Source organism: Phragmites australis, chromosome 13, assembly GCF_958298935.1.
Source record: "Phragmites australis chromosome 13, lpPhrAust1.1, whole genome shotgun sequence".
NCBI classification, from domain to species: domain Eukaryota; kingdom Viridiplantae; phylum Streptophyta; class Magnoliopsida; order Poales; family Poaceae; genus Phragmites; species Phragmites australis.
Window position 1 is genome coordinate 16,912,925 of NC_084933.1, and position 71,897 is coordinate 16,984,821.

General features: G+C 47.4%; 3 protein-coding genes across 3 annotated transcripts; all 3 read right to left on the bottom strand.

Annotated features, from left to right (window-relative positions):
- Nucleotides 1-30,271: 30,271 nt before the first annotated feature.
- Nucleotides 30,272-31,569, bottom strand: LOC133889718 (NDR1/HIN1-like protein 1). Its single transcript, XM_062330176.1, has 2 exons — nucleotides 31,055-31,569; nucleotides 30,272-30,882 (listed from the first exon to the last, which is right to left on the bottom strand). The coding sequence occupies exons 1-2, from the start codon at nucleotides 31,262-31,264 to the stop codon at nucleotides 30,430-30,432; spliced, it is 663 nt and encodes a 220-aa protein (XP_062186160.1). The 5' UTR covers nucleotides 31,265-31,569; the 3' UTR covers nucleotides 30,272-30,429.
- A 5,074-nt stretch (nucleotides 31,570-36,643) lies between these two features.
- Nucleotides 36,644-38,965, bottom strand: LOC133889054 (aluminum-activated malate transporter 1-like). Its single transcript, XM_062329497.1, has 6 exons — nucleotides 38,544-38,965; nucleotides 38,255-38,395; nucleotides 37,780-38,052; nucleotides 37,344-37,456; nucleotides 37,082-37,231; nucleotides 36,644-37,003 (listed from the first exon to the last, which is right to left on the bottom strand). Exons 1-6 carry the CDS (start codon nucleotides 38,845-38,847, stop codon nucleotides 36,644-36,646), a joined length of 1,341 nt encoding a protein of 446 aa, XP_062185481.1. The 5' UTR covers nucleotides 38,848-38,965.
- A 27,247-nt stretch (nucleotides 38,966-66,212) lies between these two features.
- LOC133889001 (E3 ubiquitin-protein ligase PUB23-like) lies at nucleotides 66,213-67,868 on the bottom strand. The gene has a single exon (XM_062329429.1). The coding sequence runs from the start codon at nucleotides 67,748-67,750 to the stop codon at nucleotides 66,440-66,442; it is 1,311 nt and encodes a 436-aa protein (XP_062185413.1). The 5' UTR covers nucleotides 67,751-67,868; the 3' UTR covers nucleotides 66,213-66,439.
- Nucleotides 67,869-71,897: the final 4,029 nt, after the last annotated feature.

A 71,897-nucleotide genomic window follows, 5' to 3' on the forward strand; every position in this document is an offset into this window, starting at 1 on the left:
TATTTAGTACATTAAAAAATTATTTCCGATAAACCTTTAAAGTTTAGAGATCAAATAACATACTACTTTAATATTTTGTACAATTATACTACAAAATGGAGTAGCAGGTCTAGATTTTTAGAAGCAATGACCGAGGAGAGTATGTAATTTATCCCTTCCGGGAACATCACAATTAGCCAGAGAAAAAAAATAATCCCATTGTTCTTTTTTATTGAGAATCATATTGTTTCTTTTCACTTACTGATTCAGTTATCTGGTGTAACTAATACTTTTCTATGGTTTAATTAGCTCATTTTCGCTAAAGGATGTTTGAGTCTAAAACAATTATAATGCCAACATAAAGGACATATTATTTGGTAATTAGTGGTAACCCTACCTTCTTATTTCTTTTGAAGAGCTACATAACAGTACTATATTGAAGCTTCTAGCTTCAAGGAATATGCTAGGACAATACAACACCCGGCTAGATCCTAATAAATTAGGTATCCTCTTGGACACTAAACTATTCATAATGTATTATGGATGATTTAGATTATTGAAACATGCATGCATCCATGCGTATGTATCAAGTAGGGGCACCAGTGATTTGTTATTGGATCCCTAGATAAGGCTATTGTAAAACTATGGATGGGTCAGCAAACCTGAGCGACGAGACAAATATAGGAGCCTCGGCGTTGGTGAGCCTACCGCGGGAGGCATCCGCGGCCCCTAAAGAGCACGCATGGCTCGCGGGAGTCGAACGGCCCTCACCGACCGATAAGGACATGGTCCACCACACAGCGCCCGAGACCCGAAAGAGGAGAGGGCCACAACCGAGGAAGTCGAGCAGCTGCTTCAGGGTGGCGGCATAAGAGGTGGATCAAGACTGCACCGTCTATATGAGAGAAAGTAAAGGAACCAAAACAGCAAAGTTGTTTCTTTTGAGTCGGCTAAAGGCCAAAGCCCATACATGTTTGGCCCATACATGTGGAGGCTCCTAGGTTTTGACAGCACAGGGTGACTGCCCCGCTTGCCCCCTGCCCCCCTTCCAGTGTTGGGGCAGGAGAACTTGATGCAGCGATGGCGCACCAGAAGGGTGCCACGATGGGGCAGGGGATTCAGGGAGAGTAGTGACGCAGGTCTAAGCTACAGCAGCCCTGCCCACGATGTGTTTCTCCGCCATGAATCACCACTCCTGGAGCTCGCTCTCGGCTTGCTCGATCGCCTCGCACAAGAGAGACGATCTGTCAAAGGGTTGATTGAAACACGAGCATTGCTTCTCATGGACTCATCGTGCCACATGGAGAGACATTGTGTAAAGGTTTGTTCATGGGATTGGAATCGGATTTCTATGACCGATCCCATTCAGTTAGGGCCAGTTTTTCTGTTAAGATAATGGGGGAAATTTGCAAATTCTAACTCACTAAATCAAGTGCGCAGCCGTGGTACGTACGTATTGCTTCTGGATATTTCTTCCTTGATGCACCGTGTCTGTCACGCGTTATTTCCTTTCTTTCGATCGAGAGAAATCGTGACACGATTATACATACGTACGTACGACCTCTCATTTGTCAAACCCAACGACTAAGTTCACCAACTTAATCAAACCAACGCGCGCGGTGGCAGATCTGCACGCCGACACGCGACGAGATCGATGCTGCTGGACGCGGAGGCGTCCGCGCACACAGCGCCGCCAGAGGAGGCACCGCCGTGGCCTCCGCCAGAGGAGGCGCCGCCGTGGCCACCGCCATCTGGCGCCGCAGACACGACGTACGACGACTCGCCGTGGTTGCGTCGCTCCTCCTCCTCGCCGCCCCCGGCCCCTGGCAGCGCGTCGGCGCTTGCGTGCGCCGCGTGCAAGCACCAGCGTCGCAAGTGCTCGGGGGACTGCATCCCGTCGCCCTACTTCCCGGGCGATCAGCCCGAGAAGTTCCGGAACGCGCGCCGGCTGTTCGGCGTGAAGAACATGCTGGAGATACTCAAGGCGGCCGACCCGGAGAGACGGGACGCGTGCATGCGGACCATTTTCTACGAGGCCAACGTTCGCAGCATAGATCCCGCGCACGGCTGCCGGGGAATAATAGTGGAGATGGAAAATCTACTGACAGACACGTTCATCGAGCTCGCCTCGGTGCAGCAACAACTCGCGTCGTGTCGGGAAACCACACGCGACGTGCAGCCACAAAGCCCTCGTAGCACCGCCTCTCCGGTAGGTAGTGGCAGAGCCAAAATTTAATCGTTGAGTGTGTTGTTGAAAATTTTCGAATTCAATATATATATATGAAGTTTGCCCTTCAATCTCAATCTTCCTTTTATCTTTGCTTCATGTTTCTGAAAATGTGAGGTAATGTGCCATCATTCGTCTTCATGTTTTAATAATTCTAAAACAAAATAGTACAATTAGTTAACTTTTTACGACAGAAGGGTGTCATTTTCTAAAAACAGGTTCTTTACAGTAAAGCATCAAAACCAGGGGCAACATTAATTGATGCAATAGTACAATTAATTGATGAAACTAGGGGCAACAAATCCAGGGCAAAACTAATTGATGAAATAGTTCATTCAACATGGGGAACATATAAATGTATGCAAAATAAATAGCCAGTCGAATTAGCCGTATATGTGACTGCAGAGTTCAAGTACTCGTGTGATCTTAAAGGGCATTATGTTTTTAGATCATACGTTTTTTACTTCAGTCTGGTACCTAAATGAGCTCTTTGATAACTGATGACCGCTATCTAGAGTTGGGGTTTGGTGTTCGATCCAACCAGCCTAAGAAAATGAGGATTATGAGACATATATTGTATTGCATAAATGGCATGGATCTGTCAATTACGCATGATTTGACAAAAAGTTTCAACTAAATCAAAAGGTGAGATATCAAGTTGAAATACATCTTAGTTTGCATACGATGAGTCATTGATAATGTTAAATTTGAAATGATTTTAATTGGCATGAGCTTGTTTGTGCGTATTTTTTTTTATAACTAACCAAAGTTTGGATTGGAGCAGGCTATTCCAAAGTTTAGAAAAAAATGCCTCACCAGAATATCTGATGTGTGAGTTTTTGACCATAGTCCGGTGATACGGTAAAGTGAACACCGGAGAATTTTTAGTGCTGAAGAAGAAATGAGAGTAAACACCGGATATTCCTGCGTTTCAGTGTGAGCACCGAAGGATATCACCGGACCTTTTGTTGCAGAGAGATTGCAGAAAGGTGGTTCGATGGATTTGCACACGCCAGATTATCCGGCGATAGGCATAAGATCATCGGAAGCTTCCATTGGACCTTTTGTTGCAGAGAGGTTGCAGAAGGGTGGTTCGGTGGATTTGCACACCCCGGATTATACGGTGATGGGTATGAGATCATCGAAAGGTTCCACTAGACCTTTTCTTACATAGAGCAAAAAATTTCTGAAACAGATAGTGCTACACTCACCGAATGGTCCGATGTTTAGAGGCAAAACACGTTAGATCATATGGTGTTCATATTTTTAGTACAATGTATTTTGAACTGAGGATTTGTGATTTTTGTTTTGAACTAACTTGGCTTGGAGTTGGAGAAATATGTTTGCTTATCTCATAGTATACAGGTGATGGATGCAACTTAGCGGTCGACGGGGGATGATCGAGGCCAAGCGAGAGGCTTGGTGTTGGACAATCAAGGAGGCTGAACGAAGTCAAGGGTGATTCTAGCTATACACGCGGAGGTCAAGCGAAGCATGAAACGAATGATGAAAACATCGTGTTCATAAAGTCAAGCGAAGGGGATGTTGTGCAAGTGACAAGGCGGTCCGAGGGATCGGGAGTGGGAGAGACTTGCTGGCGGTCAAGATTGCAAGACAGATGACACTTTTTATCATCGGAGTATTCGCTTCAGGTGGAAACAAGTGACGACTAGTCACACTTTGAGAAGTATGCTAGGGTTCCGCGGTTTGACCTCAAAACCGTGGGAGGGCTAGAGGAGTACGTGGCACCATCATGAAGCTTGCGTCGATGCGAAGATAAATCGTGAAGGCACCATAGCCATCCGATGAATAAAGAAAAAAATAGACTAAAATACCTTCGGTAGTATATAGGAGTGTATTACAAGATAAGGGTATTTTGAAAAAAAAACTAGAAAACTTAAGGGTTAAGTTTCCTATGCCTATAAATAGAGGGATAGGGCTATGGGAGGAGTTGAACCAGTCACTTGAGCCTCTTGTGCCATCTATTTAAGAACCTAATGCTAGGGTTTTAAGGAGAGGAAGATGAGTGCTTAGACTATGTAATATGTGAGAGTTTTTGAGAGAAAAATTCTTATAATCTGCCTAAAATAGGGTTGAACTCTTTGAGTAATGAAGTTTATGTTTTTGCATATGTTTGAATTCAACTTCTTCTAGTCCCTCTCTATTGGTTTTCCTGAAAGTTTGCAAGTTTTCCTTTTTTGATTGTGTTTTTCTTGTTGATTTTTGTTTTTGCCTTTGAGCTACGGTTTTTCAACCTTAGTAAGTTGTTTTTCTTGTTGCTAGAGGCATAAACATTCATATGTTCATATATTTGAGAGAATCTTGAATATCCTTGCCTCTATACCATCAACTTGGAGAGTTGCTTATTTCGGTAACTGTCTTTTTGCTTTGTTATTCATTCAAGTTTCAAGTTTTTGTGTACAAAGATACATAGAATGGTCTTAAATAGAGCATATAGTTCATATTCCATTCATGAAGTCATGGTGCTTTGGAACTTTCTTTCTCTTTGTTTCTTTAAAGTTTATGCTTTCGTTGTGCATTTTTTAGGGGCGTTGGGTGAACAAGAAGTAAATCATTTATTTCGCAAAAAAATTGTAAGACGTCTATTCACCCCCCTCTATTCATCGTTCTCAGTCCTACAATTGGTATCAAAGCCAGTTTGATCACTTGTTGACCTTAACTGGCTTTATGATCTGTAGGCGATATGGAGAGAAGTGGGAAGATTCCGTTATTTGATGAAAGAGACTTTTCATACTGGAAGGTGCGCATGGAGGTTTATCTTCTAACCCAAAGAAAGTGTAATATGGGAAGTAGTTGATTCCAACTACGAGATCACTGCTGCTCGCATGACTCAGGTTCAAATCGAACAGTATGACTGTATGAGGCCAACAATAAGGCTAGAAATATTTTATTCACTAGCCTAAGTTGGAATGAGTTTGACAGGATTCAGCACCTCTGTACTGCCTAGGAGATCTGGACTACTCTGAGTGTCTTACATGAAGGCACTAATCAGATTAAGATCAGACGCTAAAGCACTTAAACCAAGAATACCAAATGCTTGTGCAAAGGTCCGGTGAATCTTTAGATACTATGTTTGCTCGTTTTGATGGAATTGTAAGCAATCTTAGATCCACTGGTGTTTTGCCCTATTCTGACCATGAGAGGACGATCAAGTTTTTCTATGCTCTTGACTATAGCATATAGGAAGTAAATATCTTGAGCATTGAAGAGTCACCAAGTTACAACATGTTAACTTATGATGAACTCTTCAGCATGCTCAAGTCCACCGAGATAGCCAAGACGGCTCGGATTGGCCTCAGAAACCTTATGTCTTAGAACATGGTATTGATTTTCAGACCAAATAGTGGCAATCAGGATGGAGCTAGCTTTTCTTATGCTAACACTTCGTCGAGTGATTTTGCTTTGCCTTTCTTGGTTTCCATCACAGAGGAGCAAGTGGATGCACTAGATGATAAGGACCTTGCTCTCATCGTGAAGAAGTTAATCCGCTTCTACAACAATAGGAGAGACTGGAGGAGAGGGGGCTTATGTGCTTATTTTGAGTGTGGTGATACCACTCACTTCAAGGTGAATTGCCCTAAGCTCAAGAAAAGGGAGGACAGCAACCACGACTACAACAAGCACAAGAAGATGAATAAGAAGCCATTCTTCAAGAAGAACCGTGATAAGATGGCCAAGATGGCACCTAAGGCAGCTTCTAGGGTGTTCGTGGTAGCTTTCAGTTGCATCGACACCTCATCAAGCGAGGAGGAGAGCTCAGGGGAGGAGGAACCGCAAGTGAAAAAAAAAAGGCCAAGGACTTCATCGACCTCTACTTCATAGCGAACGACAACAACAAGAGTGATCCCAAGCTTGATAACTCCGACGTATTAACTTCCTACAATCAACTTTCCATCCAAGTCGATATCTTGAATGTTGCTCTAGTTACTCAGGATAGGTTACTTAAGAAAGTTATGTGTGAGTTGAAGGAGCTTAGGCCTATGTTTGAGTCTGTTTCTTCTGAGCTTGAGTTTCTTAGGTCTAGGGCTAAGGTTGAGGATGTGGATTGTGAGAGTTGCTTGGTTGTTATGAGTGAGCTTACCGAGCTTGAAACTGTAAATGCTCAAGTCATCAATCGGCTTGAGACTGTCGAGAAGAAGCTCCTTAAGGAGGAGCCTAGACCTACTCTCTTAGGCACTTACAAGAATTGCCCTTTGCTTTCAAAAATGCTGAAGTGAAAGACAAGCGCATAAAGGAGCTAGAATCTAGATTGGAGAGTGCTGAGAGTTCTGCGGATGTGCAGCCTAAGTATCCCACCTGCATAATCCTTAAGGACAAGCTCAGCTAGATTAGAGAGCAAGTTGAAAAGCTTATGGCTTAGAATGAGTACCTCCTTTCTCTTATGGAGAAGTGCTCAGAAGGCAAGGGCAAAATGGACTTGATCTTGGCCAAGACCAAGATATGTGCTGATAAAGTTAGGTTAGCTTTGGGTTTGGGTTTTGAGAGAGATTCTTAAACCAGTCTGGCAAGACTGTATTCACCCTACCTACTATCCTGAAGTCGGAGGAAAGCTAAGATAAACATCTCACAATCCATGCCAGAAAAGAACAAGCCTACATCTCAACCTACAGAGAAGAAACCCACACCCAAGAGAGCTTCACAACCTAAGATGAGGGCACCTGTGAGAGAGCTTAGAGTGACTGGTAGTCGAGTTCCCGAGATGCTATCACTGCACCTACTGCTAGAGAGAGGATCACCTTGTTGGGTTTTGCTTTCGCCGTAGGAGAGATGAGAGATGTGAGTGGGAGTGGAGTACCCGGGATATGTACCGCCTCTCTATTAGGGTACATGATTCTTTTCCTCGCTACTACTCATGAGTCTCTAGCGCTTTTCAATCTCTTTCTAGAGGTATTGCCCGACGTGGATTTTACCATGACTCATATAGTTTTCGTCCATGTGTAAGAGGCTTTGAGTCCCAGCACTTTGGTAGACCACGTATTTCGCATCGTAATACTCGTCCCTATCGCGTTGGTGTTGAGTTGCATGCTCCTATTGTTTCTGCTTCATGGCGGATGACCCAGTATTGAATTCCTAAGAGGTTTTTGACTAACCCCAATACTGAGCCATCCACCTTCTATTCTTCTTCTATGTATGTGGCAGGAGAAGGCCTGGAGAACAAGTGGCTCATTGACTTCAGTTGTTCGCATCACATGACCGGAGATTCATCATGGTTCTCCAGCCTCACCCGAAAGCATCATGAGTACATCACTTTCGGGGATGATCGGAAAGGTAGAGTGAAGACCAAAGGAACGGTAAAGGTAAACGAGAGTTTACTCTCAAAGATGTGGTTTTAATTGAGCATATAGGATACAACATGCTTTCTATATCTCAGATGTTAGATGATGACTTGGAAGTGGGCTTCAAGCGTGATACTTCTCAAGTTCTTGATTCTTCTAGCGCTTTGATTTGCAAGATAACTTGAGTTGAGAGAGTTTTTGGAGCTAATTTGTCACGTCCTAATTTCTTAATCATGCATTTAAGCAAAATTATGCCTCTTAAGCATTATGCTTAAATTTTGCGTAATGGTAATCCGTAGCGCTAATGCACTTCATTAATAATCATTTGAACAAGAGAGAAAGTTATGGGAGAAAATAATGGAAAATGCATTAGAAATACCTATTCCCTCTAACATGTGGGCCCCACATGTGGCCCCACTCCCTCTCTAAAGTGGGCAGTAGCTCACCTACCCTCTCTCTCTCCTCTACTCACTCCCCACGTCCCCCCCAGCTACAGCAGCAGCCCCCTTCCCCTCTCACTCAAGCTCAAGCACTCACTCCCTCTTTTCCTCCAAAATCCGAGCTCAAGTGGAGGATTCAAGGTATGCATGTGGTACCATTGCATTCTCTAGCTCATAAGCTACTCATCCATTCAAACCATTTTCGTTTTCATGGAGGAATCGAGTAGTTCTTGAAATTCTTGGCATTCTTGAGCTTTTTAGAGCAAAAATGGAGTTTTGGTTGAATCTGAACTCTAGAGTTGTGTTGGTAGTTGATGAACAAGTTCTGGTACCCTTAGACTATCCCTAACATGTTCTCTTTAGGCTTGAAAAAGATCGCAACTCGAATCGACCAAAAATCCACTAGAGAACAGTTTTTCTGTATAACTTGGATACTCCGGACTCACCCAGATACTCCGGGTTCAGCAGATTTTGTCCGATGAATTGTGTTCAAAATTGGTTAGAGTTTAGGTTGTGAGTTTGGTTTAGGATCCTTTAGATCGGGCATATACACATTTGTGTAGCATAGATTTGTAAAATGAGTCAAAACACCCAAGTGGAAAAATCGTGAAGAAACCAAATCTGTATAGCTCGGATTATCCGGACAAGTCCAGAGACTCCAGGTAGTTATGTGATTGCGTAGCCGAGAGCTCCGCTCGGAACCTCACTCGCAGTGTCCGGTATATCCTGGATAGTCCGGACCAACCCGGAGGTTCCGAGTCAAGTTAAAATAATGCTAACCAAAAGTCTTTCCCGAAGGATGGCCCGGATACTCCGGAACCTGAATACTCCGGATTCACCCGAATACTACGGGCTAGTCAAATAAATAAAAAGCAGTAACAAAGTGCCTCTCTTGGAGGGTCACCCGGAGGATCCGAGTTCGGATACTCCGAACCAGTCCGGATACTCCGGATGACTGTTTTTTTCCGGTTTTCGTTTAGATCATTTAGTATTGCATTGATTCTTATATCTTATACTTCTAGCATGTTGTTAAGCATTGTGGCTTGCGTTGTTGTGCTTTATTCATAGTCATGGTATTACATGCGTTATTCTTTTTAGAGGACGTCGAACCGGTGATCCAGGAGGGCGAGAGAAACTTTGAGGAGTCACCTGAATAGCAAGGCAAGCAACTAAGCATATTGACCCATCTTGTGTAATTGGATAAATCTAAAATTAATGAATTATGCTTATGTATGTATGCATGTTTAGTGAATCAGTGGCGGGTGCCAATGGGTAGAACCTATGCCGATTGCATTCTTCTACCATGAATACTTGTGTATTTACATTCCTTGTAGCCTTGAGAGGTTGTTAATGTCTAGGTATGAGTTCGACTTATATGCTTAGCCATGCTTAGGTCATTCGGTAGAAGTCGAACGACGGTGCATTTCGTTGTTCGCGAGCATAGGACCTTCTTATGATTACATACACTTGTCGAGGTTGAGATGGTTGTATGAGTGATGAGTATGAGACGATGTGTGGGCGGTGCTAGGATGGTGTTTTGTCCTACCCGGACGTGGAGTTTCCCTGGGTAGGTCGGTAGAGGAAACCTGACACCATAGACTGCTTTGCGCCGGTTAAGCACTGATCATCGGTGTTGTTGGCTTTAGCACTTACCTTATTCACCACATGCCGATCTAATGGTAAGGCGAGCCGAATACCTTTGCAGTTGTGGCTTTTTGGGCTTGGACATCGATGGTGTGAGCGGGCGGGCTTGTAGCGGTACTAGTTTGCACCGGGAGTAGTTCTAGTATCGCCGCACCGAGCGATGCATGATCCAAACAGTTGGGGCTGGTTGGGAAAGGTTGTCACGAGTACACCCTTGTGTGCACTTTGACTGGTGGCACAAGTCGAATGGTCCTCGTGTCGTGTGGGTCCAGGAGTATCCCCTGCAGGGTGTATAAACAGTTCAAATTGCTACGCTCTCGATCATGAGCATGCTCCTGTCCATCTGCATCGGTCTTAGAGTTTTGAGTATGGTTTGTGGTTCGGTATGTGGGAGATGGTGATGTTGGTACTTGGTACTTATTGATATACATGTTGTTTACAGTTACACTTATTCAGTTGTTAGTTGCAGGGCAGCTTTCTCATGTTTTGGTAAAGTTTCAGTCGCTTACACATATGTCTAGAATGCTTAGTGCATTTGTTTTACCTAACCTGTGGTTCATCCTTGTTAATGATCAATGTATAATCCTTGGAGTCGAGCTATGTATATGTGCTTTATATAGTTTAAGTCTTGCGAGTACTTTCGTACTCATACCTGCGCTTTCAGGTACTCCTGCTGCTGAGGAAGAGGCTGTTTTTGGCTACTTCGTGCCTACCAGTCAGGGTGGCGGGCAAGAGTAGTGCATCCTACTCTGAAGGTGGCTTTTTTGAGACGGTGACTAAGGGCATGTGGCCCCGTTCTCTTTTGTTGTCTGTAAGTTTAACTTTCCGCTGCATAGTTCTTTTGTGGTTAGGAGTTGAGGGGTTTTGTATTCTCCTAGCTCGCTTTTGTTGTAAATTATTGAAATCAATTGAATGCTTAATACTTGTAATATAAATGTTTATTACTCACTCGTTATTAAGCTATGTTGTGATATACATGTTGGAAGTCATGTGTTACGATCCTTGGGCACAAAACACATGCTGGGACTACTGGGATAATATTCTGGTTAATCATCAAGACGGTGATTATGAATAATGATCCTCCTGGTGATTAATTAGAATATTATTTGAACCGTTCCTCACATAATTTTTCTAAGATTTCTGGTTCTTCTCGATGTTTATTTGCTCAACCTTCTTCTGAGCTTTGGATGTGGCATAGGAGATTAGGGCATGGCATATGAGCTTCGATTTGCTTACTTGTTTGAGTGTCCTAGGCTTGATCCGATGATTGTCCAAGCTTAAGTTTGAGAAGAACCTTGTCTGTACTCTTTGTCGGTATGGTAAGATGGTTGCCGCTCCTCACCCACCAGTCAATCTGGTGATGATTGAACAACCGAGAGAACTTCTTCATATGGACACTGTTGATCCTTCCCGGGTTTGTTCGATGGGTGGGAAGTAGTATGTACTTGTTATTGTTGATGATTACTCTCGCTACTCTTGAATCTTCTTTCTTATAAGAAAGGATAAAGTGTTCTCACATTTTCGGAGATTAGCTTTGAGATTGTTCAAAGAACTCTCAGGTGTATTGAAAGCAATTCGCAGTGATAATAATACCGAGTTCAAGAACTATCTCTTTAATATTTTTTGTCTTGAACATGATATTGAGTATCAATTTTTTATCCCATACGTTCCTCAGCAGAATGACGTGGTTGAGAGAAAGAATCGTACTTTGGTGGAGATGACTAGTTTTGGGCAGAGGCTATAAGCACAGTGTGCTACATCTCTGATCGGATTTTCTTACACTCGATTTTGAATTTGACTTTCTATGAGTTGCACTTTGGTGTGAGATTTTATTTTCTGAGAGACCACAATGAGAAGGATAGACTTAAAATATATTGATACCCAGTACCAGCTAGCCGATATGTCCATAAGCCTCTAGATGCTATTAGCAATAGAAGAGACTTTTTGTGAAACTGAAAAAAAATTGAACTGAGACATAAAGATGTAGTCCTGATCTTCTATCAAATTTATTGATAGCACCGCCTATATATAGGTGTGGAGGAGAGTACAATTCTTGTATATGAACTCTTTCCGGATTCTTCTAGGACTCCCATATTATCCAACAAATCTAATCTAATTCATTTAGACAAGTATCCACGCAATTAAGAACTTTCCAGTTTTTTTACGAAACTAACACAATTTAAGGATCTTTTGCTTAGCCTAAGCTCCATAATCTCACCTCCACGCCTCATGTCTCTCGATCGAACGGGCGGCATATTTTTCCTAGACCACGAACGGGGCTGTTCTTTAGGGAACGAACTGCGCTGCATTTGGTGTGCAACTTCGTACTTTTGGGGCACGGCTATACGAGCCTAATCTAGCCGCAGAGCTAGAGCCCATGTGCAGGACCTTCCGCAAGCCCAGAAGAGCAGCCCATCGGTTACAAGACACGGGGTGCAACAATCCGGCCCATGCTCGCAGATCTCCGTGCGTGCTTGTGTGCGCCCGCCGCGCGCGGATCGGCGAATGGCAATCGTCAATCGTCATGTCCCGTGGCGCGCGCGCGCGTGCGCGTGCCGCAGCTGCCGCGTCGTCGTCCGGTGGACGGCTAACCTCTCCCCGCCCCACTCCAGGTTGCCAGTTTCCAAGGGAGCGCGGGCGCGGGCGCCGCGCTGTGGCGTGTCACGTCTGGCGAGTCGATGGAGTCCCGTGAGGCGGAAGGATCATTTGTCCGCTGCGTACGTGCGCGCGTCGATCTCAGGCGCGGTCGCTGCTACGCGAAATGCAAGTAGCGCCAGGCTGCCAGTGTCGGCGCGGCTGATTTTTCAGGCTCGTAATAAGAAGGGTGGTGCCTGGGCCTCTGGTGTGATCATTGCCGACCAGTCTCGGTCCATCCGTCTGTTTAGTCCGTGGCTGGTCGTGTTCGTTTTTCTTATGGGATTTACTTCTTTTTGCGAGGGTCTTATAGGGTTCGGTCTGCCCTTTGGTACTACGTACACGCGGACCGACGTGACCCATGGCCAAACTACTAATGCCACTTCTGACCTCACCATCGCACGTAGGTGTGTTGTAAGTTGGTGCTGGGTCGCTCTCCACCTCGGCCGTTTCCCTTTCATTGAATCATCTGTACGGGCTTAGAAAATGGCACACGTACCTGCATCTCGTGAAAAATTAATTTCCGTATATGTTAATGTTAAGCACAAAAAGAGACAGATTAATGGAGCACAAAGACTATGTTTTTTCCGAAAGTACACAAGAGGGTTGCAGGTTTTATATTAGAAGAGAAAAGATACTATAAAAAGGAACAAAAGTTCGAAAACACTTGCTCACGAGCTTTCTCCCGCACACAACTACAAAGCAATAGAAACTGATCTGCTAGAGTTAGAAAAGGGCAAAATCAATTGGTCGCTATCCTTAGGAGGAAAGGTTAAATGAGGAGGGTAGGTCACTTGAATCTTATCAAAAAGCAAGATATCGTTGGTCGATATCCTCCTCACCTTAAAAGCAATTTGCACCATAGAAAGCCCCTCATTTAGAAAGATTCTTCGATTTCTTTCTTTCTATATATTCCACTAAAAGTAGATTATCATACCATCAAACTCCTTTCGGAGTGGAGCATCAATCTTCCTCTGTGCCTTGTGCCACCAAGTGTTTACCATTGCGGCTTCAGAGAATTCCGGCAATTGAGAAAAGCCCTTCTAAGTAGTGATTTCTTTCCATACTTCCTTTGTGAAAGTAAAGTCTTTGCACAAGTGTGTTGGTGTTTTATTTTTGAGATGACATAGTTTACATGTTTGATCATGTGGACATCCTCTCTTTGCTAATTTTTTTGCTATTAGGATATTTCTTTGCAAGAGCACCCAAGCGAAAAATTTGCACTTAGGCTCTGATTTAGCTTTCCATAATGGCATCATGTTCACAGCTCCTAGAAACTGAATGTTGTAGGAACTCTTCATGGTATAGACACCATCTTTTGTCCACCTCCATGTTATTGTATCTAGGCTTTCAGGATTTAGGGTGACGCCCTGAACATAATCTCACAACCTGACGAACTGTGCAAGTTCCAATTGTGTCGTGATAGGTCCCAGGTCCCAAATCCAACATTGGTCACTAAGAGCGCTCTTCACCTTTGCATTTTTCCTCTTAGCTTTTTCATATAGCATTGGATCTATGTTCTTTGGTGCTTATCCTCTGAGCCAACTAGATTGCCAGAAGGAGGCTTTCATGCCATCACCGATTGTGACCACCGTTGAGACGTGGAACATGTCCCTGTTGATTTGATCACATGGTATTTTCCTTCCTGTCCACGATCGATCAAGTTGTTTCCATTCGTCCCACATCCACCTTAGTCTAAGCGCTCTTGCAAATTTCTACAAATCCGATATACCGAGGCACCCTAGCTGCTTCGGCCTACATACTATGGCCTAATTCACCAAGCAGTGCCCGCCATTGACATCCTATGGCTCCTCTCCTTTCCAAAGGAAACTCTGACGGATCCAATTAATTCTCTTCGTGAACCACTTCTGAAGGGAAAATACAGTTAGATGATACATTAGTTGCGATGAAAGAGAGGTCTTGACAAGCGTTTCCCTCCTTGCTTGTTGACAGCATTTTTCCTTTCCATTCCGGCAAACGATTGCTGAGCTTGTCAAGCAGCGGATGAACATCTATTCATTTCAGCATCCTTGTGTGCAATTGGAGGCCTAAATAGTAGCCTGGGAATTCACTAATTTTGCTTGGGAAGTCTAGGAGCAATTGATCAAGAGGTATGTCCTCACGGTGGATTGGGAAAATCTCTGTTTTACATAGATTTGTGAACAGCCCTGAGCACTATCAAAAAACCTTTAGAATTTTGTTTAGAGCAAATAGCTCCATCCTGTTAGGTTGTGCAAAGATGGCCATGTCGTCCACGTAGAGGGAGCATCTAAGATGAGATGTTCGAGGAAGGATAGGCTTTAGGATATTTCTTTGGGTTGCAAGATCAATGATTCGCTGCAGTGGGTCTATTGCCAAGATAAATAGCATCGGTGACAAAGGGTTCCATTTAGAAGCACCCTAGACGAGGAGGTCGCCAGCAAAGCTAAAATCCAGTCTCTCCACTTTTGCCCGAAACCTAACGCCTGCATGGCCTCAAGGAGATAAGCCCGGTGCATAGAATCAAAGGCCTTGGAGATATCTAATTTGATGAAAAGAGCTGGTACTTTGCCTCTATGCAGGTCCCTGATAACATTTTGAACATAGAGGAAATTACCATGGATGCACCTTTTTTGACGAAGGCACTTTGACATTTGGACACTAAATCCTTTAAACGAGGTGTGAGCTATTAGCCAACATCTTGGTGAGTAGCTTTGAGAGGTTGTTAATTAGGCTGATGGGTCTGCAATCACTCACTCTAACAACATCTGGTTTCTTTGGTAATAATAGGTGCTGAGGGGATCACCATTAAGGACCCCAGATGGTCCAGGCCCTAAGACCACCAGGCTCCAGCCCCCTCTGGGGCCCGGGGCTCCTGGGCGGTCCCAGAGGCCATGCCTCCGAGCCCTAAGAGCCTTCAACCTTTAGAAAGATCAACCAAGAGTGGGCCCTCAGGCTACCCCCTACGTGTAGCGAGGTGATCGGCATTTAATGCTGGTGCAGGTGGTGGCCGCCTGACACGATGGTGCAAGTGGTGGTCGCCTGACACGCTGGTGTAGTACGACGCCAAAATGGACGATCTGTCGCTAGAACAACTGCCTTTCCAGCCGTAGGGATAAATTACTGGGCTAGCCCCTCTCTAGTTGTACAATATAAGACATATACCTCTGTCTACCTCCTATAGGCAAATTTGTATATTTACACTTTGAATATCAATATAAATATAGACTCTTGGCCATCAAGCCAAAGATAGAAAAAAATTGCTCAGAGAACCTTGGTGTTCCCTCCTTATCCGCCTCTCCTTCAAGCTTGAGCCATTCTTGTGACTTGGCCGTACTTTGTTCATAGAAGACAATTTGTCTCACTAACAGTGGCACCATCCGTGAGGAGAGAATAAGTGTAGAAGCACTATGATAGGTAGGTGCCGCCAAAGATGAAGACTGACAAGGAGACGGCCCAGGCGGCGGATTTCCCGACCACACACGTGCGAAGGTCCACGCGGTCACTGCACCCAAACTCATGCTTCATCGACGCCAGCCCCTCCACGAGCCAAAACGAGGACTTCGGGGCCAGCGGCAGTCCAGACATGACCTTGGCTGTGGTTGACACCAGGTACCCTGTCGTTCCAGGGGCCCTATGATGGTAACAATGTGCGGACCTCGGGGTACCTCAGGGGGCTGCGTTGAGTCCACGACTGCACAAGCCACCGTGGTCGGCCAGCAAGCACACGTATTGTCTCTCCTGGCTCAGCTGGACGAGCTGCAGGAGGCCCTATGAGCGGCAGAACCACCTATCCACATGGCTGTTGTAGCACACATAGTAGCCAACGTTGCGCTGGCCTGGGCTTCAGAGGCCAACAAGGGCCTCGTCGTCATGACGCATTGTCACCACACATCGTCCACAGTCGGCCAATAGGCAACGGAGCTTTGGGCCTATCAATGCGAGGTCTCACTCGTCTACTCCGACTCTCCCCTTTAGGTGGACCTATAGGTCATACCCTTCCTAGACGGGTTCAAGACCCCCAAGCTGCTTAAATACAAAGGCGATTCGAACCCAGAGGAGTTCACTCGCGCATACGCCCTCGTCATCAAGGCCAATGGAGGCAGCCACGCTACCATGGACAAATGCTTTCCTCTCGCTCTGGAGGGGATAGCCCTCCGGTGGTTCTGGGTGCTTGAGCCCTGGTCCATCTATGCCTAGGCCTAACTCAGAGACTCCTACTGCAAAAACTTCCAGGGTACCTTCATCGAGCCGGTAACCTTGGGGAGCCTATATGCAATTAAGCAACAACCCGGTGAGAGCCTCTGGCAGTACTTTCGGAGGTTCGCTCAACCAAGGACTAGGTAAAGGGCATTTTAGAATCATCAGTCATCGACGCCACAACCCAAGGCCTGGCCTCCGAACCTCTCTTCAATCAGCCACATCATTGCCTGGTGTGCTCAGTGAGCACCCTCATGTGAAAAATTGAGGAATACAGACAGACGAAGGAAGAGCGGCTTCGTCGGGAGGTCGTGCTTCTTGCCACAGCCCCTAGCATCGAGCACGAGAAGCCGGCCTCGCAAGCAGGCTCCTCGCATGCCCTGTCGCCTCCGTTGGCAAAAAGGGGCTCCGAGGAGGCCAAAGGCTCCAGGGTATGAAGGCCCTAGCAATGCAACAACGTAGCATTCACAACATCCCTTAAGCCCAAGGGGCTCGGAATGTTCTAGGGGGCATGGTCAGGGATGCTTCGGAGCCTTCCCAGAGTGGTAGCATGCCCCGAGTCTACAGATAAATGAAGGATACTAGTGCACTCTACATGGGGCAGAACGTTCCCACAACACCTAAGATTATTGGACCCTCATCACCTTTCAAGAAGAATACCTCGAGAGGCAGGCATCAGGTGTGGCAGAGGATAGGGCCGACAACGAGCAGCGCGGGGGTCGTAGGCTGGCAGCAGGTCGCTAGATTGATCACCTGGCCTTGCCAAACCATCCCTCGCTGACTCTACCTCTACCATCGCCGCTTCCCATGGTGTAACACATCAATGAGGGGGGATCATGCTAGGCAAGTAGTCCTCGCCATAATAGGAGGAGGACATTCAAATGGCTCCTCAAAGTGGCAGCAGTGAGACTATGAGCGGGGGGTTAACCATGTCGGTGCCACCAGCATCCACCACCAAATCCCTGGATAGGCCGAATCCCCAGTGATGATGCTATGAGGGTAAACTTCCCCCATACCGACATGCTGGTCATCACCACCAACATCACCGAGGTCAAAGTCTGAAGGGTGCTGGTCGATGGGGGAAGCTCCGCGGATATCCTCTCCGTACATGCTTTTGACCAGCTTTGCATTCCATGGAGCTGACTCTCCCTGGCCTGAAGGCCTCTTCAATGGGGCTCCCCTTGATGCCCTAGGTCGAATAGAACTACCAGTAGCCTTCGATGAAGGCCCCACTATGTGGACCAAGATGATCATCTTTGACATTGTAGACATACCTTACACCTACAACGTCATCCTAGGTCGGAGTACCCTTAACCAGTTCAGAGCAGCCCCCCATCACAACTACCTCTGCGTGAAGATGCCTGGGCCCCAGGAATTGATCTTCATCCATGGTGTTCAACACCTGGCTAGGCACATTAAATACAGGCACCGACCCCACTCGACAGCCGCCACATGCATAACATGACTAAAGGATCCCTCGAAGACCCCCCCCCCCCCTTTAGCGTGCCCCAAGCACCGGGTTCCTCTAAAGCCCCAGCCGGAGGGGGACGTCAAGCACATTCCATTGGGTATGAGGAACCATGACCGAATATTCCAAATCAGGGTAGATCTTGCTCCAAAGCAAGAAGCCTAGCTGGTAGTGCTTCTAGGGGACAACTCTGATGTATTCGCATGATCTTCGTAGGACCTCCCTGGAGTTGATCACCGCATCATTGAGCATACCCTCCAGGTTAATCTGCAGGCCAAGCATGTATGATAGGGACTCCGCAAGCTATCAACCGAACAAGCGGAGGCCGCGAAGGAGGAGGTCCAGAAGCTGCTAAAGGCCGACATCATCTGGGAAGTCATCCAAGCAGAGTGGCTGTCAAATTCTATCCTGGTCAAAAAGCCTAATGGGAAATGGTGCATGTGCATTGAATTAATGACGCTCAACAAAATCTACCCTTGAGACCCATACCCGCTCCCTCGCATAGACCAGCTAGTGGACTCCACCGCTGGCTGTGAGTTACTGAGCTTCCTAGATGCGTACTTCGGGTACCACCAGGTGTGGATGGTCGCTGAAGATGAGGGCAAGACTAGCTTCATCACCTTCTTTGAGGTGTATTTCTATGTTCGGATGCCTTTCGGTCTTTGGAATGCCGAAGCCACCTTCTCCCACCTAGTGTGGAAAATTCTAGAGCAACAGTTGGGCCACAACATGGAGGCCTACATCGATGATATGGTCATGAAGAGCAAGCTTGAAGTAGGCCACATTGCAAACCTTCAAGAAATCTTCAATACCCTCCGAGCCATTGGTGTACGGCTACCTAGAGAAATGCGTCTTCGGCTCTAAAGCTAGAAGGTTGCTGGAATACATCATCTCCAAGCGCGGCATCTAGGTTAACCCCAGCAAAATCCGTGCCATTACTGAAATAGCACACCCCACCAATCAGAAGGATGTCCAACGCCTAGCCGATCGCCTGGCGCCCCTCAATTGTTTCCTTGCCAAGTCCAACCTTCCGTTCTTTAAAATGTTGAGAGGCTCCGAGCCATTCACATGGATGGCAGAGTGCCAGGATGCCTTCGAGGCCCTAAAAGCTCTCCTCTTCAGCCTCCAAATGCTCGCCATACCCCTTGCAGTTGAAGGGATCCTCTTGTATGTATCCGCCTCTACCTCTACCAAGAGCGGCATACTCATACGAGAGGAGGAGAAGGAATTCCATTATATTCAGGGGTGGTTTACTACATTTCAGAGGCCCTAGCCGATGCTAAGACACGCTATACGTAGCTCGAAAAATTGGCGTATGCCCTCTTGATTGCCTCCCGCAAGCTCCAGCACTACTTTCGCTCCTACGACATCATTGTACCAACCTCATACCTCCTAGGCAACATGTTCCAGAATCAGGAGGCGACGGGATGCATAGGCAAGTGAGCGGTATAACTGGCACCCTTCATGGTGAGATTCATGGCTCACACGGCCATTAAGTCATAGGTCATGGCGGACTCTATCGCTAAGTGGACTCCCTTGTCCAAAGGACCCCCAGAGGCCCCTCCCCAAGACATATGGACAATATATGTTGACGGAGCATATGGATCCGATGGCGCAATGGCCAGAGCTATCCTTATCTCCCTGACAGGCCAATAGGCGACATTCATAGCTGCCTGGAGTTCAAGGCCACTAACAACATCGCCGAATATGAGGTCGTCCTCCCCGGGCTCTACAAGGCTTGAGCCTTAGGGGCCACCTGGATCATTGTTAAAATAGATTCACAGGTTGTTACCGGGCATGTTGATAAAAACTTCCAGGTCCAACATCTGGAGCTGTTAAAGTACCTCGAGGCCATCCATAAGGCCGAAGGGTTCTTCCAGGGCATATCAGTATGAAGCATACCCCGCGTAGACAACCATCAGGCAAACACCTTGGCGAAGGCTGTAGCTGGAAGCAGGGTCCTCCCTTCGGGGCCTTCTTTGAAGTCCTTAACAAGACAACAACAGGTGGCTTCGACGAGGTCACCACCGTCTTCCTACCCATTGGGCCTCCGAACCGGAGGGCCTCCCTCTTATCCTTTCTAAAGGGAATCGAAGAGCCTAACGACCTGGTTATGCTCTGACTTATCCAACAACGCGCCAGGGGCTACCTCCTGATGGACGGAGCCCTTTACAAAACTAAAGTTTGCAGCCCCTCCTCTGATGTGTCACTGAGGAGTAAGGGGCTGATCTCCTAAGGGAGATCCACGAGGGGCTCTACGGTAGCCACCTCGCACCCCGCGCCCTTGTAGACAAAGCACTCCGCCAGGGGCTGTATTGGCCCACTATCATGATTGACGCTGAGGAACTCGTCTGCACCTGCCAAGGTTGCCAGTGGATGGGACGCTGGAGCCATCGTTCTCCAACCCCGCTGTAACCATCGCCCTGGTCTTGCCCCTAGCGTGCTGGGAATATACTTAATTGGACCGTTCCCTTGCGCCAAGTAAAACCTCTGGTATGCAATCGTGGCCTTGGAGTACTTTTCCAAATGGGTAGAGGCCGAGCCCATCATAGCAATCACATCCAAGAATGTCCAAAAGTTCTTCTAGAAACATCATATGTCATTTAGGCTTCCCAAGACACCTCATTTTCAACAACAAAATGCAGTTTGACTCCGGTCCATTCTAGGAGTTCTATGTCAACCTCGGCATTGAGATGTGCTTCGTTGTAGTTCATCATCCGCAATACAATCGAGCGGTTGAGCGTGCAAACGGCAACATCCTCTCTGAACTAAACCGATGCCTCGTCGGCCTCGCTAAATGCATATGGGTCGAAGAGCTCCCAATGGTGTTGTGGTCTCTCCGCACTACAGTCACCCGTCCCACCGAGTTTACCCCTTTTCGTCTCCTATTCGGCGATGAAGCCATGACACTTGAAGAAATCAAGGGATGCTCCCTTCGAGTCCACTTACCAGAGACCACCAAAGAAAGGGAAGTATCCCTTGACCTTACAGAGAGCACGAGGCTTCATTCTATTCGAAACCTTGACTGCTATATCGTCGAAACCAAGGCTTCGCACAATCCTAAGGTCGCGCCACGAGCCTTTAAGCCCGGAGATCTAGTCCTATGATGGTGCTAGCTCTGGGAAAGTTGCACAACAAATAGGAGGGCCCCTACCTCGTCCTCGCGTCTAATAGACCAAGCTCCTATCGCTTGGTGGATATGGACGATGGTCCCCTCGAGGGGCTGACAAATGGAGATCATCCCTCCAGGCTCCAATAAAAAGCAAACAGTAGATTCCGAGGCTCTAAGGCCGGCGCAGGCGCTTCAGACGTGGCGCTCCACCTCAAAGATTGATGCAATAGTGCCCATTGTCAGAGGACGATAATGAACTAGGGGACACCTCCTCATCCTTCTCCCTGGCCTCCTCCTCTTCCTTCTCCTCCCCATCGATCTTCTTCTCCAGAAGATCCTAGTTAACCTTCTCTTCATCATCAAAGATGTTGACAACCTCGGTCAGGGCAACCGCCGGGGCCAGAGGTTGGGCTGGAATAATCGAACGTGGCCCCCTTTGCAGGGATGGTAGCACAATGGTGGCTAGCTCCAGTCCAACGAGCAGGGCTTGGAGATCGCTCACCCTCGATGGTTGTACGGCCAGGGGGACCAGCGCTAGTGTCAGCGGCAGGTTGCCCCGACCATTTGCGCCTGGCCTCAGAGGCAACACCATAAGAGCTACCATATGAGTTTCAAAGAAGAAATATCGTCTTACTCAGGTTTATGCCATGAGCGTCACAAGGACAGGCATGACTTATGAAGCCGCTAGCAACGTCCAATTCCAGATCTGAAAATGGCCACATAAATACCCCAGTTTTTTTGCGCACGCATCCCATCATAGTTATTGCCCAACCTACTTTCGGCGTATGCAATGGCAGCAAGGTCAAATCCCTAGGAGTCAGACGAGGCAATTCCCCAACCACAACCTCATCTTGTGGCAGGGTTTCTGACATACAGGACCCATAATGATTTGACTCGTGCCTCAGACCAAATATGCTGAAGTCAGGCACACTACCTTCATCATGTCCATCAGTTCCTTAGCAAAAGTCAAGATATATCGCTACTTAGCAGTGCCACATATAGCATACCACACAAAAAAACCCTCCGCACCTCGAAGGCATCAGCCTCGGTCGCGTCAGGGTCTAAATCCCCCGTACCTTGAAGGCATCAACTTCAGTCGCGTCGAGATCGAAACCCTTCGCACCTTAAAGGTGTCAGCCTTGGTCACGTCAAGCTCTAAACCCTCCACACCTTGAAGGCATCAGCCTCGGTCACATTGAGGTCCACACCCTCTGCACCTTGAAGGCATCAGCCTCGATTCCATCGAGGTCCACACCCTCCTCACCTCAAAGGCATCAGGCTCGATCGTGTCAAAGTCCAAACCTTCCGCACCTCGAAGGCATCAGCCTCAGTCTCGTCGAGAACTAAACCCTCCGCACCTTGAAGTCAAACCCTCCGCGCCTTGAAGGCATCAGCCTCGGGCGCTGTCGGAGGATTAACTCCTATCGTAGGGATCCCGGGAGACCCATTTTTAGAGATTCGGCCGGGGGGATGATCCTGAATAAATTCATCGGAGAAATAAATGGAAGTGGATGTAGATGCGACGGCTAGTGGTGGGGGATGATTGACCTAGTGCAAAGAGGAATAAATGCACCGGAGTTTAGACAGGTTCGGGTCGCACGGGGGCGTAATACCCTACTCCTGTATGGATGAATTAACTGTCCTGAGGGAGATCCCCCGAGGATGTATCTGGTTACAAGAATATCGTGTCTAACTAAAGGCTTGAGGCTCTTTGTTTCTCGGCAGAAGCTCTGCTCAGGCTAGCTCACAATGTCTTCGTCTGTTGGCTTGGTTCGTTGTGGGGCTCGTCTTCTCTGTTTCTCTTCTTCTCCTTCTTCTTTTTTTTGCTTTTTTGTCCCTCCGGTGTGTCGACTCTTTTATGCATTCGCCGGCTACCACGTACCCCGAACGGGAAGGAAGGGGTACAAGTTCCAAGACGCCATGACCGAGAAGGGCGTCATCATTTTTTCTGGGCGAAGTGACTGGGGCGGTGGAAAAAAGAGCGCGGCACGCGGCTGGTCACTCATCACGGTGGACGCCTTGTCAACGGGCGCCGTGAGAGGGCCCACCGGGCAGCCACAGAGGCACCCGGCGTGCCCGTCCTGTCTTGTTCCTCTGCCACGGCAGGGCGGTAGGTGGAACACCTTGATCCTGACAATGCTATCTCAGGACCCAACGGGAGATACGGGACGGGACCCGTGCAATTAATAGCCCCACGCCCCTCTGCCAAAGCATGGCGGGAGCTGATGCTGCGGCGGGAGCAGTTGGATATGTCAGGCCACGCGTGCCCATTTAATGCGGTCTTGGACCTCTGACGGGCAGACACTTCATCGGTGGGCCCCTCGGGGGCCTCCCCGGGTCGTCGGAGAACCGAGTGCTCGGGGGTACCGTTGACCTCCCCGAGCACCCTCGCACGAACCTTCGGGGAACCGAGTGCTCGGGGGCTGCCACGTGCAACCCCGAGCACTCTCTCCCGAGCACTTTTGCACTGACCCTTCGGGGAACCGAGTGCTCGGGGGCCGCCACGTGCAACTCTGAGCACTCTCTCCCGAAACTTACCTCTTCTGGTCGTCGGGGGACTAGGGTGCTCGGGGGCGGCCGGGCACCTCCCCGAGCACTTTCCCCCCGGTACTTGGACTCTGGGGGTCATCGGGGAACTGGGGTGCTCGGAGACCAGAGGCTGTGGCCCCGAGCACCTTCTCCCGGAACTCAGATTTTTCTCATCCCGCAGGAAGGACCTCGCAGGATGGTGACGCGTGACGGACGGCTGGCCTGGCCTCGGGACTCAGGGACCCCCGGTTCCTGATACACTGACAGGCGCATCGAGGTCTAAACCCTCTATACCTCAAAGGCATCATCTTCGATCGCCCCGAGGTCTAAAGCCAAAGCACCTCGAAGGTATCATCCTCAACTGCGTCGAGGTCTAAACCCTCCACACCTCGAAGGCATCAAACTCGGTTGTGTTGAGGTCCCAACCCTGCACACCTTGAAGGCATTAGCCTCGGTCGCGCAGTAGTGTTGTCAGCTTCTCCATAGCAGAAATGTACTACGATAACTTCACTTCAGGAACAAAAGAAGCTGATGAAATCTTCCCTCTTTCAAGTCTTTGAAAGAAGGGGTTGTACTTTTGATTCAAGGTTCAAAGGAAGGAACTCATGTTCACACCCTCCGCACCGTGAAGGCCTACTCTATCCTTGCTCACCTAACACACCTATAGATACTCCTACTATCACACCATTCGGACGCCAGCAACCACTGAGTGCTCACACCTGTACTCTGGGAGTTCTCCCTTTCCCAGAGTACAGGTGTGAGCAAAAGGCGAGTAGCAAAAAACAACATATTACTTTATTATTCATGTATCATGTATATAGAAGTTGCAATTGGAAATATGCCATAATCAACATGGGCCTAACAAGAATGCCAGACCATCGCGCCTCCCGGAAGTCCGACGGGACGAAGATGGTCAACCTTGGCCTCTGGAACCACCGGCTCTGCTGGAAGACCTGTAATGGCGCATGACGTGATGACGCGGGTACCCCGGACACGAAGGCATGGTGAAAATAGAATCTACCCAAACTTGAGGAACCGAGGGTTCTGCCTGGAAAGGGTATGAGTTGAAGGTTGTAAAATCCAGCTCCCCTGACGCCTCCGCAACTCCCTCCACATCCTCCTCCTTGACTCGAGCCATTACATCCGCAAGGATGTCCAGTGGCACTAGTCCATTAGAACCACAAGGGAGAATGAAACACCGGGAGTCCCATGGGCTAGCAGCCTCAAAGGTCGTCCACCACTCATCCACCCCTACAAAGCTCGAGCTGACCTCCGAAGAGGAAGCAGAGGAATCCCCTGGCTCCACCTTCACCAAAACATTGGTGGCCACCCCTGGGTCCACACGTCCTCGAGAATCGTGAGAAAGGAAGAAGCGCTCCCATCACAAGGCCGGTGGTATAGGCACGAAGGGTTCGAATGCTCAGGGCCTGTCCCCGGAGGCAACAGTCTGAGTACATGGGATGCTTTCAGCTACCTCAGATCACCCGGCCTGCACGCGTAAGCCCTACTCAAGGATTAGCGCCATGACATATGCAACCTGGCATATCAACTGAATAAACAGACAAGACAAAAGGGAGACATAGCTCCACTAAAATATTAATCGGCAAAAATCAAGATACATAAATTAGGAGTGTGGGGCCAACATGATACACCCCTGGTCCCTGCAGAAATATAAGAGAAGCAAAACATAGCACACATGAACCCTGCTCAGAATTACACCTCTGGAGGTAAGTCCCATGGGGTGTCACCCACGCATGGGGGCAGCTGCTGCAAAGTGGCGTCCAACTAGGGAGGCAACCTGGAGACGTCTTGCTGAGGTGTCGGTCCGCTTGAGGAGACATCGGGACGTGAGCCTGAGCCCTCGCTGGAGAATCTGAGCAAGGAGCTCCACAGGCGCTTAACCCTAGGTGATCTACTATGAACTGCAGCATCGCGGGCCAACCATGCGTCATCCATACGTCCTGGCGGAAGCTTGCCACCATTGTGCGGACCTCCGTTGGGGGCACCTTGGACATGATGGCCTCCACCGTGGAGTTAGGGATCGGCTGCTCCAGCACCCCAAGATGGATACACCCCGAACGATGTAGCAGTGTGAGCTACGCCATCGAGGCCATGTTGATGCTGGAGCTAGCGAAGGCATTAACGACGTTGGTCATCGCTTCTGTGGTAGACTGGAACCAGTGGAGCGTCGGGTGCAGGCTACTCGCCCCCAAGGGAAAAGACGGGGCCTGGGCCCCAGGCCCTCCAATGCCTTCCCGAGGACTTGGGGCGTCTCCGTCGCACGCCCAACCAACCCTTGGCGCTCAGAGTGCAGTGTGTCCTCTGCACCCGAGCAGTCCTCCCCTCACATTGAGCCTCGGCCACAACAATTCGAAGATCTCGGGCCTTGCTTTCCATGGAAATGCGGGTCGAGTTGACCACGCCGATAGCTTCCTTCGCAGCACGGTGGGCTTCAATAGTCGTTCGAGCCACCTCCTCTGCATGCTCCAGGCGCGTCACCTCCTCCTGCAGGCTGCCCTCTACGGTCATCACTCGCGTCTCAGATTCCGCCAATACGTGATAGAGTCTATCTACGTCAACACAAATCAAGTCACGAGCCGCCATGAGGGCCTGGCACTGCAAATGCTCCAGCGCCTCCACCAGGACCAATTGTTGCCGGTTGTAGTGAAGGAGCGTAAGGGTAGCAACCAATAAATTACAACCACAAAGGGTCCCTTAAAAATGAAAATTCCTGCCAAGCTATCGCTCAAAGACACACCGACACCTCTTTCGGAGGCCTCTGAGCCAGAGATCCCCTTAGCTCCCCGCTTGTGAAGAGAGATGAGATGGAGGCAAAGATGCTCAATGCCTCTAGATAAAGAGAGATGAGGTGGAGGCAAAGATGCTCAAAGCCCTAGCCTCTGGTGCGCCACCTCTGGCCCCCCTGGGGGGAATCACCAGGACTCTGGCCAGAGCCAATACCTCTGGAGCAGGGAACCTAGATAGGTCCGTACCAACAGCCCCTGTAAACAAGAAAGAGGGGTCAAGACTGCTGCCGTGAGTGCAGCCCACAAAGAAAATGAGAGAAGAACAAGGGAGAATTGCAGGCTCAGCTGCGCCAACGGTCGTGGCTACCACTAGACCCATTACATCCTCATCATCGATTGAGGGAAGGATCTCCCAGGGTCCAAGGTCATCAAGGGAAAACTCACACCCTCCTCCTCCCTGGTTGAGGACGATCAGGTCTGGATAGGCCAAAGCCTCCCCGAGGCCTCCGCCTCCTAACCGGTCATTGTCTTCGGACACACCACCTCTAGCCTCGGAGTCCTGGCCAAGCCTTCAGCACTTTGCCCCCTCCAACTCCATCTCGAATGACCCAGCCATCGAACTAGTACATGAGCCCACCAGGATGATTGGACTCTGGCCTGGTAGCGAGGTCGTCGTGGCCGAAGATCTCGTGACACATGTGGTAGGACGCCCATGCTTTTTGGCTCCCCGGGGCTCCATCAAATCATGCTACATCAGGGCTGCCAAACTGAGGTGTGAGCAGATCCGTTTATGATTCTCCCAGCTCCCTACCAGTTCCATGCACTGCTCCCACTCGGCGAAGAAAGGCTGACCGAGGAACTTGCCCACGGCTTCAGTGGCTTCTTCTAGCATCAGGCGTCGCTCTAAAAGAAAAAGGTGTCTCACATCTGCGAGTTTGAAGTTGGATAGCGGGGAGGACTCACCAGAGTCAATGGTGAGCCCGGAGTATGCGTTTGGCTCGCCTTCACCTTCCTCACCTTGCTCGAAGGCATAGTCCCAACCCGTCTAGAGGGGTCTGCTGCACAACATTGTGAACTCCACCGCGAGGTCACACATGCTCATCCTTTGTACTACCCACCGAAGGAGCTCCACCCTCGAAGTCATTCGGGCCTCGGGCATGTCCACTATCAGAGACTGGATGTACTTGATCTCCCATTTGGTAGAGCGAAGAGGGGACCCTGAGCCCACGACACAGTAAAACCACCTCTTCGACCACCCGATGTACCACCGCTTGTTGATGGCCTTCGTCGGCTCCATGGTACTCCGCTGGAGCTGGAAGTTCACGCTGGTGAAGCTAAGGGCTTTCTTCACCCCGTCCTCCATCTGGAGCTTTGGCTAACATTTTGCCTCGTGGAGGGCGGCAAAGAACTCCGCGCGTCCCTTGTAGCCCTCCTCTTGCATAGCCCACTCAAAGATGGCCAGACGGGCGATGGCACTAGTCGAGAGCTGGGGGAGCTCCAAAAAATAATGTCGAAGCACCCCCTCGAGGAGCGACACCACTGGGAACCCGAGCCCAACATCGAAGAAGGTTTCAAAGACCATAATTTTGTGGCTCTATGATGCTGGGATAGTCTCCCCGCAGAACGCGGACAATCGATTTGGAGGGGATCTTCCCCTCCTTGACCAGCCGATTGAGCTCAGCCTCAATGAAGTCGATGCACCCAACGCACCAGTCTGAAGAGGGTATTTCCTGCTAGCACAGCGGAGCTCTACACCAGGCGACGGGCTGGGCAGCGGTGGAAGGTTTTCCGCTGCTTGAGATTCTGTTGACCCGCGGGCATCGGTGGTTCCGCTTGTGCCACCGCCAGTGGCAGCGGCCGCCGACGTGACGGCACAATCTCCCGACGACGCGTGGCCCCTTGGTGGTGAGCCCGCTCCACTGCAGGTGCCGAAGCAAGCCATGGCTCTCTGAAAAAACAGTGTGGAGAGTTTGTCTACCCAGGAGTTTGCAGAGGATGGGGTTGGTGGGTGCGTGCGCAAGAACTCAAGCAGCAAAAAATAGAGGTGCCGGATGAGAATGGTGCGCATCCAAAACCCCAACCTTATAGATTGGGGAATGGGCCGTTACCTCCTCACGGCGTGTGCGCACATCCTGTCTCCTCTCCCCGCAGTCATGGGGAAGCATAACCGCTCTCCACGACGCTCCAATATCAAGGTGTCACGCGTCCAACTACCGACCGGACAGATGTGACTACATCAGCCAATGCAGGCAACATTTAATGTTCTCCCCCGTAGGTAACATTAGGCATTCAGTATGCACCCCTGACCGGCACTTCCAAGTTTAGCATCATCGGAGGGCTGAGGGCCCATAACCGCGGAGCCAAAGATCGCCGGAGGCCCTGCTCCGGATACCGCAGGGATGGCTGCACCGCTGGCCATCCTCGCAAGGGGCTGCTGTTGGGAGGATCGCCATTAAGGACCCTAGATGTCCCTTGAACCCGGCGGTCCGGGCCCGAAGGCCACCAGGCTCTGGCCCCCTCCGGGGCCTGGGGCTCCGGAGCGATATGGAGGCCATGCCTCTGGACCCTCAGAGCCTTCAATCCTTCAGAAAGATCAACCAAGAAGGGGCCCACAAGCCGCCCCCACGTGCAGAGAGGTGACCGGCATTTAATGCTGGTGCAGGTGGTGACCGTCTAACACGATGGCTCAAGTGATGGTCACCTGACACGCTGGTGCAGTGCGGCACCTGAATGGACGGCCCGTCACTAGAACAACCACCTTACCAGCCGTAGGGATAAATCACTAGGTTAGCCTGCACTCTGATTGTACAGTATAAGACATATACCTCTGCCTATCTTCTATGGGCATATTTATATATTTACACTCTGAATATCAGTATAAATACAGACTCTTGGCCATCAAGCCAAAGGGAAAAAAAAAAGATTGCTTAGACAAACTTGGTGTTCCCTCCTTCACCACCTCTCCTTAAAGCTTGAGCCATTCTTGTGATTTGACTCTCGCCGCATTTTGTTCGTGGAAAACAGTTTCTTTCACCAACAACAGGATAATCGCATCATTGAGCAGATCCAACCTCGCTGTTTTTAGATTGAAAAAAGCTTGTACAACCGCTATGAGATCTCTTTAATTATATGCCAACATCTTTTGCAGAACAAACCGATATAACCATCCGGCCCTAGAGATTTTTCTGATGGTGGCTATTTAATTGTGTCCATAATTTCTTGTTCCTCGAAAGGCTCTTCCAGTTCAGAGAGAGATCACGGTTGGTAGCCTAGGTTCTCCCAATTTATAAGCAGCTCCCTTTGTTTGGTCGTTCCCAGGTGCTCCAAGAAATGTTTATGCAATTCTTCTTCCTTTTGTTCTTTTGTAAAGGCCTGTCCATGGTCAGTCAGCAAAGTTTGTATGAAATGTTTCCTTCTTCTTGAATTTGCTCTGATTTGGAAAATTTTAGTATTTGTATTCGCTTTCCTAATCCAAGTTAGTCTCTAATGTTGCCTCACGCGTGTCTTCTCACATTACTAAAAAACTATTTTTCGAGACACCTAAGATATCTTTTCACAGACGGTTCATTTGAAAAACTGTCTAAACAGTTGGCGAGAGCCTCCTGCGGTTACGGACCGTCTGTGGAAATAAATTTTCCATAGGCGGTTCGTTTAAGGAACCACCTGTTTTTTAAACCTATTTTCACAGACGGTTTCTTAAGTGAACTGTCCGTGAAAATAGATTTTCACAGGCAGTCTCTTTTGCGCCTATATAAATCGTTCATTTCTGCAGGCCTTCGATCACAGACAGGTGCGCTAAACGCTTGTAAAAATGAGTTACCACCCGTCTTAAAAATAATTTTTGTAGTAGTGTTAATTGCAAATACAGAGAAGATTAGTATGACTCGTACGCAAGGGTGACACGCACAAAGACTATGCAACTATCAAGTAATTATGCTCGATTTTACATTTGAGTGGAGACTCAATTGTGCGCATGAAATAAATATTGTACAGTAACAAATCTGCGAGAATAATGTGTACATATAGCATGTATAGAGTAGCTTTATTCTGCACAGGATCGGAAAGTGAATAAGAACAGTTGACTCGATAATGTTATACTAGTATTACAGTTGCTACAAGATTACTCGATAGCTACGCGCAAATTGACTGACGTCCTTGATCGTACGTGCGTCGTCACACGTCGACAGTGCAGTCCGCCGGGTGCGTGAACTTGAGCGAGACTGTCCCATTGCCGCCAACGCTGCCCCCCGCCGTGGCGCTCATGGCGAAGGCGCCGCCGATGTTGTTGCCACTGGCGGCGAGCAGCGCGGGGCAGTTGACGAAGAGATGGTACCCGCCGGAGACCCAGCTGCCGACCTTCCACTTGACTTGGCCGTCCACCTTGACGTGCAGCAGCACGTACCCGGCGGCGATGTCCTGCTTCATGGCGTACGCCACGTATTGCGCCACGGGCACCGACTCCCCCGACATCACTGGGGACCAAACCGACACGTCCTTGTGCCCCTGGTAGATCGCCGGCATCGCAACGGGGACCGTCACCGGCTCGTCGCGGTATGTCGTGAACACGTCCAGGGTCTTGTAGTACACGCCCACCCGGTCGTTCGGGTTCCGCGACGCGATCGTCACCTGTGTCAAATTGGATTTGTCGGTCACGAAATGTGTCCGGAATTTTCTTTTTGTCATGTGGAAAAATTGGACCCGCTTAATTGGCTATTGCATGCTCCGGTTGCATACGTGAAATTCCCAAATGCAAATACCAACTTATCAGAAGACACGCGCATAGAAATATGTAACGTACCTGGAGGTTGAGGGAGAGAGCAGGGTCGCTGAGGTCGATGGAGTGGAGCTGCACATCCTGGAGGTAGAAGGACGGCTTGGAGGGGCGCAGGGCGAGGTAGATGACGAGCACGATGAACCCGACGAGGACGGCGAGCGTCAGGATGCAGGCGGCGATGGAGCCGCAGCAGCGCCGGAGCATCCAGTCGCGGTGGTGCTTCTCCTTGCTCATGGCGCGCGACCTGCAGACCAACTACTGGGCTCGGTGCTGGAGTGAGATCGAGCTGGCAAGCTAGGACTGTGTGTGCATGTGGGCAGTGGGTAAGTGTGGTGTGAGTGGGGGTGGCCTTTTAAGAATCCTACACTAGATTAGACTATAAGAAGATGGTGAGGTGCGGTACGTGTTTTGAAAGGGTTTTAATTTGGGGTTTAGGGCGAGGAAAGGTACAGCTCACCAGACGAAGATTCTTCTGCTTCTTCCCGGGCCCCCCCTTCAGCATGAAGCTAGACCGCCTGTCAGCTAGATACTGCATGCTTCTGCTTCTAGATTCGTGCTGCAGAAACTATTACTCCTACCTGCTGATGAGTCGGTCTGTCTGCTGGTGCTTGAGGTTCACTCCATGTCAGTTGGTCAACTGAGGACGATTCTTAAGACCTTTGGTCTTGAGGTTGGTGCTTTGCATGTGCGCTCATCGAAATTATGAGTCGACTCTATAGGACTGACCTTGTTGCCGAAATGCTGCACATGCTTTCCGAAAAGCTTACAGAAGGTGATGGTTGAAAAAATAAGTTTTCTTCAACACTTAAAAATAGTTAGACCCAGTATAAAAAGGTGAGACGAACTCTTTGCGATTTTCTATAACTGGCGCGTCCTTCCGCGATGAAGACCAGATGTACGTGGCCGTGAAAGTGTACCGACGCCATAGGTCAGCATGAGATCGATAGATATTCAAGTGGCTACGAATGCCCGCAGACACGGACACACGACTTTTCGCGATTCCTATGGATCTCTGCTCCCATCTCAGTGCAGCCTGGAACAGCATCGCACGGCTATTCCGAGGCGCTGGTACAGCGAGGGAGCTTTCTCATGCATGGCCGTTGTGGGGAGGAGGGTTTGGTGGGGCGTAGCACGCAAGCGTGGACGACGGTTCCAACGTCGCCTCACGCGACAGGGGCCGCCAAGAGCGCTCCAAAAGCCAAAACCGCATCAACTAGACGACCAAACCGAATCGCATGAGCCTGCATTCTATCGGGCGCCGGTGCCCTTCGTTCCTTATCGCATCATCCCCACCGACTGCCCTGTGCCCTATGGCACCATCTGTTCAGCGCACCACCAAGCCTGTTCCTCAACTAATCATCTGCATTGTTAGTTGGCTTGCTTTGATCATAACCCCATAAGAATATAATATTTGGCTCAAAGGCTGAGGTGAACAATGTTAAGTACTCCTGGTAGTCCTAGATGTTGGATAACGTCGTTGTAGAATACGTATTGTGTGATCTTCTTTATGTACATGCTGTTTTATCAAAAGCTTTCGGATAGAAGGGCTTATGGATCATTTCATTTTCATGCATTCCTATGTAGTGTTGTGAGTCAGCATGGCTTCAGAGAGGCCGTGTCTTTTATTTATTTGTTTTTTTAGGGAAAGAGGCAGTATCTTTTGCGGAAAAAGGAGGATCTACCGAATAAAACAGAGAAGCGGGAAACTTCCCTTTTATCTCTTCCACAAAAGCGGATGCAAAAGGCACATAAAAGGAGGCTGCCTGGCCTGCACCTTTCCGGAAGTAAGATGAGACTTTGTAAATATATATGAAGTGTCGAGAGCCTGGATCTTGGGGCTATATATATAGTGACGCTCCAAACGACACAACGTTTCGCGTAGTTTTTTTGCCAGGTCAAGACGAGAGGATGTATTGTCGACTAGCGATCATTTCGGGCACTATAACTCACGGACACACAATATGTGATGAAGAGAGATCCAGCTGATGGCTTCATGCGAATACAAGCACGCAGGATGTACGTTGTACAAGCACATGCCACCAAACACACAGGACCATTACAACTTGCAAGTACAGAGCAAGCAGACGCTCCTACTACCGTGCTCAGTTTAATCGTACGCCTGTCCTCGTGGTGCATATAGCAATTGCAGGCAACTGGCAGGTAAACTATCAGGTTTCTGGACATGCCACCTACCGTTCGATCCCCTTTTTTTTAAATTTGTTCCGTTTGGTATTTGAAGCCTGCACGAGCTAGCGTGCCAGCAGGAATCTTTGGACTCTGGAGTATATCATTTTACGGTTGGTAGTGGAAAGTGTAGAGAATTATTTGATGGATGGCCCTAAGGTCCTGTCCTCTGCATTATTTTGCTCGGGAAAGGTGAAGTTGGGCCATCAGATGTGTTATAACTAATCGTGCCATTGAGGACTACTTGTACTGTGGCCATTTATTAGAGAAATTTGGACTATTTATATTATGTTATAGTGGTTGTGAATGTGAGATGATGTTATGTGGCATGTCCATGACGTTTCCTACTCGCCGTTTGGGCCGTTCAGTTCTGTTCCGTTCCGTGAGCTCAACGAAAAGAAACGAGGAGGCCCGTAGTGTCCACGCGGCACCCGGGTCTCAGCAGCATGAACAGCGTGAAAGCAGGCCGCGGCTGACGGCCCGCCCGCGCGTTCGTCGCGGACAAGACGTCGGTTCCCGCGTAGCGCGATTTTTCTGGCTGGCCCCTTGCGCGTCCGGCCCGCCCGTGCTCGCGCCCCTACCGCTTGTCGCTGTTACGAACCAATATGATCGGTTGCTTGTCAGACCATCTTCAAGCGATTTTCGACATAGATGAAATTTTTTTAGAAGTGATTTTCATTTTTTCAGCACTCTAACAGTTTTTCTTCATAGTTTCTATCATAAAGGGATTCTCCATGTCATTCCCTTCAGATCGGAATTCTCTCTCATTTCCCTTCACGAATCCCTTCGAAGTGAAGCTGCTAGAGATGTAAGAAAATAAAGGGAATATGAACGGGAAGGGGAATCAGGAAGAGAACAAAATGAAGAGAATATGGTTGGAGATGGTCTAACTGTATGTACCGGTTGCTTGTCTTGGAAATGGGTCTCTCCGATGGCAAACACTCATTCACTATACGACGATGAGTAGCATAAAACTGTTATATCTGGATATCTTAGAGTTTCTTGGTTATTCTCAAGATATATCTCTATACCTGGAAACATAATCCCTAGATGCATAGAAAGTGTCCATAGATACTTAGAATATCTCGTAAATAGGAAAGTTTATCTTCAAAAATAAGAAGGAAAGACTCCAGATCTTGGTTATTTTCGGGATATATCTCTATACCCGAGAAGATAATCCCTAGATGTATGGATAGTGCCCACTGATACTTAGAATATCTCGTAAATAGGAAAGTTTATCTTCAAGAATAAAAAGAAAAGACTCCAGAGACTATATGACGACACCTCTATATATACGGAGCTAGGAAGCCCTGCAAAGAACAAGTGGATACAAGACATTAGAAGCCAATACATCTTCATTGGCGCCATTCAAGCCTGCGGAAGCACTGCACCTTTGAGCCCCTTGCAAGTTAGATCTATATTACCTTCTCTCCCTGACTACAAACAGGGAAGCCCTCCAACTAAAATTAGATCTATCTAGGCTAGCCAAGCTCCCCCTTATACTCAGTCTCAGAGATTAATACAAAATCAACAAGACGTAGAGCTATTATCCTAAGGGAGGTCTGAACCTGTATAATATCATGTGTGCATTATGTGATTCATCTACTCGATGCACCCTACTATTTCTACAAGTTAGTAAGTTCAACAGTTCACCAATCATCGATAGTTGGGGCTATCTGTTGGGAACATGACAAAAAAACATTGAAACTTCTGCGCACGACATGCCGTCGGTTTCACCTAAACCTGCACCGAGAGCCGTCTTCTCGGACAAGGAGTTCTACGTCAACTTTACCCACTTAACCAATGACGAGTCGGTGATCGATCAGGTGGACCTCGACGAAGACCTGATTGACGATGACTTCAGCGACGAGGTAAGTCGCTTTATGGATCAATGCATCAAGGACTACAACATCGAGCTCGAACCGCTTGGTTGCCAAGATGATCGCGAGAGCGACGTTCATTGGAAGTCGGGATCCTTTCCCGCAACTTCCAACAACATGGATTGTTGATATACCTACCCAGAGAATTTCGACAACAAATCCATGATGGATCTAGACTCCTCCTTCAGTGAAGATTACCCCTGAGAAGTCTTCGTTATTGGAGACGGGGATGCCGGCCTAGACAATCATGAGGACAACAATCCCGTTGACACGCGAGCTCCCGTCGCTTTGGCTACTAGGGGCAACAGCCAGATTCCACTGGCCACACCCCCCAGATCTAGAACCCTAATGGAGCGCAGACCCTAATGTCTCCTGATCATCAGGAAGAGGTTCAACGCTATAGATCTGCAACAGTGTAGAGGCTCCTCCTTCTACATGAGTCACTCATGCGACCTCCTATTGCAGATCTGATGACCTCCATCGGTAAGGGTTGGATCAGCTCAATGACCAGCATGGCTAAGGAGGCTATCACCCAAGCCGAGAACTCACATCTAGCCGTCGTCGCAAATAGCTCTAACTGAGGGAAGTCTTGCAACAACAAGTTTGGTCCTCAAAATGTAAGTCTATACGTTTTCCTGGACAGCTTGGTATTAGTGGTTGACAGTGCAAAGTTCAACTTGCTAATCGCTTCATTTATAGCCAATTTTCCGCTCTTGTCACTGTTGTCCAAGAACTGATGGTTGATATGGTTGTCACCTACTATATCCTTTTCAAAAGTTTTGTCCCCAAAATGCAAGTCCATATGTGTCCTAGATAACTTTGTATTAGTGGTTGACAGTGCGAAGTTCAACTAACTAATTGCTTCCATCAATTGTCGCCAATTTTCTACGCTTATCACTAATTGTCCAATAACTGAGAACTGATGATGACACCTCAGGCCCGTGAAGGCGCAACCACTATATCGCATATGAGCAGGCGTTCCAATTCGGTGAAGATCTAAGAATCTATTGTTAGAAAATTTAGCAAAAGGGCAGATATTGAAAAACTTCTCGTGAGTGAGATGTTCTTATATGTTTTTGTTCGATATGTATTGCCATGCAAATCTGGTTTGTTATGAGCTTCACATGTGTCATGCTTCAAGAATTGCAGGGAAATATGTTATTTTAACACCACAGCTTATACAGTGATCTTCCAAAAAGATACCACGGAACATGATTCTTATCTCAGTGAATTCCTTGGTTCTGCAACACTTTAGAGGTACATTCTTCCTCCCACAGATTTATGGGAAACAATTTCCTTCATTTTTATCTGTTGAGAAAAACAAGCTAATTGTTGTACCACTATGTGGAAGACAGCAACATTTATTATCACGATTCAGCATCATAATTACTTCTATAGCATTGAAGAATAATTCAGTCATTGTATGCACGATATATTATTGCACACCATAATACCTTATGCCATTCAGTACTGACTACTGAGGCTCCCGATGTGGTTACTCTCCAAAATATAGAACACCACGTTTAGTCCGATAAAGATTGCCTGTTTGTCAACTCTTGATGCCGATAATCACATCCTTTTGAGTTTTTTCAGGGTTTTTGAAGCAGGCAAGTCGTGCTAGATTATCAACTGATTCTGTGATCTTCTTTATCTGTGTAACCAAGTCTGAGAGAAGAGATGCAATAACTGCTACATGCATCACTTGCAACAGATCTTCATCCTCTGATAATTCACTTCTGAGGCTATTTGCTGCTTTGATTGCTGCAGACATGTGATTGTTAGTTGGGGACGGTATAGTCATCGTCCGAATTGCTGATGATAGCTCACTGAGTGCCTTTGCAGAATGCGAGCTCATTTCACCGCATGTTGTTCGAACCTTCAAGCATAGCTCTGGGTTGGCTTCAGGATACTGTCGCAACGAAAAGGCTGTTGGTCATTAACTTGGTCCCATAATTTTTTATCATGAAGTGGGGACATTTGTAGTCACCTGAGATTTTGTGAGAGTGGTGACATAGGAAGCAAGAGCCTCCATTGAAGAAGCGCATTGGCGACAAAGAGCACCGAGCTTTTGGTATTGGCTCCATGGGTGTCGGAAGCTGAATTTTCCATGACCAGGCTCCCACTTGGCAAAATTGCACTGCAGTTTCGGGAATAAATGCCATCGGAACGGATTGTTGCAGTTTTTGTATATAGGGGCTTTGGTACTCGGCATAAAGTGCGTTATTATCTGCAAAGTGAGATAAGCTTACCAATGAGTCCTCACTGGCCTTCGAATTGAGGACGCTCTTGTATACTTGGAGAAAGGCTTTGTTTTCCAAATTCTCACTTGCTGCGTTCTCTCCAAAGCATTCAGATTCAATTCCTGCATTCACGTGTCTAGATTTTAGTCTTACAAACTCTCAGATCTGTTGCGAGTCCACTGTAGGAAGTTTCCCTCTTTGGAAGTTTTTCTTGTAATTGTTGCTAGCAAAGATCAATGTCGTTCTGTTGTCTATAGCAGTCTATTGGTTCTGGGTTATATTTTACAGCAATTTAGTCAGTTATTCCTTGGGCTTGTAAGCAGTTTTGCCCCAAAGTCCGTAGTAGGGGGGGTACAGAGCACCACGTTGCATTATTAAAGCTATTACAATGCCGGAGTCCCTAATCTTTGTGAGGTCGTAACTTCTTCGAGTTGTACGTACGTACCTTCAAGGAACTCCGCCAGTTTGTCGAGGTTGCCGGCGGCGAGCTTGTGGAGGTCCTCCCCGGCCCAGACCGGGAAGACGAAGATGGTGGTACAGAGGCAGATGAAGACGCCGACAACGATGGTGGAGAAGCGCTGGTGCGCGAGCTTGGTGAGGTCCTCGACGCGGTAGCTCGACACGGCCACCAGGCTGAAGGTGAGTATGAAGATGGTCACCCCGTAGTCGTACCTCGCCTTGACCTCCGGGATGAACCGCGAGAACGTCGCCGCCGACGCTGCAGCACACCGTGAACGAACGTACCGGCGGTAAGAAGCAAGCGTTTCTAGTGATATCTTTTCACACCGTGCACGGCTGCTAGCCAGGCTTTTGCTTTGCACGGCAAGATGCGGCAAAAAAAAAAATAGCTTGGTGTGCTATAGATATATACAGACAAGACAAGTGTAGCACGATAATGTAAGCATGCATGGACTTGATACCTAGCAAGAAGACGAACACGGCGAGTAGTATCGGCTCCCCTTTTTCACCACAGCGGTTGGCCACCTGATGGGCTCCGACGGCGATGAACCCGGCTACCAAAGTCGCGAAAGCTCTGTTCAGACCTTTACTTAGCGTGCCACCTGTTGCACATATACATACACCGCACGTACGTACGCACGTAGATTATTCAGCACGTGTGTAGTAGGGATCCATACAGTATATATATGCGGTACGGTACACGAATGCGCACGCATCATGCCATCTACAACGCGTACTGATAGCACGTACCAACGGTGTACTCCATGACGACGACGACGGTGAGGACGGCCCACAAGGTGGAGACCCCGAAGCCGTTGAAGAGCGGCGTGACGTAGTAGAGCACGGACACCAGCGTGAGCGCCAGCCCGACCTTGACCGAGTGCGCCACCCGCCTCGGGTCGTCCCTCGCGATCTTGGCCAGCTTCCCGGCGAACCCGACGCCGGAGCTCCGGAGCCTGTCCAGCGCCGAGCAGAGCGGCTGCCGGCACCTCGCCATGAAGCTGCCATTCCCGTCACCACCACCATGAATATTGGTCTCCATTTGAACCTCCATGGCAGCTCTTCTCCGATCGATGGCTGAGAAAACGGCTACGAAAGATTGATCGCTCGCTCTAGCTTTGCGTGCACGCCTTGATATTTTGCGAAGCAGTGGGAACTGTTAGGCAGGCAAACTAGCTGTGTGGTGTTTTAGCATGGGGGACAAATGGCTGCCGCGGGAGGGCTTATATAAGCGGAGGAAGGAAACACCAGCCGCAATGCGACAGAAAGGATGGTGGAAACAAAAGCATGCCATGGCCACCTTTTTTCTGGGAAGATGACTTGCGACATTGGTGTTCTTGTGCTCTCTTTCGTATCGTATCGGTTGCTGTACGTTGCCTCTAGTTTCGTTGCTCCACTGGAAGGACTAAAGGAGTCGAAGATACCAGGGATCTGAGGAAATGTGCAGATTAATTACATGTGAAGGCAGCCGGGTTTATTTGAGCTGCGATATTGTTACTCTAGATTGGTCGCTTGCCATTTGCGATTCGGTTCATGCCTGTGCTGGTTGTGCGTGGCAGGCTTCCAACACACCGCTTGTGCTGGTTGAGCCTGGTAGGTACTAATATTTGGTATATTAGGTACCAAATTCATGTTATAATGTTGGTACCTCTTGATACTTTTTCAAGGATGATAAAAAGGCTCTAGCGATATCTGGTTTTGACTTGTATGTTCGCTTGAGATACAGATACTATCGGACGGGGTAAAATGCGTCGTGTTCTTGCCTTTCGGAGGTACACACGAGTGCATAACTGCACCGCACCTATGATGACTCATGATCTGTAGATGATGCTACATCATTCACCCTGACTTTTCGTGCGACAAATCTGAGCAGCACCAAATCTTTTCTTGTTAAAAAAACTGTCGTCTTCTTTGGCTTTTTTTTTTTTGCGAGTGGCATTTGTTGATATGTAAAGCATGCAACTCGGTGCAACATTTAAAAATCTCACACAAATAAAAGTGATGCGATGACTTGCTGTGATCATGTTATCACTACCGCTACTAGCTATCGAGACGTGGCCTGACTTATCAATCTAGTACTTTTATGGATAATCCCAATAAGGCTCTAGTCCAAGCACGCAATTCTATCTTCTGCCACACCGATATTTATGAACTTGTTCAATGCATGTGGACAAAATTATCATCTGCACGCTCGTCCTCCGTCAAACTCTTTCTCCACCGTTGAGCGGCCGACCGCTACCACTACTGTTTCTTTCTTCGTTTACGTACTTCCTTGCATCTCTTGCATTGCATACTTGGGCAACCATGTCGCAGTCTCAGGTACAGCTAACTTAATCCACAGGTTCAACGCAATGCTAGTTCAGAATTCTCTTGCCTGCCACCGATTCAGTAGTCACAGCACAGCTCAGAGCAATACTATCTGAATGCAATACAGCAACTGTTCCATTCAGTTGTTGCTAGCTTCTTGGTGCAGCAAGAATCACTCCAAGTGAGCACAGACTCTGAAAAGCGCAAACCTTTACGACATGGTCTGTTCATACCCATGACACAGCTGACACACACAAGCATAAAGTCTGAAGCTCGCTGCAGATCGATTCAGGGAACGCAAACCTATTAGCTCCACCATTTGTTTCACCTTTCTTCTCTCCGATCCTCTCATGTCTCATCGGTAAAATTCGCATTTCCTTATCCCGGTTGATATAACTGTCATTTCGGTCTCATGTCCACATGATCTTGTAGTACGAGAGATGAGTTCATAATGGCATCCATCGGCGAACAAGAAGGGGACTTCTGAATATCTATTCCATCAGTAACCAGGACGGCATAACATGGCAGCAGAATCCAAGAATATGTGCTAATATGCTCCCAGGGTTGCTTAGCTTCCATTGGTCTTCAATAATTAATCCAGAAACCGCACTAGTGGGCTATGTCTAAAGCAAAATCATTACCACATTACGTATTGACCATTCGCTTCTTCTCTTTTCCATTTCGTCCAAGATTATTCCAAGTAAAATCCCCTGTGAAAGCAGATTAGTCTGATAATTGGCATCGGTAAAGCAACGTTTCTGCTTCGCATGTGCAGGGAAGGCGAGCAGCTCGCTAGTGACCCACGTAGGCGCAATATGAGATGATGGAAATATGGAAAGCGCCGCAAAGCTGAGGAAAATGGGTGAGTGGAGTGTCCTTTTTTTTGACAGAAAAGAAGCCTTTTCGACACTGATAGTGCAGTTCTAGACTCGCATGTGGAGTGAATGACTGCGCCGCGCTCACCGTACAATTCTGTCCTCTGAGCTTGGCTGCCGTACTTCTAGGACCATCGTTTTCGCAATATAATTCTGCTCCTGCGACTCGCCTTCCAGTCTCTTTTTCCTGCCACTCCATCGGGTAGAAGTTGGAGGAAAAAAAATAGATAATATATATAAGCGTATTTATTGAAATAGATAATATGTAGTCGTATTTACTAATTTAACATTCGTATTTGACACACCATGTATCGAATACGGTACTGTTGCTCGTATTCAGCACACCACCTGTATTTGGCATACGGTGTGCCGAATACGAGTAATAGTGTCGTATTCGGCACATGATGTGCCGAAAATAACTTTTTTGGTACACTGTCGCGTCTGCTTTTGCTTTGACCATCACGTCACGTTGTGTCTGCTTTAATCTTTTGGCCGGTTCCCTGCTTTGTTCTTTCTACTTTATTCTTTCTGCGCTACTGCACTTGCATGATGGCTCGCTTGCAAACATGCATGCTGGCTTGCTTGCATGCTTCCTATAAAATAGCTCGAGCAGCAGTAGCACAGCGAGGAGGAGTAGCAGCGTTCGGCGTTTAGTAGCAGCAAAGCAGTGAAGAGGAGCAGCAGCAGCCAGGACGAGCAGCAGCATGAGGAGAGGACTGCCTTCCGTAATAGTAAGTACTTAGATTATGTATGTAATTAATATTTAGATTAGTAAATGTAATTAGAGTAAGCAGATTGTTTATTCCGCTCGAATACATCGGTTAAATGTTATTAAGTTAATAAATTAGAGTACGTAAAGTATTTGCATAATTTTATTATTGAATTTGATTAGTTGGTGTAATGAATTTGATAAATTAGAGCATATAATTAGAGTATTTACATAATGTAATCAGAGCTATTAGAGTTGTATGATTAATTGGATTAATTAGTTTAATTGAATTAATATGATTAATTAGCTTACTCACTAAGAGCACTCCAGCAGACTAGCTAAATCCGACTCGACATATGCATGTGGACAGGTGGTAGAGGAATGTACAATGTGTGTGTTTGTGTGGCAATCGCAATTATGATCTCATAATAGAATTTACCATAGTGTAACCGCAATTATGATCCCGCGATAGGCATGATAACCGGAGTTACGATCCCGTCACAGGCATCGTAACCAGAGAAACGAACCCACCACAAAAGCAGTTACGATCCCACCATAGGCATGATAACCGGAGTTATGATCCCGCCATAGGTATGAATTTATAAAAGAGGAGAGAAAAATGGAGCTTTGAAACAAATGGTACCTGACTTCCCTCTCGTCTCTCTACAGGATAGCGAGCTGGACAACTTTTCTGCTGGAGATGCTCTTAGGTTAAGTAGAGTAACACGAGGTACTGAATTTGACACTGTAGACCAAATTAACAGAACTAATTTGATTAATTAGCTTTATCACTTAGGTTAATGTATGGGGCGTAATTAGCTGGTTATCGTATATACATCTAAGTAGTTATTTTTTTTACATTTACGTTTGTTTAGCAGAGACGCTATGTTTTATCCATATTTATTATGGAGAACGTCTCGCTGTTTTGCATGAGAGGCTCGTATCAATTCAGAACTGCCAGCACATAGATAGTACGATTGAGCTACCTATTGATCTAGATGACTTAAAATCACATGTTATGAGCCTTTTGCGTGTGAACCACCAATCCTATAATGTTGTCCTAGAGGGTGTGCGGCCACGGCTTGTGCCAACTAGCTCGGTCATTGTCCATACGTTGTTCGATTTGAGACGGAACAACACATGGGCTTTGTACTCACGCAAGACATTGGAGGAGAACTTTGAAATGGGGGTGTACGTAAATATAGTATCACGACTGGTGCATGGTGAAGCGGTGACTAGCGTGGAAGGATCAAGCCATCATGTGATGCATGATGAGGAGGGAGGGTATGTCGGGGAGGGCAGTTCCGGTACAGAGGGACCTGGAGTGGACCCTATTGAGGTAGATGCAGGATGCATGGATGATGAAGCCGGTGGTAGCAGGGGTGAAGAAGCTGCTGACAACGATGACCCGGTGCCGGTGATCCAGTACTTTCATGGTGTTGGGCTGCTAGATTGTACCATCGTTGAGTATAACATCTTATCTAACTGGGGATACCAGAATAGCAACATCCAGGTGGGACAACGGTTTCGAAACAGGGAGGAGTTCATCCACTTTATTAGCAACTATGCTATAATCACAAGAAGGGACCACAAGTGCGCCCGGTCTAATCCTACGGAGTATGAGGTCAGGTGTATCAAGCACCTGAATTATCCTTATTTTGTACGAGCACATTAGCTAAAATACGAGAACTATTTTGTGCTGAGTAGACATATCTCACATAAATGCAGCGAAGAGGCTTTTAGGAATTTGAGCCACACCGTTGATGCGAGGTTTACATATGTTTGTCGCCAAAATCCATTATGGAGGAGGTGCAGACTAAGACAGGTATGCTGATCAATTACCACACCGCGTGGCGAGCGAAGCAGAAGGCGTTGAAGATGTTGTTTGGAAGTTTCGAAGAGTCTTACAACTATGCCTCAAGACTGCTGTAGAAGATTGCCATGACGAATTCAGGGACTCAGTGGGCTATGGTTGATGAGCTGATCAAGCTGGAGGATGGATCATACAAGAACACTAACCGATACCTCATTAGGTCTTTTTGTTCCTTTGCACAATGCATCGAAGCTTTCAGACATTGCAAGCCAGTTGTATGTGTGGATGCCACATTTTTTAGCGGCAAGTACCATGGTAACCTTATGACAATGATTGTAAGACCCGCGTTGCCGGGATCTCCTGTGCCTCCTGTATCAGTCCCTGGATTACGTAGCTGATACGCACAGTACAACAGTTGTAGTATCACAGTCAAACTTCGTATAATACATTAATGTATAGTGTACTTTAAGTTACAAACCATATTGTCTTTTACAAACATGGCCTAGCGGCCTTCATGAAAAGCACAGCGGAAAAAGGACCCAAGCCACAAGCAGCGAGGGTGCGAACACGACGCTTAGACTACTCTTCGTCTCCGGCTTCGCCCCCAGCAAAGTCGGCGTTATCTTCTTCATCTGAATGACAGCAAGAGTGAGTACAAAAGGTACTCAGCAAGTCCTATACTACTTTCAAGGGTTTAATAGATGCATAATGAAGTATTTCAAGGATAAGGCTTTACGGAATAGTTTTAGCGTAAATCAATCTATACAGGTATTCAGTTGTATCATCAATGATTATCTTTAAAACTGTTTTAATAGTTCAAAACCAGTAACAAGCTTTATCTGGGAGTTTTCGGTCCTGGGAGGGGCTATACCTCATTCCGCAGTCCCTTTTATCACAACTGGTGTACCTCTAGTACCACACAGCTTTTGGCGGATCGAGCCAGGAACATTAACATACGGACATCTAGTCCACACACTCACTCATCAAGACACACGCACCCTGAGTCTAGTCAATGCGATTGCTGCTTTCGCATGTCCATGACCGTGGACACGGCTATTCGAATAGTTTTACACTCTGCAGAGGTTGTACAATTTTACCCACGCGATATGCTCAGCCTCCCACTGTTGCATGCAGGGGAGCGAATCATAGCGAGACCCTCCATAACACCTTTCCTGCCGGGCTTTTCCACGAGACACACCCAAGTACCAGAGCTGCATGCTTCCGAAGGCCAGCATCCCTTTTTAAGCCTTGGCCGGTACTAGAAACCTCCAAGCATGCGAGACAGGATAGTACTTGCCTGCTCGTTGCTCTCAGCCTCCTGGTATGATGTCCGACCCAGTCCAGTGAAAGGAAAGTCAAGTCCTGCCCATACAGGACGCATGGTTGTACGTAGTGGCTAGGCTAGACGGGCCGCAATGACTCGGTCCTTAAGCGGCCGGGGTGGGCATCTCCCAGCACGAGTATTCCCACAATACCACATGCCCCCAAGAGCATCCCTTCCCACAGAGGACTACTCTACCTGCCCCCGCCAAAACAGTTTTCACTAATTTTTACACACCACCCACCATATCCCACACACCGACAAGGATCTCACATCCATCACGAAATTCATATCCATCAAGGATTCATGGTATATGACTTGTCATTGGATAATGATAATTTATCATCCCCGAGGAGATGCAGTTTTAAAAGCGACGTCTTTGAGGAGACATATTCAATCCTAAGCATGCTAGATATCAAGACGTCTTCCATCGTTAATATAGATAACAATAGGTAATCCTAGGGTGATATGTATTCTGGGTGAAGTTAGTTATGGCATGGCAAGTGTTGATAGGATTAACTACTACAAACAATTGCAAAAGCGTAATACATAGCACATGCAGTAGTATTCCCAGTTTTAGTTGAGCATGTAGATTATCGGAAAACATAGGTTCAATATGATCAAGGAAAATAGGACTTGCCTTCTCCGGAGTTCTCCTCTTGATTTTGGTCAAAGTCAGGATCCTCCTCAGCCCGAATAATCCCAGCACAGATCTCGCAAAACAAATGTCCTTGTTCCTGCTCTTGCTCCTCTGTAATTCACAACTACGATCAATACGGCTAAACTAAAGAAGAACCGATTAACACCAATTGAAAAGCCAAACAAGCCCTAACAGACAACACAAGTTGGCCAATGAGTAGATCTTGATTTTTAAGGAATTTCGGCGAAAAAAACGCCGAAATCGGAGCCAGAACGGAGAAGTTACGGCTCCTGGAAGATTTAACTCAGGAAAATATGAAAAAGACACTATTCACAGGTGGGGCCCACATGAACAGTAGCAGTCCCACTTGGGCTTTAGGTGGGCTGGGTCCGGGCCTGAATGGGCCAGGCTGGGCTTGGGTCTACAGTAGTGGGCTACACAGTGCAGCCCACACAGTATTTGGGCTGGCTGCTGAATGGGCTACGGGAGGTGGGCCGGCCTGCTGAGGCCTGGCCCGCTGGCGGTTGGCTGCTTGGGCCGAGCTAGCGGTGCACGGGCCGAGACGATCGTTGGACCGAGCCGAGGCCGGTCTGGCCAAGCCAGGCCACGGCCCGTTGGTCAGTTTTGTGTGCGCGCGCGCCTACGCGAGCGAACGGTGGAGAGGGAGAAATTCGGCCGGCGGCGAGCAATCTTGCGGCGGTGCGCACCAGAGAGCTCGCCGGAAAAGTGTTTCGGCCAAAGCTTCACGACGACGAAGGCACGCCGGCCAACCTTGAGAACTGGCGGACTCGGCAGGGGGCACCTCGACGGCAGCCGGTGGCGGAAACGATGCCAGTTCGTCGCCGGAGGGGGAACAAGGCGCGAAGGGAAACGGGCGGCACCTCCCCTGTACGGGAAAGGGGCCAACCTGCAAGAAAAAGAGGCCTGGAGCCTCTTTAACACACGGCACGATGGCCGGCGACCACACTACTCACACGCACGCCGGCGTCAATGACTGCATGGCAACGGAGACAAATGCGCCATGGCGCGCGGCGGCAAGCAAAAAGAAGGACTCAGGGGCGTCTATACGCTATCTACGAGACGATAAGGGCGGGGCGAAGATGATAGACTCACCGGAGGGAAGAACGGCGGCGAGTATGGCCGGCGCTTGATCAAGGGGCGACGGTAATGGCTCGGCTCCAAGCACGAACGGCTCCCTTCTGTTCCCGGCGGTTGGGCGATAGCACGAAGACGACGGCAAGCCTCTGGTCCTCCTCGGCGTTACGTCGACGTCGAGTCGTCGGTGGCGAGCGATGGTGGGGCAAAAATGGAAGCGCGGTGGCGGCGAATTTGGTGGAAGGGGGGCCATAGGGGTGTGGCCGTCTATTTATAGGGCGTGGCACTGGGGATAACGCAGCTCGACGTGGGGAGGTACGGGACACGCGGCTACACGTGCCCCCGGCGAGCAGCTGTGGCGGCGTCCATCCATGTCCGAGCGATGCGTTGGCAGCGGCAGCCAGCTCTTCGCGTACGGCTGTCGCTGTGGCCGTGGCTCAGGCATGGGCGGAGAGAAAGAGCTGAGAGAGGGGGAAGAGAGAGAGACACGAGAGGGGATTTTTCCCCCACGAAGTGGGCGGCGGCCGGCGAGCTGTTGAGCCTCGCTGGCAGGGGAGAGGAAGGGGGAGGAAGGAGAGGGAAGGGGGGTGTGGCGCGGGTGGATGGGCGACACGCGGCATCGGTGGACGGCCCGGAGCGAACGTGTGCGCGGGCGCGCCCGGCGCGCTGGCGTGCGGCCGAGTGGGCCGGGAAGGCGATGGCGGCCCACGCGGGGAAGGAAGCGGCCGAACGGGCCGGCAGCTAGCCTGTGCTAAAAAGAAGAAGAAAGAAGACCAGTTGGGCCGGATAAAAGGAGAGGGGAAAAAGGAAACCGGCCCACTGAGAATTTGGAGGAGAAAAAGAAAGAGAGAAAAAGAGAAAGAGAATCAAACATATCTTTGGAATAATTCAAATTGGAAATTTGAATTTGGAACTTGACTTTAGATTAAGATCAACTTCAATTATTTATTTGGAGTTGATTTAATCTGGATCTCTGAGCTTGGAGATAATTTGATTTAAGCTGATCAGAGTCTAAGAGTAGGTTTGAATTGAGAGACATTCAATTCAAACCTCCACACAAAGAATCATAAAATCCAACAATGCATGACAGTCAACCTAATGCAGTGATCATGCTAGAAATTGCACTGGTAAACTTTGGAACAACTAGTCAACTCAATACCTCCAACATGTATGAAGGTGTATGTACTGGTATACATACACATCCCCGTACATGTACTAGCTTACTTAATAATCCTCAAAAAGTTTTAATTTGGAGCTAATTATGTAATTATACAATATGCTAAACACAGGGTGTTACAACGATGGTGGTGGATGCAAACAATCTGATCATTCCTCTCGCATTTGCAATGATTGAGAGTGAGAATAATGATAGTTGGATGTGGTTTCTCACCTTGGTGAGGACACGTGTCGTTGGTAATAGGGAATGAGTTTGCATCATCTCAGACCGTAACAAGGGCCTCTTGCATGCATTAGATGTGCTACATGACAGCACAAACTACTCCATTGCATGGCCTAATATAGAGAGAAGGTGGTGCATGCGACACTTGGGTGTGAACCTGTACTCAAGGTACCACAACAAGGGTCTTATAAAGAGGTTCAAAGGGTTGTGTCTTCAGAACCAGCAGGCGAAGTTCAATGAGATATGGCGAGAGTTAAATAAGACCACTAGCAAGATGATGGCAGAGCAGGAAGCACAGGAGTATCATCTGCGGACGCAAATGGTGGGGGACCAAACCATCATTAGCCGTTCACGTGCTATGTTTAGCCAGTGGATAGCGGGAAAGCCAGTGGAGCATTGGGCCCTAATCCATGACACTCACGGTGCCAGGTTAGAACATAGCGTTTCAATGATCGTATTTTACTCTTGGTTATGCAAATATCCCATCTAAAATTATTGTCTGTCATGTTAGGTATACAATCATGACATTGAACATAGCGGAGGCGTTCAACAATATCCTAAAGGGTATACGCGGCCACCTGTTGTGTGCCATCATCGAGCTCATATTCTATAGAACGGCTGACTACTTTCGAGACCGTGGTATAGCTGCAATGGAGTGCAGCACGCGGTTTGCACCTAAGGTGGATGAAATCATATCCCGAAGGAGGAATAAGGCACACTTTCATCGGATTAGGATCTACGATCGGGCCAATAATGAATTCAAGGTCATGTGTCGTCGCCGGTAAACTTCAGGGTATAGCGCGGGGGACACCATGCAACAATATCAAATTAGTCCTCACGAGGTGAAGTGCACATGCAATAAGCCAAAACTGCACAATATCACATGCTCCCATGTCTTCGCCGCTTGCAAGGACACGAACAGCAACGACGGATCACAATATGTATCACCCTACTTCACGATCGATGCATTGAGGAGCACATGGCTTTCAAAGATGTATTCCTTCAACATCGAAAGCAGCTACAAAGCGATCGAGGGGCCTAAGTGGGTACCTTATCCCAGAGCACGATGCATGGATCCTGAAAGGCCTAGAGCCATGAGGCTACAAGGTGATATATATGCAGCAGATGCTGTTGATGGCCTACGTAAGTGCAAAATTTGCAAACAATCTGGCCACGACAGGAGGACTTGTCCGACCCGGCGGTAAACTATTAGGCTATGATCGAACTGTATTGTATTAGAGTTGTTGCAATTTAGTTTGTTTTATGAAGTTAATCGCAGACATGGTTTGTATTGTAAATTGTTATTCACCTATTAGTTGTTGTACCTATTTTGTAATAGCCGCTATCTTATGTTGTTTTTTTATTGAACCATGAGGTTTGAAATCATTGGCATGGCTCACATTCATTTTTCCGAGCTTCTTTAGCTATGATACGACGAGAACCACAGGGGAAGGATGATTTTCACAGGGCAACAGGTACAACGATAATATGTGATTTTCAATTGCCCCGATAACTTGGTACTTAATAAATGTATTGGATACCTTTGCAGTTGGTTCCGTTGCGTTCCAGGAGTGTGCGCAAGATTAAGGAGTTAGACCCCCAATTCCACGAGCCACTCGCATGGGCAAGACTACTACCATTCGCTCTCATGATGGCCGGAGCTCCCATGCAAGGCGGTGGCAAGACTCCCCTTCCGCCGATTGAGGTGTCACTGCTGGGTCTCATCGACCGCTGGCGTCCTGAGACACACACGTTCCACTTTTCTTTTGAAGAGATGGCTGTAACTTTGCGAGATGTGGCCATGCTGACTGGGCTGCCGATCAGGGGCACCCCATTAGTACTTTTGCGACCAGCAAAGGAACAGTGGAATAGTTGTATTCATGCCAGATAATTATTTGTTTTGTAATGCACTTCATATATTCTAGTGTTATTCATGCTTTATTGAGTCTTTGCATCTTGTAGATTTGGTGTGCAATATGACATGAAGGATGTTGAGCTCTCCATGTCATGGATTCATGGGCTACCACAGTTCAGTCCATGCCCACCGGATGCAGACGAGGCTACAATTATGCAACATTACGAGGTGTACTTGTACATCATGCTGGGAGGCATCATGTTCTGCAACACGGCAGACGATTATGTATTTCCTCATATTGTATGGTTAGCGGGTCAGCTCACGTTATATCATTATGAGCTGACATATTACAATTGGGGATCTGCTGTGTTGGCTACTACGTACAAAAGATTGTGTGCCACCCTGATGCCATAGAGGTATTGAAAACCCTCCGACAGGTTATAGGCATAAGCCCTGATGTCGTATAGGTACTGAAAACCCTCTGATAGGTCATAGGCGTAAGCCTTGATGTCGTAGAGGCACAAAGAAACCCTCTTGTAGGTCGTTGGCGAAAGCCCTGATGCCATAGAAATACTGAAAACCATCCAACAGGTCATAGGCAAAAGCCTCGATGTGGTAGAGTTACAAAGAAACCCTTCGGCAGGTCATCGGCAAAAGCCCTAATGTCGTAGAGTTATAAAGAAACCTTTAGCAGGTCATAGGCGAAAGCCCCAATGCCGTAGAGGTACTGAAAATCCTCCAACAGGTTGTAGGCGTAAGCCCCGATGTCATAGAAGTACAAAGAAACCCTCTAAAAGGTCGTAGGTGAAAGCCCTAATACCGTAGAGGTACTAAAAAACCTTCTAACATGTCATAAGTGAGAGCTCCAATGTTGTAGAGATAAAAAAAAAACCTTTGGCATGTTGAAGGCATAGCATCGATGTCATACAGGCATAGAACCATCTGGTAACTTGAAGGCATTGGCCGAGTACCGAAGAGGTTGCCTTAGCCTCACCATCAGCTTCAGCTCCAACAAAACTTCCACCATGATCTGGATGGCCCTGCCTCTGGAGCATCACCACAGCTAAGGGCCAAGGGGGTCGCAGATTTCCTCCCTCGGTTTAGCCATATGCTTCACCTCTGGCAACCGCCATTGGGCTCCAGTTGGCCCTACCTCTAGAGCCTCGCCATGGCTAAGGGCTGAGGGGGTCGTGGATTGCCTCCCTCAGTCTAGCTATCGGCTTCACCTCTGAAAACCGCCATTGGGCTCTGAATGGTCCTGCCTCTGGAGCCTCGCCATGGATAAAGACCGAGGGGGTCGCAGATTGCCTCCCTCACCTTAGCCATCGACTTCACCTCCAATAACCCTCGCTGGGCTCCGGATGGCCCTACCTTCGAAGCCTCATCGCAGCTAAGGGCCAAGGGGGTCGCAGATTGCCTCCCTCAGCCTAGCCATTGACTTCACCTTCGACAATCGCTGTTGGGCTAAAGACCGAGGGGGTCGCGAATTGCCTCCCTTGGCCTAGCTATCGGTTTCACCTCTAGCAACCCCTGCTGGGCTCCGGATGGCCCTGCCTCCGGAGCCTTGCCATAGCTAAAGACCGAGGGTGTTGCTGACTATCTCCATCAGCCTAGCCAGTGGCTTCACCTCCTTTAACTGCCGCAGGCTCCGAATAGATTGCTTTGAGTCAGAAATCTGGAACAAATTTGGAGAGGAGTCTATACTGACATTGGATAGAAGGATGTTTGTATCATGCTGGAACCTAGTGGCGACCAGGGCTGAGGGGTCGCAAACTGCCTCCCTCAGACTTAATCGTCAGCTTCACCTCCATCCACCGCCACTACGCTCCGAAACTACCTTGCCTCTGTCAAAGAACTCGTCTCATGGCCCCACTATTGGCTACACCTCCTTCGCTAGGAACGACGAGGTCAATATCCCTCGCCAAAGGTGTTGGAGTCCAAACCTCCGCATGTTGATGACACCTACCTTGGTTGCGTTTAGGCCTAAACCTATGTAAGATTTCGTCACTCTAGTCGCCCCTACAACACTAAAAAAATACCTACAATCGTACTCTCGGGCCGCTAACAACCGCTGCGTGCAAGGGGGGCGGGGAAGGTGAGGCACTGAAGCTTAGGTACACACACAAAGAAAACCATGCTTGGCTGCATGCCCGAAGGATTGCCATACACTTCGATCAAAGAAAGAAAAACACTAAGTGGGCCCAAAGACTTAGTTATATTAATAAATTTCATATCCAAAAAATGCTTACATGGCTTCCCAAGTTCCGAGTATCTGGACTACTAGGGACCAAAAGCACTTACAAAGGATGGAGAAAAAATTACAAGCCCTAACAACGGCGCATGAAGCAGTGTATATGCTTCATCTGCAGCCTAGTACTGCAGAAGATGATGCAGTAGCCAACCCCCGCGCTGTTAGAGGACAAGGATGAGGACAAAGTGGACTCCTCCATGGCTTTCTCTCCCTCCTCCTTGGCCTTCTTATTCTTGTCCTGGGATGCCTCCTTCTTCGCTTCCGCCTTATCTTCCTCGTCAATCTCCTTCTTCAAAAGATCCCAATCTACCTCCTCTTCATCGTTGGAGATATCAATAATCAAACTAGAGATCGAGATAGAGTGGCTGGGGGGGAGGGGGCTCTCTCTGCAAGGATGGAAGCACAATAGTTGCCGGCTCTAACCATGAAAGCATGCACGCGCGACAGCTCACCCCCAGAGGCACCACGACAGGCAGAATTGGCGCTGACACTAGAGGTGACCACGCCTTAGTCAAGCCAGTCGAAATCATTGGCATCTCCGATGATGAGGAGGAGGAGGGCGCCATGATCAAGCCAAAGAAGAATTACTCCCTTACACAGCAATGAAGGATCAACTGGATAGTCCCCAACTTTTATAGTTGAGTGAATCATTTGCGTACGCCTAGGAAGGAAACAGAACCGTCACAGGTGTCGTCTCGCGACCTTCCTAATTATTATTCAGAGGGGTCGTGGCCACATCCCGGTCAAATCCGCGCACACGCGCCAATTCCTTGCGGCAACGCCCTAGTTTTCTGCATACACATCATGTCACATTTATTATTTGAATCCCTTTCGACGCATGTAAGGACAACCAGCATAAGACCCCAGGAGAACCGGCGCATTACCCCATTAGACGCACTAATGTTACCACACATCATTACGTATTTGTGCCAAAAAATGAGGAGAATATCTTGTCTCTACATACAATATCCATTATGACGGTTCGAATGGTGAAAAGGCTCATCATCAGAGAAGCTAAAGAGCTTGCTCTAACTATCGTAGGGCTTCAAACGGCCTTCGGCTCCAACGCCTCTACACTTTTGGCCTCAGCATGGCCTCCGGAGCGCATTGCCTCCATTCGAACCTTGACGGCCTTCGGCTCCGACGCCTCCACGCCTCCAGCCTCAGCATGGGCTCTGGAGCACCTTGCCTCCATTCGAACCTCGACGGCCTTCGACTCCAACGCCTCTACACCTCCAGCCTCAACCTAGGCTCCAGTGCGTATTTTCTCCATTCGAACCTCGATGGCCTTTGGCTCTCACACCTCTACACCTCCAGCCTCAGCCTGGGCTCCGGAGCGCATTATCTCCATTCTAGGGATGGCAATTTCCCTCGTCAGGTCAGGTCCCCATGGGTTTTAGACCCGACGAGGGCGATTTCAGGTGGAAAATCAACCCCATGGGGCTATCGGGTAGTGGCCTCGCAAGGCTGTCGGGTCGGGGCTAGGGGTGGCTTTGCACCCGTAGGTGCCTCACAGGCCTCGAAATCCTCTGGCTCACCTAAACCCTTGGCGGCCCAGCCCATCCCCACCGCCTCTATCTTCTTCACAGGTCACCCTGATGCCTCCAGACGTGCTGATGTGGTGAGAGAGAGCAAAGAGTGAGAGAGGGCGTTGGGATGGAGGGGTTGGCCTAGGGGGAGGTCCGACGGGGCTGGTCGGCGGTGGCCCAGGGTCGAGTGCGTTGAGTCTGGTGGCAAAGGTGGAGAGCGATGGCGACGAAAGCTAGATCTCGGTAGCCGGGGAGAAGAAGCCAGCCAGGGAGGAAGAGGCCTCCTGACGGTGGCCTTGGCCAAGCGACGACCTAGAGCTGAGATGGGCCTAGCCCGCGGGCGTTGGAGGAGTATAAGGCAATGGGAAACCAGATCGGGGTAGCCGGAGGATGAAGGAAGCTGGCCAGGAGAAGCAGCCCTCCGGTGGCAGCCTCCTCAGTAGTGTGGCTGGCAACGGCCTCCTCCCCACCGTGTTCGGCCACTTCGGGATGAGCCTCCCTCTTCCTGCGAGTCACTAGAATCGCACCACCCTTGCCGCTGTCTCCAGATCTGCACATAGGCGGCAACCGAGGTGGTCACTGGCGCCGAAGGGAGAGGCGAGGTCGAGGCGGGCAGCGGCGCCGAAGGGTGTGGCTAGGCCGCAACAGCGCATCAGCGCTAGAGGGAGAGGCACATGTGAGGCTGAGGTGGGCAAGCGGTGCCGGAGAGTGAGGTTAGAGGGCGAGGTTGAGGTGGAGCTGGTGTTGTCATGAAGGATCTGAGCACCTGGCGATGATGGCAAAGTCGGGTTTCAGGTTCCTTGTCGGGGTCGGGGCAGGGTTGATTTTTCACCCGTTTATAATTTTGGGACCAGGTCGGGTTTGAGGAGTCGGGTTTCAGATCGGGTGTGGACGAGTAAAACCCGATGAGGATAGACCCATTGCCACCCCTACTCCATTCGAACCTCGATGGCCTTCGGCACCAACGCTCATACGCCTCCGGCCTCAACATGGGCTCTGGAGCGCATGGACTCTGTTCAAACCCCAACGGCCTTCGGCTTCAATGTCTACTACGCCTCCAGCCTCAGCATGGGCTCAGGTGCATGTAGATCCCAACAAACCACCACGAACCTTGGCTCCGACATAAGCTCAACCTTAGGCGACCCCCGTCGGGCTCCGAACTACATCATCCCCGTTGAGCTTCAGATAAACCAAGTCGATATCTCCGACTCTCATCATTAGACTCCAAACCACGCGGTTTCCTTCGGGTTACGCTATCCCCATCTGGCTTCATCACCATCGCTCACGGTCATCACCAAGAGGCTCTTCAACGGCTAGAAGTTATATTAGGATATCCTACCTATGAGGCTGAGATGAAGCTAGTTCCTTCTACATCTTCTCACCCCTCCATACCTCAGGGCCAGCAGATGAGGGGGTACTATTGGGGAAAATATCTCAGTCCACAGATAATACTGAAGGGACACTGTTAAGAGCTTCTTCGGAGCTCTCAAGCTTCAGACTCCCTGCAGAAGCTAAGGCTTCCGGAGGCCATGAACCCCTTAGACCACCGCCTCTTGAGACAAGGGAAGAAACTAGCCTCCGGAGAGAATATCAACAAAAGGAGAACATCAAAGGCAATTGGCCTGACACGAAGCGACCGTCAGTTAATGCCAGTGCAAGTGGTAACCACCCTGACATCCCAATGCAAGTGGAGGTCACTCTAGAACCCAAGACAGTGCGACGCTGAAATAGTCGATAGACTGAGTACCACATTTTTAGGACCACTTGAACCATTGTATTACCATAGTAAGTAATATCTTCTAATTAGAAGTAAATACATCCTACCTAGGCTCATGATGTACGATTCGACGACCCTAGGTCTATGTAGTATAATAATAGTTTATATCGTTGTCTCTATAAAAATATACTTGTATATTTACACTCTAAACGACACTATAAATATAGACTTATGGTCATCAGGTCACAGGATCAAATTTTTTACTAACAACCAATTATTGGTTCTCATTTCTCTACTTCTACCGGCTTGAGTCGCCTCTTAAAAAAGAGACTATCGCCACACTTTATTTATATAAGACATCTTCTCTTCCATCGAGAGTCAGAGTATGGTGCATTCTAAACTTTGCAATGCACTTTGAAAATGGAAAATGATCTAGGGAACTAGGAATCTATCTAGACGCCATGATCGCTCATCTTCTTTCTAGTAAGAACAGCTCATCGCGCCGTCGAATTTACGATTTGTTTTCACATCAAGAATCCACAGCTTCAATAGTTCTTGCGTGGTACGGAAAAACCTGCAAATTGACCCCAAAAAACTTGAAAGGCGTTGGTCCGACAGGAACATGTGGCCATCGTACGTACGATGGAGAGCTCGGCCATGAACTCTCCTTATCCTCTCGCTCATCGTCACCAGATTGTCAGAGCTCTGTGACAGGGTATTCGAATTTTTATCAGAACTCAGCCGCAGCTTGCGTTTCACCTTATCCTCTCGCTCATCGTCACCAGATTGTCAGAGCTCTGTGACAGGGTATTCGAATTTTTATCAGACAACTCAGCCGCAGCTTGCGTTTCACCTTTGCACCATCTCTTTGCGAAAGGTTTATTGGATTTTGTACCATATAACCGTGGCATTAGTTCCTTGCTGGATCGAGGAAAACTCTATAAAGGAAGGCGGCAAGCGGCAACACTCATCTAGGGTCTGTTTGTTGTCTAAATGATTCTTATTTTGTACGAGCATATATTAATAATTTTAGAAAAAAATATATTTAGTTATTTATATATATTGTTTTTTTAATATCTATTTATACAAATGTATAGTCTGGTTGAGAAGTGAAGCTCGATTTGAGTTTCACTCCTTATTCTAGATGACTAGATGTAAGCTGTATATTTGCTCGTATAAACGGGTTTACTTGTTAGTATTAAAAAATATTTTTATACAAATAATCAATTATAATTTTAACTCTTGTATTTATTCATACGGCTTTAGATTCAGTCAACTAAACAGAAAATTAACTCATCATATCCACTCATATAATCTTAAATATAACTAACTAAATACTATTCTATTCAATATATATGACTACTAAAATCTGCTTGTTGTTTTCTAGAATATACCATACAGACACATCCGTATCCTCTCTGCAGCCACAGGCGTCACGTCTCCGACCGAGTATACGTCGAGAGAAGACGTTTCGGGGCTATGTGTCATTCTGTCTACTCCGGCTGAGAACCACATCCGGATCGAGAATAAGAAGCGGGCACCATACCAACCGCGCACGCATCTGGGCGTGTTGTGGTCCTGTATACGTACGTACGTACGGGCTACAATACTAGTAGTCTAGTCTGCCTTCCCATGCCAGGCTACGTAGCTGTACCAGGTGTGATCGCTGGCGTTGGCATTGATCGATCTCGGCGACGTTGCAGAGAGAGAGGGGGTCCCGCCGCGCTGGTTGCTTCGACGGCGGCGGTGACGAGCCACGGCGCTTCATCACCACAAGTGTCCAAGCCTAAGGGGTTCAGGCGGTGCCAAGTGTTTCTGAGACGAGACGGCTCTTGGCTAACGGATTCTGTGGCCTCCAGAGCCGAATCAGTGAATCGCAAGCCCATCTCTCCAAACCGCCCGCGCCGAGGCCGTTTTCTCGTAGATGTGAGCCGGCGCTGTCCTACCCAAGATGGCCGCTGGGGCAGGAGCCGGACCTGCAACCCAACCCACAGCGCCCATGCCCGCCCGCGTGCCCGCGCGCGATCAGCCGAGCTGCCGCCTGCGGCCTCCCGCGGAGGCTACTAAAAAAATTGGGCCGAGCGGACGGCAGTTCGAGCCAAGTGCTCGGCATCTAAATGCCAAGAGCGCGCTGCTTTTCTTTCCCCTCCTTTCCTTCCAGCAACAAAATGATAAAATTCAAATGCATTGGCACTACATGACAAAATTAGTTTTGTAGTGCCATATCACTTGAAATTTATCATTTTTGTACCTCCCAAACGCAAGCGTGTTTGGAACTAAATTTTGCATGGGCGTAAAACGTAACATCATCTACACATGAATTTTTCAAAATAGTTGACAACTTTGATGTAGGGTTTCTAGCGAATTTGCACCATTTTCAACTTTTAGACCATTTTCACCTAAGATACCTCCTGCTCTCAGGCTCCTGTACGACGGAACGAGCCGTCGTGGCTGGCGATGCGAAGGGCATTGATTTCTTCGGCGACCTTGCTCCGATCGAGACCGAGAGGCTCGTGTCCGCTGCAGGTTGCTTCGGCGACGCGCAGTGACGAGCACGGCGCTTTCATCGCCACGAAGTGTACGTCCAAGGGGCTTCGCTGCTGCTGCGTATCCTAGTCGTGCCGACGCGTTTCGTCAGTGCATTCGGCCGACGTGTGACGACTAGTGGGTTTCTGCGGCCAGCGGCCTACGGCCACACGCGCCGAATCACCAGCCCACCTTGCAAAACCGCCCGCGCCGAGGCCGTTTCCTCGTGTTTGGATCGGGACCGCTTAGGCCGCGCCACATGCCACTTGGGCGGGATCCGCACCCTTACGGCCTTACCCTGAGCAAGCGAAGCGGCGGGCGCGGAACGATCGGGCTGCCGCCTGCCTGCAGGCTGCAGGCGCGCTGCTTCCCGAGCACGGAGGCACCGATCGGGCCAACCGGACGGGGCAGTTGGGGACGCCCAGAAAGGTTTACTTCTGCTACGGCCCACATCCGAAGAGGTTATGGGTCGCCATCGCGTGCAGGGGCAACCCGCATGCACTGGCACGCCGAGGTCTATTCATAGGCAATCCGGTCTGAAGAACCCGATCCGAAAAAGATCGGCTCAGCCAGATCCAAACAGTACACGGGCTAGACTCAGGATTCAAAACATAGACCCGTAGTTCCAACAGGTCCAGACTCAGGCTTTAAAATAGGTCTGAAACCCGAAAAAATCCGAAAAACCTAACTCGATCAGAAAAAATCCCAAAAAAACTCAAGCCCAACCTGAAAAAATCCAATATCGGGCAAGGCTCGGGCTTAGCAACCTGGCCCAACGTTGGGCTCAGGGTGGGTTCGGGCCTACGGGTTTTCTATCAGGATTTTCAAAGCCTATCCTGAAACATGGTCCAGTCTGATGTTTGAATAGGCATATTCGCAACTACAATTCTGCAAAGTAATCCTGGTTGGAGGGACCATGGTGGATGCTAGATGGCTATTTATATTTTTAGACGTTTGGTCGAAGGAAGGATAAAACAATTTAATTTTGAATAATATTCTTTATAGTGTTGGATAGAGTGAGTCGGTTTTTTGGCTGGACTAGGTCATCATCTTATCTAATCATGATCTTAGTAAAATAATTAGTGATAATTAGTATAATGTATTACTAATTAGTAATATTTATTACTATGAGTGAGAAATTAAATGGAAATGTATCTTAGTGTACTTATGATGATTTATTGGCAATGTTTATGTTGAGTTGAGTTGAGTTGGTTTTTATGAGCATATCTATGTATTATAATGTATGATTATGATTATGACAAACCAATTTTGGAGAGAAATAGGAGTTAGCATTTTCTGTTTCTGAGTTAGGAAAAATATACACATAAGATGATCTGGTGTTTATAAGAAAATCATGTCGAAGGATTTTGACTTAGAAGAGAAAATCGATGACCTCACCAGATAGTCTGGTGTTAAGAAGGTGTGAACACCTGATCATTTTTTAGGAGCTGTGTTTCTTGGTGCCAAAATGAAGTTGAATACCGAATGGTCCGATGATGAGCAGTTGTGCACACCGGATGCTTCACCTGAGTATTTTCTAGAAGTTTTCCCTCGACTAAGTGAAGAAAGAGCTTTTCTACATGTCGGATGGTCCAGTGTGTACATCGGAGGTTTCACAAGAGTGTTTTCCACAGTTTTTGCACTCATGCAATGGAAGATGGAATTACATACACCGGATGATCTGGTGCTCAGAAGGAGTGTACATCGGATCATCCAGTGTTCACGATGTTTGTGAGATGAGCATTTCTATAGGAATTTTTTTATTGTGACTAATTAGAGATGGAATTAGATAAACGTGTGTGCTTGTCTTGTTATGTGTAGATGATGGATGCAACTTAGTAGTCGATGGTAAGATGATCAGGGATAAGTCGGGTGCTTGGTGTCGGACGATCAAGGAGGTCGAGCGAAGTCAAGGGCGAACTTAGTTGTACACATGGAGGGCAAGCAAGGCATGAGATGGTAGATGAAGACGTCGTATGGGCAAAGTCAAGCGAAAAAGATGACGGTGCTAGTGACAAGGTGACCTGAAGGATCGGAAGCGGGAGAGACTTACCGATAGTCGAGATCGCAAAATGAGTACACACGTCAACATCGGGTGGCTTGCTTAAGGTATAAGCAAGTAGCGGTAAGTTAGGCTTTGAGAAGCGTGTGAGACAGTTTCGCGGTTTGGTGAAGTGCATCTAGCTCTTATGTGTGATTTTGGTAATTAATGACAATATCTATGGACTAACAATTATGTTGAGATTTGTTAGAAGGTTGTTCTATAGGCGATGCAAGGAGAAGAGATATGCATCAAGATGAATGAGCTCTAAGTGATGCTCGGGTAAGTTAATGACAATACCTATGAACTAATAATTATATTGAGAATTGCTATTAGATTATTCCATATGAGATGCATAAATAAAGCAGCATAGATTCGTTGAGAATTACCATGAGTTCAAAGAATTGCATCAAAATCATTAAAGTGGTGCTCATAAGAAGAAGAAGAAGCTTGAAGCATGAAAGCTAAATTACTTGTGAAGATCAAGTAACTAAAGATATATCATTGTCAATAAGATTTTATGGACTAACCCATATGCTTTATACTTGAGAGTGAGTTGGGGTTATGATTCATAAGAAAGCATAAGTTGAATTGAAATCATAAATGCCAAGAGTGAAGAAAAAGATTGGATTCCATATATGATAAATTAAATTTATTGAAGATCTCGAATACAAAATAGTTTTCTATAGCAAGACGGTGAAGGGCAAGCAAGACTTGGCTGCGATGGACTATCCGGTGGTGAAGGGCAAGCAAATAGTTTAGCGTTGAAGGACCAAGGTGGTGGTGAAGAGCGAGTGAAAGCTTTATGCCAATGAACCGTGTAAGGCCATGGGAAGCTATGAATGATTCGAATCAATCATATGAAGAATCAAGAAGAGATCGAGTGAAGATTATATGAAAGTTGACAACCCTCAAAGTTTCAAAGAAAAAAGCAGTACTCGAAGGTATTTGAAGGCTCAAATGTGATTCTAACGAGTCTTATATTTGAATTTGAGTATAGATATGCCACACTATTAAGAGGGATACAATGTATAGCTAATTACTATATCTCAGTGTTCAAGAGTTTCTAACCAAACCCAAAATGAGAGTTTACTTTAGGAGCCAGGTGCGAAAAGTATGGAAGTATACGAATTGGGTTTCAAAGAGTCCGTAGTTTGATTCTATGGGTTTAATATCATGAATTCAATTAGGATATGTAGTCCTCTGAATAAGCTTCTATGGGTTTAATATCATGAATTCAATTGGGATATGTAGTCCTCTGAATAAGCTTTCTATAGAGTCCGAAATCGCCGAAATCAGACTTCGGGATCAAAAGTTATGGCATTTTCTCTTCGGTGACCTGGGCTATTTTGTTAAACTACGAAGACTCCGTATTTTTTTTTTTTTTTGCGAAGAGTCCATTTTTTTGTGGAGGGTCCACAAATTCTAGGTCTAACGACTTGTTTAAAAAAAAAAACAACAACAACTTCTTGTGTTAAAGTGCGGAGGGTCCACAAATTTTTTGGAGAGTCCGCATTTTCTTAGGTGTAACAGCTAGTTTTGGGCAGTTCGGTGTTTATACCCCCTCACCTCCATCCTTTGCTACTACTGGGGGCACGAAAGAAAATCATTCTATAGCTGAAAGAACTCTTTCCCACTCCAATTTAGTGAGTGATTTAAAAAGAAAAGTGAGTTGGGTTGAGAGATAGGAAGATTGAGAGCAAGTGAGCATAACTCCCATCTTGAGCACTCGAGTTCATCGGCAAGAAGTTCGCGGAGTGTTTGTTACTCCTGGGGATTCAATCCTCTAGGCAGTTAGACGTCACCGGATAGCACCCAAGGTTGTGATGTGCCACGAAAAGTTTGTGAATGCTTCAATTTCGCCTCCGTAAGGAAATAAATCAAGAGTGAAAGCCAAGCTCAAGTGTGATCGAGTTTAAAGAGGAAAAGGATTAAGAGAGACACGGCTCAAGTGTGATCGAGCCCCCCAACAGAGACGTAGGAATCTCTAGAGGAGATACCCGAACTTCAGGAAACAAATTGTGTGTCTCCTCTCTTATTTCTTTGTTTTTAGTTCTTGCTCAATATTTATGCATATTGCTCGATCTACTTTCTTGTGAACTTTGAGCTGCAGGTACTTGCTGAAATAAGTTGGAATACATCAACTGGTGATGGGTAATTCGTGGATTTCATCCACGTTATATTGCATAGGCATCTCTTGACTAAATCTCCGAAGTATCTGCAGATTTCTGCAGAGTGTCTGCACATTTGCGGAGACTCAAAAAAATCTACGGACTGTCCGCATATTGCTAATCCACTACATTTAGTTTGTAAATTTTTCAGGATACTCCTATTCACCCCCTCTAGATGATATCATTGTCCTTTCATTTGGCCTCAAAACCATGGGAAAGTGTGAAGTGCACATGATATCATCACGAAGCTTGCATCGAGACGAAGCTAAGTTATGAAGAAGCCACGACCATTCGATGGACGAGGAAAAAGATGGATGAAAATGCCCTCGGTGGTACGTAAGAGTATATTGGAAGAGATAGACACTTCGGGAACAATATAGGAAACTTAGGTTAAGGAACATATACTATAAATAGAGGAGAGGGCTGGTTGAGCCCTTTTGAGCCAGCCATTAGAGAGTTACGTGCAAGGGTTTTAGAAGTGAGAGATGAGTGTTTAGCCTATGCATTAGGTGGGAGTTTTTGTATGTAAAAATATTTTGTAATCCGTCGAAAATATGGTGTTCCTTTATAAGCAATGAAGTTTATGTTTACTTTTATGATTGTGTTCATCTCATTCTAGTTTTCTTTTCTTGGTTCCCTTGCTTGATTGCAAGTTTTCAAATTTTGTTGTGATTTTTATTTTTGTTGAAGGGCTAAATTTTTCTATCACATTGGAGTAGCTCTTCTTATTGCTAAAGGGATAAGAATCATCTATGAATTTATCTTAAATCATCCTTTGTCTCTAGATCACCAACTTAGAGACTTTCTTCATCCAAATGCCTATTTCTTCGAATCTAAGTGAATCAAGTTACAAGGTTTTTGTGACTATGACTCTTGGAATTGATTTCTATGGAACCTAGAGTTCATATTCATCCACGAGAGCCATGCTTTTTTAAAGATTTTTTTTTTATGTTTTATTTCTCTTAGTTTTGTTGCTTCCGTGTGTTGATTTGAGGTGCATTGGGTGAAAAGATTTGAATATGCCATCTAAGAATTTGGTAAGACTTATATTCACCCATTTAGTCATCTTTCTCTGTCTTACAATGAGATTATGGTTGATAAGTATTAGTGTTGATTAATGTATGATTGGTGTGTCGATTAGAGTACAATTAGTGATAATTAGCATGTTTTGTTATTAATTTATATTACTATGATAAGATTATCATTGATAAGTGTTAGTCCATGTTGATTAATGTATAGTTAATTATTATTATTTTAAATTAAGAGATATAATTTAGTTAATTAATCTCATCATATTCACCCTCCTTCCTTCGAACAAATACAAAATTGAATCATCTTATCTACCTAACCAAACATACAACTTAGATGGATATATCCTAAAAACATAGATGCTCATAACCCATCTAATCTTTCCCTTCAACAAAACACACACTAATTGGCAGCATATCACAAGGCCCACCCGTCCTAAATCCGCCATGTTGATACAGGTGTTAATGTATATTTAATTGTCTATCTTTCTTCATCAATTTAGCCTTTTGGGTAAGTTAGTCGGTATATGCAGCTCAATATGATATTAAAGCTAGAGGTCTCAAGTACAAATCCTACCAGCACAATTTAATAAAATAATTTGTCATCCTCTCCTATTCTACGTCCGAAGTCTGAAAGAGTCTTTGAAAGTATTGAAGTATAAGTAAATTGTCTAACTTTTACTAACAGCTTAGTCTTTTAGGAAGTTGGTCGGTGCATCCAGTTCTCCATATGTGAACTGATCGATTTGGTCGGTGCATGCAAATGCAGCTCAATCCCTATCAGCTTAACTTTTTAGGTAAGTTTGTCGGTACATGCAGCTCTCCGAACGATGGATTTGGTCAGTGCATGCACATGCAGCTCAATACTACATTCGTTTTCTTTTACTTGTAGTTTAGAGTATCGATATGGTCGTTAACAATTATATTTGATTATTATTTTTGATAACTAACTCTTAATAAAAGTTAATAAAAATTAGATGATGTCAAAATATTTTTTTATGACAAATTCACTAATATTATTTTTATATATCAAATCTTAATAATTTTATATATATTAATGATTAAAGTTTCTAAAATTTAATTATATACGTTTTAAGATGATATCTATACGAGAAGGGAGGTATAATCAGGCATCCAGACGCTACGCGCTCCGTATATGAACTGATTGATCCGTCTGACGTAACAAAACGCGGGAGCTTCGAATGGGACTCCTCGGCTGCCTTCGTGCCTGCATGAGGCATGCGTACAGCCATGACACGCATGCACACACTAGCCTTATATCAAATCCACGAGGTGCAGTGGCCATTCTTTTCGAGTTTATTAGGATACTTCATACGAAGTCAGATCGAAGATCCTACTTGCGCTAGTACTATATAGTATCACATCATGCATGCTGCAAAGTCCCCCAGGCCCCAGCCGATCGAGCCCCGGTGGTCCAGGGCTCCAGGCTGGGTCAGAGGCGTTTCGCCACGAGCTCGCGGTTCCCCACTTGTCTGCAGCCACCTAACCTGTTCCTACCCGGTTGCCGTGCTGTGCTGCACATCACCAACGGCCAATGCATGCATCTACCATGCATCTGGGAGTTTGGTTACTCCGAAACAGATCGAGGGGCTCTCGCGGTGGGCGCTAGTAGCTGCAGGTGCGAGGAACTGAAACTTGACTAGGCAACTACTAATGATATGGTGCACAGTGTGTTTGTCGTTCCGCTTGACTTTTTTTTTTATCAATATCCCCCATCTTAATCGTGTGGTGCGGACGGCAAGTGGTATGTAGCAAAATCCTGGAGGTGTAGGTGAGTCGGGGTTTCGGCTCTCCTCCCGCATATTCTCTGTAAAAAGCATTCAAAGAAGGCTGGTAAAGGGGGCCCGGATCTTAAAAAAGTAAAAAAAAATCTTAACCGTGTGGAAGAGGAAGAAGAACGTTTGGGGGGGGGGGGGGGGGGGAAGACGTGAGTCTACATATTTCAATCGCTTATTAGAGCAACAAAACAGTAGATCTAAGTATTGATCTATGAATATCTCTTACTTAGGCAGATTGCAGACACTTGGATGAACATTTTTTCTTTCCCTATTCCCCAAATCTTGTTCCCTCCTCTTGAATGTAGAGAGTCCATCGCTTGATCCTTCTCAAGTAAGATCGTAACCCCCTCCCATACTAACCGGACATCATCTCCCAATTCCTCTTCGGGTGTGCTTCCTTCCTCATCAGCACAAGGGACCAAGCACTACCGCCTTTTTCACTCTTCTTCCTCCACCTTTTATTGCCGTCCCTACCTTCCCGCACGACCATCAACCATATCTGTCATTGATGATCTTTAGCCTCTTGTTAATGACCAGCATCATTCTCGGTGTTCCACTCTTTGCTTGGTTTCCCCAACGTCTACTGCCAGGCACGACCATCAGCCATTTGTCGTTGATGTTCTTTAGCCTCCTATTATTGACTATCATCATTCCAATTCCTGACGTTCCGCTCATTGTTTAGTTTCGACATCATCCACCGTCAGGCATCAACATGGTTGGCAATACTCTAGCCCCTAGAAGCGAATTTTTCATATGTGTATACATATAGTTTATCAGAACCGTTTATTTAAGTTGGGATTCATACTGTAGAAGTAGTTGAAAAAAATCATATAATGGATGAAGAGAATTAAGAGTGGGATGAATGAACGGCGGCTGCGATAAATTACACATTGGTTTTGCATCCCCGGCCCACTGTCTACCCTGTTTCTAGGTTGGAGGTTCGGGAAAATAAAAGCCTAGCCAGAATATGTATTTAAACTTGTCGACAAGAAAAAAATATAAGTAAAATGTAGGAAAACAATTTTTTATTGTCACGCTAGCTGCCGCAAATACATGCGGACCTGTTCAATGGAGTATACAGAACATTCATGCGTACACACTCCATAGATTTCTAAATAAACTGCAAAATGGAAAAACGCTCACATGTAGCGCACCTGTATCAAAGTTCAACTACCTTATTCTGCCAAACTGACCTGCCGTCAAATGTTTATTCGAGATCGCATCTCAATTAGTTTGTCAACGTACTGAACATGAGAAGAACAGCAAAGCATTACCGCAATGATTGGTCGATCATGCAAACAGAAAATCAATAAACGAAATGGTGTTTTTCCAAATGTGTACAGTTTATACCTAGTGTAACGTATCTCTTGATTCAATACTCCAATCTTGGGGAAGTTATACATCAAACCTTCCGGTTTAAGAATACAGTCTTTACATGCTAAAATGGAAGCAAAGAAAAAGGTTTGCCAATTTACAAAGAATCGTATGATGGGACGAACAAGATGAGACTGAAGGTGAGAATGATCACCAAAGCAATTGCTTCGATCTTGCTCGGTTGCGTCATGCGATATCAACAAGGGTAGGATTCCAAGTGCGACGCCAGGCACGGCGAGCCCCTCCAAACCCTGGCGTGCATCTTGAGCATCTCCCTCGCCCTCTCCCTTGGCCGTTCGCCGTCGACGCCGGCCTGCACCAGGTACAGCAGCCTCGCCACCACCCCGACGGCCAGCATCTCCTGCAGCACCGCCGGGGTTGCGGAGTGCCTTGCCACCGCGTGCAGCGTGCGCACCGCGCTCTCGGTGCCTGTAGGGGACAGCCGTGTCGCCGCCCTCGCCACCACCGCGAGCCCTGCTGGGTGTTCAACCAGCTCCAGACGCCCTTCAGCGCAGCCGCACAGATGGTCCATGGCCACCGCTGTGAGCTCGCATGTCCGCTTGCCGCCGCGGCCGTTGCTGCCACCGTACCCTTCGTTGAGGAGCAGCTCCACGAGCGCCGCAACGGCGCCGGCCTCGACCGCCTTGATGCGGTTCCGGCCCCACGGGCAAAGCCGGCAAAGCACATGTAGTGCCACCTTGATCGCCTTTGGCGACAACGTCCTGTCCGTCACCACTCTCACCACGGCCTCGACCAGCTCGGTGCTTGCCGATGACAGGCGCGACGGCGTCATCGCAGACAACGCCGCTTTCAGCAGGTGGATCCCGTACGTGCGCGACCGGTAGCTCGGCCACCGCAGAACGGACGCTAAGGTGTCCAAGAAATCGTCGCTTCCGTCTAGGACTCTCTTTAGGCTCTCCTCGGATAGCTTAACCGAATGCAGAATGCTCAGAGCCGCCTCCTCCGGCGAGCTCGCCTTGGGCGAGTCCAGCACACCGTACATCTCCGCTTGGGATCCCACGAGAAGCTTGGCCGTGCCCGCGGCGTGCTTCTTCACGACGGACACAAGGAACTCCACGGCGCCGGGCGCTCCCTCGACGCAGCGCCGGTTGCGGTCGCTCTCGCCGACGATGTCCGCGAGCTCCCGAAGCGAGGCCAGGAGCTCCTGCTGGCCACCCCTGTTCGCCTCGTCCACGATCGCGGCGACGCGGTAGGCGTCGACGGGCGGGCGCTGGGTGGGGAACCGCTCGACGGCTTGCGCGGCGCACCAGGCCTGGATGAGCCGTCGGAGCGTGTGGTTCGGCGTGGGCTCGAGGCCGGAGGCGCCCAATGGCAGCTTGGTGACCGGGCAGTCGCCGTGCCCGCCGTTGAACACCCAGCGCTCGATGCTGTCCCGGTCGTAGGTGATCCCCGACGACAGCGTGACCGGGTCCCTCATGATCTCCAGCGAGATCGGGCACACGAAGAACTTGGGCACCTCTACCGGCGCCGGCACTGACCGCTCCATGGATTCTTGATCCTGCTACCTGTTCTGCACGCACCACACCTTGCGCGTGTGGATATGGCCGTCTACCTACGCTCCTAAGATGGAGAGGGAAAAAAAACAGAGAAAGTCTCTGGGTCGAAACGGGAAAGGTTCTGGAGCAAAATGAGACGGGACGAAGCTTTTATACCGGGGGGGGGGGGGGGGGCGGGGGGAGAAAAAAAACAGAGAAATTCTTCGTTGGGTGGATTTCTTTTGTACCAAGTAGTATAGTGTTTTGACGCAGGTGGTGGTTGATTGAGCTCTGGTTGGTGTGACGAAAAATCCATGGCGGCCGCAGGAGCTGGGGTCGTACGTGGTTGCCGGACGGGGCGGGGCGGCCACCTCGAGGGAGCACAGCTGCACAGAACACGAAATGTTCTGCGGCTTTTGACCTCTCGGCCGACCCGTCGACACCAGAAATTTGTGTGTCCCGCGGCCGACCCGTCGACTTCCTTCCATAGACTGATCTCGTCGCAGGCTTTCACAATTTCGCACGTCAGCTGCTGATCAGCTTGTAAAACTTTCAACCTCCAATTAATTTCACTGGTACAGCGCTTACCGCATTAATTCGTGCAGTCGTGGTTCCAACTGAATGTCCAGGACCAAGGCCAAAAATTTGTGTTGTATACTTGGCCCTTTTAGGAATATAAAAAGAAGACGAGATAATCGGTTCTTTTTAAAAAGAGCAAATTGAATGGAAAAGTTTGCAGTTGAGCCCTTTGAACAGAGGAGCAAGGCTCTAAAATACCAATGGAACAGATTGTTCCATGCAAATTCAAGAGGAACTCCAACATGAGTTCCATCCTTATGGAAATATCCTATGACTCGTTCTTTCTGTAAATTATTGTGCTCTTTCTACGTACCATCCAAACAGCGATTCAAGAAATTTCCTTGTGTTTTGCCATACTCTATTTAATAGTGCTTGCATTCCTTTCAACTTATTGTGTTTCTTTTGTATTTTTCATTCCTACGTCAAAGAGGCCCTTAATGTATAAAACTGTATATGGTTGCCAAATTCCGAAGGAACAATTATCTCTCTTGGACTTGTACACTGCAGCAATTTTTTTTAAGTTCAATATAAAAATATATGATTTAAGAAATCAAACTATACTATCAAATAATCCAACATCAGTGGTTATGGAACTTTTGTTATGAGCAGAAGCTCTTACAATACCTAACACTCCAACTAACAGATCCATGGCTGCGGTTACGAAATGGAATTTTATTCTTCGTTTTTCCTATTCGTTTTTTTGGTTTCACCCGTTCTAAGTAGGCCTACGTTATACTATGTCATCCATTTCGGTATAGTTCACACTTTTGACCATACTTTATATATTTTTCCTTTTTTAATTAGCGTGTGCATGCTTAATGAGATCGTGAAATAACGAGGAATGAGTAGTTTTAATAGAGGTGGTCTGGGAAATTAAGTTTCCTTGGGATCGAGATAATATTATTTGACACTCGCCTTGCTGGAATTGGACGTAGATAATATTATTTATCTTTCAACGAGTTTCATGAATGCGCCCCTGCCGTTCTCAGAGCAGGCCGTTGCCTGTTGCGGCAAATCAAGGTTTTGGAGTAACCTTGATGGATTGGGTAGGTGTTGTAGTTGTTGCCCTCGGAGCTCTCCATTGCCAAGCTCTAGTTCGGCCGGAAGGATCGGAGACCGGCCGAGGCGACCGGTGTTGAGGAAGACATAGCAGAGGTCCTGCGAGTGTTCCACGTAATTTCGTTATTTTCCAGGGACCTTTCTGTAAGTTCAGGGGATGTTCTGTCCATCTCAATCTAATCCAATCCCTTTTCCTGCGGTGTTGAGGAAGAAGTCGTTTTAGAAAACATCAGTGCAACGTTCAACGTTGGGCATGAGGTTTCAAAAGACAAAAAGCCATTCCACAGCCCATAAGCAAGTCAGATTTTCCACATAAAACAAAACGGCAGTGTAAACGGTATGGCACTCCATAAAGCACGTGCCTCGTGAAAAACAATTACTAAAGGGCCGATGACATTCTAAGTTTGTTTGGTAGAGTTTTTTTTATCTAAATTTTCTATAGAAATTGATTTTTTGAGGAGGTGATTTTGTGGTTGAAAATAATTCTTTAAAATAAAATATATGAAGAAAGTGATTCTGTACGAAAAGTGAATCAGAGGAAGCTATTATTTTAGCTCCCTAATTTCTAATTTATTTCAGAGAACTACTTCAACAAATTTCACTTAGAAAACTAAAAACTGAAAGTTACTGTTTAGCAGAGCTCAACTAATTTCAGCCGATGAGTTACTTTAAAAACTCTGCCAAACAGACCATTATAAGCAACCACTAATGCACTTTAGCTTGTGCGTATGCCTCTCCGCCCATTTGGATGTCAGCATGTGCATGCACTTTGAAACATAACGCTGAGTGAGACTAGTCAGGCGCAATACTTCGTTGATCTAGGGTGGCGCACGGGCATCTGGATAGGAAAAAAATTATATTAGTAACCTGCTTTATATAAATTTGTATATTTTATCAGATGTATAATGAAATAGCACCATAGTCCTTTTTGGTTTAAGTTTTGCCCCTGAGACTAGTGGAGATAAAAGAATATGGATAAAATGTACTATATTTTCATGCGCGTTAAACGGTCAATGGTAGAGTATAAAAATGTATTTTGTTGCTATAGATTTTCCTTAGACCAAAGGAGTGTTTCCACTTTCCAGCATGTCGGGAACTCGGGATTGATAAAAGCTTCAAAGTCCTACAGAACCAAAGCAGTAGCGAAGTCTAGAGTTAACAGAGCCTGACCCAACCCACGGAACCTCCACAAACGACCTAACCCCAAGAACAAGCTAGCATAGCCAAATACTACTACTTTGAATATATTTGATCACATTTAGTCAAATTTCATTTCTGTGTGAGATCCAAGTCATACGATACGATACAATACGCCGGTGCAAGTCAGCAACAGCGGCGTCCTTTTGATTCCATGTCGAATTAAGCAAGTTGGGCGCGGCGTGAAGGCTCATCAGATGATCAACGGCATGTCTTCCCGTCGTAGCAAAGTTGGAACCAGAATAGTTTATGCTGCGTTTGATCTATTTGAACATGACGGTGCGTGCAGGGTCCAACATAGAAGTCGGCTGCATCTGCATGCGCGTCTGAAATATGCGTTGTCGGTGATGGGGCGCGATTCGGGTTGATTCCGGCCGGTCGATCGATTCGACCTGGCTGGCTGATCATTTGCGTGCATGGCCAGGTTCCATCCGCTCTTTTTTTATATTCGTAGTCGATCCACAAATCCACACTATTTGACTTGCGAAATGGCTTAATAAATTAATCAGTGTTCCAGCAATAAATCATGTTAGTCCTAACATAGGACGGGAGTATGTACGGGCACTCCTGTTATCCAGTGGACCAAACACAAGGCATGAAGTTCCAAAGTTGTGGTCTTTTGTTTGACTTTTCTGGTTGGCTCAGCATTGTTGATGTCAAGATTTGATATATATGATAGCCATTGCGGTGGTGAGTGGTTTAATGATAAGAATTTAAAGATGTTGCCAATTTAATTACTATTCGGTTTTGAATCGGAAGGCAAAGTGCCGTAATTGGGAAAGGGTGGTCAAGGTCGGAAGATAATTGTTGAAGATAACAAGGTGCAACAATGAAGCTTAGAGCTGGTTGGGATTATTCAAGGATCTTATTGGACATGGTCAAATTCGAGGAGTTGGTCTCTAGCAATGTGGTCTTTAGCTAAAGTGGTCTCTGGCTAATGTGGTTTTCGACCAGTGACCATGACTAGTGACCACGGCCAACTACGAGTGACCAGTAACCATGACCACGACCAGTGACCAAGTAGCCTTCGGTCAAGTGACCTCCGACCAGATGGTCTCTAGGTAAGGTCATCTCCAACCTGGTGGCCTCAAGGCAAGGTGGTCTTCGAGCAAGTTGTCAAGACCAAGAAGACCGAACTGCGCAATAAAGGATACTTGGAAAGATATATGAGATCTTACGAGATCAAATCAGAAAGATATATCAATTATAGAAAGTTCGGAGATTAAATGATATAGCCAAATCATAGCTTGTAAATCTTATTTGGTTGGGATTAGGAGTCCTGATTTCCCACGGCTAAGACCAATCTCCTTTAAATATAAGAGG

Bases quoted from the DNA above. Each gene is read 5' to 3' on its own strand.
- LOC133889718 (XM_062330176.1), bottom strand. From the start codon at position 31,264: ATGAGCAAGGAGAAGCACCACCGCGACTGGATGCTCCGGCGCTGCTGC. The intron at 30,883-31,054 runs GTACGTTACATA...AATTTGACACAG, and splicing joins CTCTCTCCCTCAACCTCCAG to GTGACGATCGCGTCGCGGAA.
- LOC133889054 (XM_062329497.1), bottom strand. From the start codon at position 38,847: ATGGAGGTTCAAATGGAGACCAATATTCATGGTGGTGGTGACGGGAAT. The intron at 38,396-38,543 runs GTACGTGCTATC...TATGTGCAACAG, and splicing joins CGTCATGGAGTACACCGTTG to GTGGCACGCTAAGTAAAGGT. The intron at 38,053-38,254 runs GTATCAAGTCCA...GGTGTGCTGCAG, and splicing joins CGTGTTCGTCTTCTTGCTAG to CGTCGGCGGCGACGTTCTCG.
- LOC133889001 (XM_062329429.1), bottom strand. From the start codon at position 67,750: ATGGAGCGGTCAGTGCCGGCGCCGGTAGAGGTGCCCAAGTTCTTCGTG.